The 72089-nt window shown below is 43.6% G+C and overlaps 2 protein-coding genes across 3 annotated transcripts; one reads left to right on the forward strand and one right to left on the reverse strand.

The window, feature by feature from the left end:
- Window positions 1–3900: 3900 nt before the first annotated feature.
- srrt.L (serrate, RNA effector molecule L homeolog) lies at window positions 3901–15816 on the forward strand. The gene is given in 20 exon segments (NM_001089063.1): window positions 3901–3919; window positions 5303–5439; window positions 5682–5813; window positions 6086–6229; window positions 7128–7316; window positions 9282–9451; window positions 9536–9687; window positions 9816–9920; window positions 10001–10112; window positions 10246–10391; window positions 10693–10754; window positions 10849–10927; window positions 11037–11213; window positions 12140–12313; window positions 12430–12583; window positions 14375–14568; window positions 14703–14865; window positions 14946–15035; window positions 15399–15495; window positions 15573–15816. Coding segments are annotated over 19 exon segments (2535 nt in total). The 5' UTR covers window positions 3901–3919; window positions 5303–5320; the 3' UTR covers window positions 15649–15816.
- A 2347-nt stretch (window positions 15817–18163) lies between these two features.
- LOC108711807 (acetylgalactosaminyl-O-glycosyl-glycoprotein beta-1,3-N-acetylglucosaminyltransferase) lies at window positions 18164–47085 on the reverse strand. 2 transcript variants are annotated; one of them, XM_041587401.1, is made up of 3 exons: window positions 47020–47085; window positions 30551–31115; window positions 18164–19005 (listed from the first exon to the last, which is right to left on the reverse strand). In XM_041587401.1, exons 2-3 carry the CDS (start codon window positions 31080–31082, stop codon window positions 18548–18550), a joined length of 990 nt encoding a protein of 329 aa, XP_041443335.1. In that variant the 5' UTR covers window positions 31083–31115; window positions 47020–47085; the 3' UTR covers window positions 18164–18547. The 2 variants fall into 2 exon arrangements, with proteins under 2 accessions (XP_041443335.1, XP_018109359.1); XM_018253870.2 differs by lacking the exon at window positions 47020–47085 and adding an exon at window positions 38809–38970.
- Between the last annotated feature and the right edge of the window lie 25004 nt (window positions 47086–72089).

Genomic DNA, 72089 nt, shown 5'->3' on the forward strand with positions numbered 1-72089 from the left:
TACTATACCTGCTATCCCACAGTCACACTCCCTTCCCAGAGACTATTATCCACTGTTACTATAGGCACCATCTCTCCCTACTATACCTGCTATCCCACAGTCACACTCCCTTCCCAGAGACTATTATCCACTGTTACTATAGGTACCAGCTCTCCCTACTATACCTGCTATCCCACAGTCACACTCCCTTCCCAGAGACTATTATCCACTGTTACTATAGGCACCATCTCTCCCTACTATACCTGTTATCCCACAGTCACACTCCCTTCCCAGAGACTATTATCCACTGTTACTATAGACACCATCTCTCCCTACTATACCTGCTATCCCACAGTCACACTCCCTTCCCAGAGACTATTATCCACTGTTACTATAGGTACCAGCTCTCCCTACTATACCTGCTATCCCACAGTCACACTCCCTTCCCAGAGACTATTATCCACTGTTACTATAGACACCATCTCTCCCTACTATACCTGTTATCCCACAGTCACACTCCCTTCCCAGAGACTATTATCCACTGTTACTATAGACACCATCTCTCCCTACTATACCTGCTATCCCACAGTCACACTCCCTTCCCAGAGACTATTATCCACTGTTATTATAGGCACCATCTCTCCCTACTATACCTGCTATCCCACAGTCACACTCCCTTCCCAGAGACTATTATCCCACTGTTACTATAGGCACCATCTCTCCCTACTATACCTGCTATCCCACAGTCACACTCCCTTCCCAGAGACTATTATCCACTGTTACTATAGGCACCATCTCTCCCTACTATACCTGCTATCCCACAGTCACACTCCCTTCCCAGAGACTATTATCCACTGTTACTATAGGCACCATCTCTCCCTACTATACCTGCTATCCACAGTCACACTCCCTTCCCAGAGACTATTATCCACTGTTACTATAGGCACCATCTCTCCCTACTATACCTGCTATCCCACAGTCACACTCCCTTCCCAGAGACTATTATCCACTGTTACTATAGGCACCATCTCTCCCTACTATACCTGCTATCCCACAGTCACACTCCCTTCCCAGAGACTATTATCCACTGTTACTATAGCACCCATCTCTCCCTACTATACCTGCTATCCCACAGTCACACTCCCTTCCCAGAGACTATTATCCACTGTTACTATAGGCACCATCTCTCCCTACTATACCTGCTATCCCACAGTCACACTCCCTTCCCAGAGACTATTATCCCACTGTTACTATAGGCACCATCTCTCCCTACTATACCTGCTATCCCACAGTCACACTCCCTTCCCAGAGACTATTATCCACTGTTACTATAGACACATCTCTCCCTACTATACCTGCTATCCACAGTCACACTCCCTTCCCAGAGACTATTATCCACTGTTACTATAGGCACCATCTCTCCCTACTATACCTGCTATCCCACAGTCACACTCCCTTCCCAGAGACTATTATCCACTGTTACTATAGGCACCATCTCTCCCTACTATACCTGCTATCCCACAGTCACACTCCCTTCCCAGAGACTATTATCCACTGTTACTATAGGCACCATCTCTCCCTACTATACCTGCTATCCCACAGTCACACTCCCTTCCCAGAGACTATTATCCACTGTTACTATAGACACCATCTCTCCCTACTATACCTGCTATCCCACAGTCACACTCCCTTCCCAGAGACTATTATCCACTGTTACTATAGGCACCATCTCTCCCTACTATACCTGCTATCCCACAGTCACACTCCCTTCCCAGAGACTATTATCCCAATGTTACTATAGACTCCAGTTGCTTATTCAAAGCAATGCATGGACGCTAGGGTAATTTTGGCCGTAGCAACCATCATACATAAAGTCCTTAAAAATGTTTGCCCTGTTTTAAAGCTTCTTTGTATTGTATATATGAAGCATGCATAGGTGACAATCACAATATTCGAATCTCCCGCCCACACACTAACTGTTGGGAAGGGGTTGGAAAGCAGATTCTTTGACTGGACTCCTGGAATTTGGCTAATAGAAATTGGTGTCTGGCAGGGCTACTCTGCAGATTCCCCCTCTCCCCCCTGAACTGATAAGTGCAGCAGTATAATTGTAAGCAGTTTTTATTACTTGTACTGCCTGCTGGCACTTCGCCCCCTAACTCTTCCCTTAAATCATTTCTTCCACACATTGGGGCTCATTTATCAACACTGGGCAAATTTGCCCTTGGGCAGTTACCTATAGCAACCAATCAGTGCTTAGCTTTTTGAAGCCAGTTGCAAGTAGAACAATGAATTCAGCAATCTGATTGGTTGCCATGGGTTACTGCCCATGGGCAAATTTGCCCAGTGTTGATAAATGACCTCCATTGACTTTTAAATCTTTCCATGCCTTCTGTAAATCAGTCACTGCTATGATTTCTGGGGGTATTTATAGATATTGCCACTGTGACACCCTCTATGACTTTTGGGGGTATTTATACGTGATATTGCCTCTGTGCTATGGGTTCTGGGGGTACATGCTAATACTGATTTAGTCCTGATTTATATCCTGCGCTAGTGGGGGCGTGGCCATAAAAGGGGGCGTGGCCTAAAAAAAATTGGCGCGCTGCGCGCGCCAACACTTCTTCCCTCTCAGAACTTTCTTCAGTGGGCGGGGCTACACATGGCACACCCCACCATCCCTTTACCTTTTTGTTCCCAATTCAAGCACTGCCTACATGAACTTTCCAGCAGTGGGAATGACTGGTTATTATAGAGTCACATGTTTCTATTGGGATCTATTTACTGAATGATATGAGTCTCTCTTACATGAACTTTCCAGCAGTGGGAATGACTGGTTATTATAGAGTCACATGTTTCTATTGGGATCTATTTACTGAATGATATGAGGCTCTCCTACATGAACTTTCCAGCAGTGGGAATGACTGGTTATTATAGACTCACATGTTTCTATTGGGATCTATTTACTGAATGATATGAGTCTCTCTTACATGAACTTTCCAGCAGTGGGAATGACTGATTATTATAGAGTCACATGTTTCTATTGGGATCTATTTACTGAATGATATGAGTCTCTCCTACATGAACTTTCCAGCAGTGCGAATGACTGGTTATTATAGAGTCACATGTTTCTATTGGGATCTATTTACTGAATGATATGAGTCTCCTACATGAACTTTCCAGCAGTGGGAATGACTGGTTATTATAGAGTCACATGTTTCTATTGGGAAACAGCGCCCCTAGGCCGTGCGCTCCACGCGGAGCACAGGCTCCCCACAGAGCGGCTGGGCGGCATGCCGCCCCCAAAAATGTGCCGCCCTAGTCCTGGGTAGGGTTGCCACCTGGCCGGTAAAAATTATGGTTGATCCCAATGTTATTAATAGGGAAAAAATTGAAATATATAGGAAGGCCGGTATTTTTTTCCAGAAAAGGTGGCAACCCTAGTACCGGGCCTATGTCTCCTCGCCACAAATCTAGGCCTGTTGGGAAGTGAGAGGTTTTTGGGCCACACAGCAAACTCATTGGACCATTAAACTGTGGGCAGAAGACATTTTCCACACAGCTGGTAATCAATACCAAGGCTCCTCCTCTAGTTCCTGTGCCACGCCCACAACAGTTCCATGTTTTATTTTCCCGCTATATTATTGTGCAGTGACATATCTCCACTTCTTATGTGTCTGTCAACAACCCCCGACCCCAGGGAGGGAACAGTCTTCCTCGCTCTGCAACAGCTGCTTGCCATTGAAATACAATGTTTGCCCTTACCTAATATGGCCGCGATAACCTTCCTGGGCGCGTAGATCGTAAGGCGGAGCATATTTTCCCTCTCTTCGCTTGTGGGCGCGCATATCCGTTCGGTTGCGGAAGTGACGTCTTTCCCTCGCGATTTTTTCCTTTTCGTCGTCGCTGTGCTTGTGTCGTGTTCTTTCTGCGCATCAAGGTAAGTCTAATTGTGTTGGAAACCCTTTGTAATGAATAGACTGTAACGAGAGAACCGTGTGTATAAAATAGATGATAACGAGGGAGAAGAATCATAGGGAACCCTGTGCCATGTACAGATAATAATGGGGGAACCTGGGCCGAGCACTCGAATTGATTCAAACAGGGGCCTGGGAATTCCTGTGTAATGTTCTATAATGGGGCAGCGGGGGCCTGGGATTCCTTGTGACTAGAATAGACAATAATGGGGGAGCAGGTGCCTGGGAAACACTGTGTTTAGAATTGATGATAATAATAATGGGGAGCAGGGGCATGGGAAACCCTGTTATTTCTAATAAGGGGAGCAGGGAGCTGGGAAACCCAGTGTTTAGACTTGATAATAATAATGGGGAGCGGGGCCTGGGAAACACTGTGTTATTTCTTATAAGGGGGAGCAGGTGCCTGGGAAACCCAGTGTATAGAATTGAAGATAATGGGATCAGGTCCTGGGAACCCCTGTGCTATTTCCTATAAGGGGGAGCAGGGACCTGGGAAACCCTGTGTAATGACTTTTAATGGGGGAGCAGTGGCCTGGGATTCCTTGTGACTAGAATAGACAATAATGGGGGAGCAGGGGTCTGGGAAACCCAGTGTATAGAATTGATAATAATGGGGGGCAGGCTCCTGGGAATCCCTGTGTTGTTGCCTATATTGGGGGAGCAGGGGCCTGGGAATCCTTGTGTATAGAGTTGATGATAATGAGGGAACCTGGGCTGAGGACAGCAAGTGTATAGGATCCTATAAGGGGGAGCAGGAGCCTGCGAAATCCAGTGTTTAGAGTCGATCATAACTGGGGGCGGGGGCCTGGGAACCCCAGTGTTTAGCGTTGATAAAAATGGGGGGCACGGGCCTGGGAAACCGTGTTTAGAGGTGATAATAATGGGGGGCAGGGGCCTGGGAACCCCAGTGTTTAGAGGTGATAATAATGGGGGGGCAGGGGCCTGGGAACCCCATTGTTTAGAGTTGATAATGTAGTTGCCTATAATGGGGGAGCAGGGGTCTGGGAAACCCAGTGTATAGAATTGATAATAATGCAGGGCAGGATCCTGGGAATCCCTGTGTAGTTGCCTATAATGGGAACAGGGGCCTGGGAAATCCAGTGTATAGAGTTGATGATAATGGGGGGAGGGGGGGCATGGTCCTGGGAATCCCTGTGTAATGGCCTATAATGGGGGAGCAGGGGTCCGGGAAACCCAGTGTATAGAGTTGATGATAATGTGGGGCAGGGTCCTGTAATTCCCTGTGTAATGGCCAAGCAGGGGGCCTGGGAAACCCAGTTTATAGATTTGGTAATAATGGGGGGCACGGAAAGCCCTGTGTAATGAAAAGATCTTGCCTGTTTCAGCCCAGCATTCTCCACCCAATGGCTGACAGTGACGACGAGCATGATCGCAGGAGGAGGGACAAGTTCAGGCGGGAGAGAAGTGACTATGACCGATCCAGGGAACGGGAGGAAAGGAGGAGAGATGATTGGAGTGACCGGTAAGAATGACTTGGAAAACACAACTTTCAGAGTCCCCACAGGGGTGCAGTCATACAGTTAATGGCAGGACTAGTAACCCATAGCAACCAGTCAGCAGGCAGTGCCCATTTGGCTCATCTGTTTGATAACAGCATCTCATTGGTTGCCATGGGTTTCTAGACTTTGTTTTCAGACTCTTCTGTGTGCAAGGTGTGACCTGATCAGAGTCTCCCTAATATGCCTTTACCCCCTGTCCTTCTAGAGAATGGGATCGTGGAAGAGAAAGGCGAAGCCGTGGAGAGTACAGAGACTATGAAAGCAGGAGCCGCAGAGACCGGTTTTCTCCCCAAAGGCACGATATCAGCCCACCCCAGAAACGCATGAGAAGAGACTGGTGAGTGTCATGGAACAATGGGACTTAATTATCCAATAACAGTTCTGTAATGTAGCCTTCAATATGCACTGAGGATAATTGGGATAAGAGAACCTTTCTCATAAAGAGCTTACAGTCTGTTCCCCCCAACCAGATAACTGTCGGGGAGGATTGGTTTTGGTTCTATACATGGGAGCTGTGAGCCTGGTCACTAGTGAACATGTATTGTAGCCCAGTGCTTGGCAAGATTGTGATGGAGAATGTTAATAAAAGATCAAATCTTTCTTCTCCAGGGACGACCATGGCTCGGATCCGTACCACAGTGGCTATGAGATGCCTTACTCCAGTTCAGCAGGCCCGGCGTATGGTCCTCCTCAGCCATGGGGACATCCAGAAATGCATGTCATGCAGCATCATGGCATTCCTATCCAGGCCAGGTAATGCATTCATGTTACACTACAGACAGAGACCCCCTGTAGGGACACTTAACCTGTGTTGTGTAAAAACATTGTGTTCCACTGCTCTGCTAATACCCATGGATAGACTTAGTCTGTCTGGAACAATCATTGTCCTTAGCTTCTGGCTCCTGTTATGCTGGTTATTTATCCCTTCTCATGTCTTGCTATTGACATTAAAGGAGAACTAAACCCTAAAAATTACTGGCTAAAAATGTCCTATTTTCTATAGTGAACTTATTGCACGAGGCTAAAGTTTGAGCTTGTCAATAGCAGCAATGATCCAGGACTTCAAACTTGTCACAGGGGGTCACCATCTTGGAAAGTGTCTGTGACACTCACATGCTCAGTGGGCTCTGATTGGCTGTTGAGAAGCTAAGCTTAGGGCTCGTCACTAATTATCCAGCAGAAAATGAGCTTCCCTGGCTGTAATATAAGCTGATGCTACAGGTTTGCTGATTATTCAATTCTGATGCTAATTGCACTGGTTTCTGTGCTGCCATGTAGTAATTATGTGTATTAATTACTAATCAGCCTTATATTGTGACATTTCTATTCTATGTGTACTGTATATTGTGAGTGGCTCCCTAAGCTCAGTAAGTGACAGCAGCACAGAGCATGTGAATCAGTGAATCAGCAGAAAAGAAGATGGGGAGCTACTGGGGCATCTTTGGAGACACAGATCTTTACTGCTAAAGGGCTGTGGTTGCCTTGGGCTGGTACAGAAGCACAAAACATCATGTACAACATTTCTACCTACTTCTTTAGTTAGGCTTTAGTTCCCCTTTAAGGACTCATGTTGGCAGTTGAATGCCGGCAGCTTGTCGTGCTGGAGATAAACACGGATACTCTATTAACCAGATCTCTTCTCCTTCGCCAGACTCGGGAACTTGCATGATGTTGATCTAGGGACCCCGGCACCCACCATGAAGACCTTTAAAGAGTTCTTGCTCTCCCTGGAAGACTCGGTGGATGAGACGGAGGCAGTAAAGAGATACAACGATTACAAGATTGATTTCCGGAGGCAACAGATGCAGGAATTCTTCCTGGCGCACAAAGATGAGGAGTGGTACGTACTACACCCTTATTCCCCTCTCAATCTCTTCCTGCTTCTTTTGTCTCTGGCTCCTCCCTCTTGCCTTATTCTTGCTCTTTGTTAGGGATACAGTCCTGGTAACCTGTAATACATTGATCATTTACAGTTCCACTAATGACCGCACCGCACATGTAGCAGTAAAACTTCTATTGTACCCCCCCCCTTGTGTAAGAGTTTCCCCAAACTGATTTTATTAACCCTCGTGCCACAAGTAGTTTGCACAGCTTAATAAGGTCCATATTATCTGTTGCTGCATCTGATGTGAATGCAATAATTGGTTAAGCTGCACACGCTGGGGAAAGCTCTGCTGCAAGTCATTGTCTAGAATACCGTGGGCTGAATAAGACCGAGCCAGTATGGAGCTCATTGGGCAGAGTAAGGCTATAACAATTGTATGGAGTACTAAATCTAGCCCCTCGTAGCATTCATATCACTCGATCACTAAGCTGGCCTTTTCCCTTGTGGAATTCTTTGTCTTGGTCCTGTGGCACATAAGCTTGCAATCTTGGGCTCATCGTGGTGCAGCTATTGGTCTCTCTTCCCCGCCAGCTTCTTCCTTTTTTCTTTCCTCATCTATCCCTCTATGATGTCCACGCTGAAGCCTTTTAGCTGCTGAACTACAGCCTCCAGCATCCCTTTATTACTGACTGGAGTTTGTAACATTGTGGTTTGGATATCCTTTATATGTCATTACTCCTTGTCAGATGAATCTGTTTACATATATTTATATATTTGTATTTTCTTTTTGTTTTCTTTCTACTTAACCAAAATCACACTTTTCTCCTTCTTTGAAGCCGCTCAAGTTAAAGGAATGCTCCTCCTGCCGCCAACATTTTTTTTTTCGTTGTTTTTTTTTTCCCAGTCTGTTCGTGATTTTTTTTTCTTTTTTCGGAGTCAGTCAGGTCTTTTTTATTTTCATTAGCTTCCCAATGTTCTAGGGTCTAGCTAGTCAGAACGTTCTCAGGGAACACCACCCTGGTTTATAAACATCCCCCAAAACCTAAAATAGAACCCCGTGGATATTGGTGAAAATATAAAATTATTGTTCCAAGTCTCCTGCTCCGTGTGGATCAGGTAACATTATTCGGTGGTTAAGTCTGTTTTTATGTTGTGGGGGTGTAGGGGGGGGGCTGGGAGGCTCATGGGACTGATGCATTGGTTTGTAAATGGTTACACAGAACCTCAAGGGTGCAAGATGCTTGCCTGTTAATGGCTTAATCTGCACCTTTATGCCTGGGTTCAAATCTGCAGATGAGAACCTGACAATCAAATGGATTTATTAGTAAAATAAGTTTAATGTTGTATTGAGAGAGAGAAATACTAAGGAGAAACTGAGGTCTGCTGTTCCTGCTCGCTGTACTTCAGGTTTAGGGTAAAGCCCATTTATTGGGTGTAAATTGAGGTCCAGACAGGGCAAGTCTAGCTAAATAATTCTACTGCAAACGCTACAAGATAGCCAAGGAATTAATGCTCAAGCATTATTCTCTGTATAGAATAGTTCTGTTTGAGCCCATGTTGAATGCAGGTGTATATTAACTCTCTCGAGCAGTAACTGGACTGATTATTTTGCAAGGCCCAAATTTAAAGGCTTGATCTGTCCCAGTTAATGCTCACAGAAGATGTTCTGCAGAGGGGATAGACCGTACAGTAAGAGGGTATCGCTTATTGTGCAAAGAACACTTTCTGTATAAGCGAGAGAACTGCATTGCTAGGCAAGTCCTCCTTGTTCAATCCAGCAATTAATTGGAATAGTGGTAGGGATTGATAGGATTTATTCTTCTAATGGGAATTCTGAGGTGCAAGGCAGGCAGTGGGAGTGTGCTCTGTTGCTTTATCATGTTGGTCCTATGTAGATACAAGATTCTAATCTTTTTTTCTCCTGTTGTGCCCCCTGATTTTTTCCCCTACCTGCACCTTTACTTTTCACACAATCCCAAGGTTCCGGTCCAAATATCACCCAGATGAAGTGGGAAAGCATAAACAGGAGTCTCGGGCTTCTCTGCACAACAGGCTCAATGCCTTCATGTTCCTTATGGAGAACAGCTGGTTGAATGAGGTGCAACTGGACATTGCTCAGTCTACAGCCATCATTAAGGTGTTGGACGCAGGTACAGATATGCCCCCCTCTGTGTGCTTATCTTTGTCCTGTTACCCCTGTCCCAGTTTATACACATCTACCCTCTTTTTAACAGCCGTCATAAAGATGGAAGGAGGAACGGAAATAGACCTCAAGATTCTAGATGAGGAGGAAGAAGAAGCAAAGAGAGAGGCTGCAAAGAAAGAGGAAGCACGAGTGACTGAGACAGAGAAGGTGATAACGGAGGAGAAGGAAGCACCAGCCAAGGTGAGAGGGAGAGAATGCTTTGTGTAAGAGAGATACAGAAGGGCCAGGGCTACAGCCGTTTGGTGTGAGATTTGTGGGACACTTCCACCTATTTGTGGGGTCATTTCATTTTACATTTTGTTTGGTAGCCTGAAAAGGACAAAGAACCTGAATCTGAAGAGAAACCTGTGAAACCAGAAGAGGAGGAAGAGAAGAAAGTAGAAAAGGAAGAGCCAGAGAGGGAAACGAGAAAGGTACAGATAAAGGGACAGAGGTGGTGTCTGTGCATGGTACTCTGTTGCTGAGGGTGCTTTATTCAGTTTTCTCTTTTCAGCCTGGCACAAGGAAGCGAAAGAGAAGCGGCGACAGTGATGATGGAAGTGACTCTGAATCTGACACAGAGACAGCAAGCCCTAAGCCTGAAACTCCAAACCAGAATGGTTGCGGTAAGTATATGCATCATTCTGTGTCCCCCCCCCCCCCCACAGAGCAAGGGGCTACAGGATCCCTTCAGGGGAATAGGTGCAAATGCCTTTGCTTGCCAAGTACGAACAATGCAGCTTTATTGGTTTCCTGCAGAGGACACCCCGAAAAAGGAAGAAGAAACAGAAAAGCCGAAAGAAAAGCCAAAAGAGGACACGGTGAAACCTCGGCCGCTGCACAAAACCTGTTCTATTTTCATGAGGAATATCCCTCCCAACATTTCCAAAGCAGAAATCACTGCGGTAAGAAACCTTTTGTGTTCAGAGACCCACGCTCCAATGTCTCTGTTTCTGCCAGGCTGCCATGTATTGCTGTTACTGCCTCTGCCAGGCTGATCACTGCCTTACTCTGCCCATGCCCAGTCTGTCTTCTCCACAAACACCAACCAGTCCTTGGCTCAGGATGGCCCAGTACTGATTAGCATCACTACTGCCCTCTGGTTCTCAGGATATTGCTAATACTCTACTGCTTTCCCTTTCCTGGATGTGGTTCTGCCTAGTAGCCATTCCCTTTAATGGCAGCACTATTTTTCCCCCTTTGCAGCTGTGCAAGAGGTATCCTGGTTTCATGAGGGTTGCCCTGTCAGAACCCCAGCCAGAAAGAAGGTGAGTTCCAAAGTGATGGTTATTTCATGGTTAATGCAGGTCATTTCTGTATGACGGGTGATTAAATGTGAATCTTCTCCTTCCCTTATGGCAGATTTCTCCGAAAAGCGTACGTGACTTTTGATCGAAGTGTTAACATCAAGGAGATCTGCTGGAGTGTTCAGAATATCCGGGTATGTGCCTTCCCATGGTGCTTTTCATTGTCCAAAGCTTCATTCCTCTTCTCCACTCCATCATTGTCTCTTTTTTTTTTTTTTTTTTTTTTAATTTCTTAATACTCAGCTCCGTGAGTGTGAACTGAGTCCTGGGGTGAACAGAGACCTGACCTATCGTGTTCGGAATATAAACGGAATAACCTTGCACCGCCCCATTGTGCGCAATGATATCAAGCTGGCAGCGAGGTTGATCCATGCTTTGGATGAGAGGGCTCAGCTGTGGGAGGGAGAGCAGGGGGACCAGGTGAGATGCATTTCTGTTGTACAAAAGTCATGTCCATTGGGTTTAACACCTCCAGTGCATAGACATATACTTATACAGTCTTATGTATACACTCTCACACTCACAACTAAGTGACATCCACAGGCAACTTATTAAAGCTGTGGAATGTAAATAACAGGACCTACTTGCCCCTAAAAGACTTTGTCTGAATCCCATTGGTTGTTTACAAGTAGCACCGGCTAATACTCACCTCTGTCTGCAATAGATGGGAAATTGTGTCTACCGAGCATTCCCTGTCCTATATAAAGCATGATACACACAAGCTAAACTAATGTATTATTTCCTGCTACAACCAAAATAAACACTAAGCGAGCATAAGTATGGACAAATTAGTGTTCTTGTGAAGTTCATCCGGAACGTTGTAAACCAATGCATACAAATATCAAAAAATCATGGAGTCATGGTATAGCACATCTCTGCTACGCGCTAACCCTTACACTCCCAGCAACCCAGTTCAGATGGCTTCAACCTGTAAGAGTCTTTACATTAACTTGGCTGCGTTAAAAATTAACTTTTATTCATACATACGGCTAATAAATGATATGCAAACCTGAACACCACAAACAACATAAGTCTCACTGCATTTCAATCACGTGTGCAGTGCTGGACAGTGTCCTTAAACATTAGTGCTAAAAAAGTGCAAAAGGTGCAGCGTGGATCTACTTGTGTGTAATATCTAAGTTTCCGCTAATACCAGTATCCGCTATATACTCCAAAAAGTATTCACAGCCCCCTCCCTTCCATTGTTCCCATTTGAGGATTGTGCCACCGTCCCTTGTATTTGGCTATGCCTGACTCCCCTGCATTTGCTTTATCACAAGTGCATCAGGACTATGGGATGCTCCGTTCCAACTTCTGAGCCTCATGCTCTGCTCCATTTTATTCAGGTGGTTTCAGCCCAGAATCCCATTCTGAAGAACATCACTGACTATCTCATCGATGAGGTGAACGCAGAGGAAGAAGAGCTATTGTCTAGTGCGGGTAGAACACCTGAAACAGAAGCGCCCAAAGAAGGGAACCCCACGGAGATCACAGTGGAGCGAGATGAAAAGCTGATCAAGGTTGTACCATTGTATCTGTATTGGGCTGGGGGTGCTGTGGATACAAGGCAAGGTGTATTCGTGATTCTTAGGGGAGATTGGTACAGCTTTATTTATATTTTCTCCTTTCCATTTAGGTGCTGGATAAACTCCTGTTTTACCTTCGCATTGTCCATTCTGTTGATTATTATAACACCTGCGAGTATCCAAATGAGGATGAAATGCCAACGAGGTGTGGAATGATGCACGTGCGGGGGCCCCTTCCTCCCAACCGGGTGTCTCATGGGGAAGGTACGGAAATATGAGAAGGGATATAAAGTATCAGGGAGAGATACTCAGTACTGTTATACAGAGAGGGGAGATCAGTATCAGGAGAGATACTCAGTACTGTTATACAGAGAGGGGAGATCAGTATCAGAGGAGAGATACTCAGTACTGTTATACAGAGAGGGGAGATCAGTATCAGAGGAGAGATACTCAGTACTGTTATACAGAGAGGAGAGATCAGTATCAGAGGAGAGATACTCAGTACTGTTATACAGAGAGGAGAGATCAGTATCAGAGGAGAGATACTCAGTACTGTTATACAGAGAGGAGAGATCAGTATCAGAGGAGAGATACTCAGTACTGTTATACAGAGAGGAGAGATACTCAGTACTGTTATACAGAGAGGAGAGATACTCAGTACTGTTATACAGAGAGGAGAGATTAGTATCAGGAGAGATACTCAGTACTGTTATACAGAGAGGAGAGATCAGTATCAGGAGAGATACTCAGTACTGTTATACAGAGAGGAGAGATCAGTATCAGAGGAGAGATACTCAGTACTGTTATACAGAGAGGAGAGATCAGTATCACAGGAGAGATACTCAGTACTGTTATACAGAGAGGAGAGATCAGTATCAGGAGAGATACTCAGTACTGTTATACAGAGAGGGGAGATCAGTATCAGAGGAGAGATACTCAGTACTGTTATACAGAGAGGGGAGATCAGTATCAGAGGAGAGATACTCAGTACTGTTATACAGAGAGGAGAGATCAGTATCAGGAGAGATACTCAGTATTGTTATACAGAGAGGAGAGATCGGTATCAGAGGAGAGATACTCAGTACTGTTATACAGAGAGGAGAGATCGGTATCAGAGGAGAGATACTCAGTATTGTTATACAGAGAGGAGAGATCAGTATCAGAGGAGAGATACTCAGTACTGTTATACAGAGAGGAGAGATCAGTATCAGAGGAGAGATACTCAGTACTGTTATACAGAGAGGAGAGATCAGTATCAGGAGAGATACTCAGTACTGTTATACAGAGAGGAGAGATCAGTATCAGAGGAGAGATACTCAGTACTGTTATACAGAGAGGAGAGATCAGTATCAGGAGAGATACTCAGTATTGTTATACAGAGAGGAGAGATCGGTATCAGAGGAGAGATACTCAGTACTGTTATACAGAGAGGAGAGATCGGTATCAGAGGAGAGATACTCAGTATTGTTATACAGAGAGGAGAGATCAGTATCAGAGGAGAGATACTCAGTACTGTTATACAGAGAGGAGAGATCAGTATCAGAGGAGAGATACTCAGTACTGTTATACAGAGAGGAGAGATCAGTATCAGGAGAGATACTCAGTACTGTTATACAGAGAGGAGAGATCAGTATCAGAGGAGAGATACTCAGTACTGTTATACAGAGAGGAGAGATCAGTATCAGGAGAGATACTCAGTACTGTTATACAGAGAGGAGAGATCAGTATCAGGAGAGATACTCAGTACTGTTATACAGAGAGGAGAGATCAGTATCAGGAGAGATACTCAGTACCATTATACAGAGAGGAGAGATCAGTATCAGGAGAGATACTCAGTACTGTTATACAGAGAGGAGAGATCAGTATCAGGAGAGATACTCAGTACTGTTATACAGAGAGGAGATCAGTATCAGAGGAGAGATACTCAGTACTATTATACAGAGAGGAGAGATACTCAGTACTATTATACAGAGAGGGGAGATCAGTATCACTCGGTACTGCTATACAGATTCAGTACGGTTGGTGTGAGTCTCACGTGTGGTTCGTCCCTGGCAGTGGCTGAGTGGCAGAAGACCATTGAGGAGAAGTTGGCGCCACTGTTTGCAGTTCGGGAGACTCTTTCTGAAGATGAAGCGATGAAGATGGGGAAGAAAGACCCAGAGCAGGAGGCGGAGAAGTTTGTGACCGCCAACACCCAAGAATTGGGCAAAGAGAAATGGTTGTGCCCCCTCAGCGGCAAGAAATTCAAGGTCTGGAGATTTTTTTCAGCGATATGACTGAGCTTTGGGGGGGGGGGGGCATTTAGGGGAAATGAGTGGGAGGCGGATGACTTTCCTGCCCTCTCTGGGGCATTATGGGAGATTGATTGCCCTTGTGTCCCCAGGGTCCAGAGTTTGTGCGCAAGCATATCTTCAACAAACACGCTGAGAAGATTGAGGAGGTGAAGAAAGAGGTGGAGTTCTTCAACAACTACCTGACTGACAGCAAGCGGCCCGCACTCCCCGAGGTGAAACCCTTACAGCCACCAGGTGGCGCTGCTGGGCAAGGTGAGTGCAGAAAAGTGCAGCAGTCTCTCCTTATCTGCAGCTTCTCTCTGTCTGACCATTTTGTTTTACTGTCTCTTTAGCACTGGCTGCTGGGCTACTTTATCCTCCCCAGGGACCACAAGCCCTCTTACCTTACGGCCAGCCTCGACCTCCCGTACTGGGTTATGGAGGTGAGTATGCATCACCTGGCAGCCATACAACCTATTGTAGGGAATAATGGGGAGTGTTGGAAATAATACATTTTTATTATTATACATGAGGTGTATCTTTAGCTTCATAGCTGAATTCATCAGCCCCTCCATTACGCACAAGCAGCTGATTGGTGATCTGGTTGTTGCTGCTTATTGCCTGTAGGTGGCGCTCCACTCATAAGGCCGTTGCGCATCACCCACTGACTCTCTGTATGTTCAGGTATTAGAAGAATTCTGCTCAATCTGAGATTATGGATTTTGTTAGACTTTAATGTGTTGGGGTGGGCAGAATTAACCTTGGTCTTTAGTTTGGGTCTAATTTTTGATTAATTGTTTCTACAGGTGCGCCTCAGTTCCCTCCTAATCCTTATGGTGCTGGACGTGGAAATTACGATTCTTTTAGGGGCCAAGGGATGTACCCTGGAAAACCACGCAACAGGTTTGTATCTGTCTGTCCTCCTTCATTCTGCCGTTCTGTCTGCACTTGTCTTCATTCTCTTCTTCCCTTCCCCACAGGATGATGAGGGGAGACCCGCGCTCCATCATTGAATACCGAGACCTCGATGCGCCAGACGACGTAGATTTCTTTTAAACTGTCACTTTTTACTTTAGCTGCCAGTTCCATGCCGTTCCCAAGACCCCGCCCCCTTTCCTGGTTTATTTTGTAGTCGTTTACAGGATCTCTCTGCTGTGGCTGAACTTGGTAATGTTTGTTTTTGTTTAATAAACAGATGAACTCACTGCTGGGAGGAGCTTTTTATCCTGCTGTCAGATTATTTCTGCTTTGGGCTGCAGTGTGGAAACCGGTAATGCACTCGGGATGAGGAGTAGTAATAAAACAGAAACCTTATAGGCATGGAAACACTGCTGCTGCCTTGGACATATAAACAAATGTGCTTTTATGTTCTATTCTTCCTTTGTGAAGTTCTTATGGGAGGGGCTTATAAGGCTACGCCCCACCCCTCAAACTCATATGGTCCTGGTGCAATTGCCTTATGTAAACTGTATTTAAGTACGAGAAAACATGTACGTTTTCTGGGCAGGGCCAACTGTGAAATATGTTTGTTTTAGGGCCTTTAAATTGTAAGCTCACTGAGACAGGGACTGATTGGAATGACATAGGGACCTTAGATTGTAAGCTCACTGAGACAGGGACTGATTGGAATGACATAGGGACCTTAGATTGTAAGCTCACTGAGACAGGGACTGATTGGAATGACGGGGACCTCAGATTTTAAGCTCATTGGGCAGGGACTGATGGTAGTGTGATAGGGACCTTTTGATTGTAAGCTCACTGGGACAGGTTCGACTCCAGCGTGGTAAGCGTTCCTGAACTTGGCAGTTTTGATGACGTTTATGAAAATTGCCTCAGAGCTTCCACTTGGCATCTTATGGAAAAATATGGTTGTGTTATTGTTAGGTGCGCCTGTTTTGTCTGTGTTTTGGAAGGGGATGTCAGGATTCACGTATTGGTTGAATGGTCTGTATGGTAGCATCTACTAGAAGTCTTTAGAGAAATGCTTGGTTGACCTGTTGCAGGTCCAACGAAGCTTATGAAGTGGCTTCAGGACCAGGAATATCTTGACATCTGTCATTGAGCCCTGGGCATGACCACTAATAGTTGTTCACCCAAATTGACCTTCAAGCTGGACTTCCAAGAGGATCTAGCACAGCAAATGGTCTCGCTACAAAGAATTTCGGCTATGGGAAAAGCACTTGCCTTTAAAACTCCAATCCAAATACAAAAGAGAGAAGTTTGGAACAGGACTTTGGTCAAAATATATATTAACAAGTAGAAAAGGTACTTCTTCATTAACAGCTGGAGTAGCATGGAGGATAAGCGGGGATAGCATTGGTTACATCCCATATAATAAGATTAGACTCATATCTCAGCCTCACCTCCATATAATCCCCTCTGGTGGAAGCACCCTTCAGAGATTGACGAGTCCCTTTCCATTCTATGGTCTCCAAGTACAGCCTGGAGGAGTTTACTCCTCAGTGGAGCCCAACATTGCTCTTACTATGATGTCTTGTCTAACTCCTCCTATGTTTATTCTTTTAAAGAATCTGCTCGTCGCTGCATTTACCTTGTTTATTGGGATACTGTTCCCCCAACTTCTCTAAGGGTGCTGATCTCCTTTGGGTCCAAAGCTTGATATTGGGATTCCAGGTTGTCCAGCATAGCCAGCCCTGGAATTAGGTGGAACACAAAGAGGAAGAGCCATGTGTCCCCTTATATTTTATAATTGTGTCTCATTGTTTACCTGTATGCAGTTAAGATGTCCATAAAACTAACCTATGCACGATAATGGGGAGCTCAACCCATAGTAGAACATAGACTGGTGGAAGTGCTGGGTGCTTTACTGGAAGACCCTTACCTTGCACAAGGTCAATGTATCAATTGAGAATAATCAAGATTTTCTTTGGCTCAGCAAGAACGTGCACCAGTTAGGAACTGGGAAATGTAAGGTTCTAAACTGGGCAGGTGCTGAATAGGGACTAGAAGTGAGTTGGAAGGATCAATGAAATAGAGAGCTAAAAACACAAGGTGCAGATGTGGAAGAAACTGTAGGTAACAAGATAAAGCTTGAAGAGAGACATGGATAGAAGATTGGAAACCCTACTCAATTGATCAAAATTTGGCTGATAAATGAAACAATTTCATTGGAATGTGCGTGCCTGCTAGATTGCAACTTGTGCCACACACTCATGTGGAAGCAATCAAATCGCATTCTTCTTGGTAAATCAAATGCAAGCTGCAGCACCCTCAATTCCTGTGCATTTATGGTGGGCAGTCAATAATAGTAGTAGTAAAAGTTACAGCCCCATTGGTGAGACCCGCTAAGGGAACACTGGCATAACCACCAGGTCGGACAGTAAATCCGGGGTTGGGGCAATGTGTGCCTTTGCCTGTAAATTAGAGCCCGCTGAAAGGGCACATAGACTTTCACCACAAGCTGCAAAGGGGGTAAGTACCTTTTGGAACAGAATCTATCTACCCCCAATTTGGCATCCATTTCAGAGCTTGAGTTGCACTTGTGCTTGTAAATGAGCCTCTATGCTTGCTACGTGTTTCTTATGATACGTCTATTGCCTTTATACAGTTCAACATATCAATATTGTTTTATTGGTTTAACCGTACTACCACATTGGCACATGAACGAAGTAGGACATGAATGGCATTTAAAGCAGGGCAATTCATAAAGGCGTTTGTAAATGAGCCTTTTGTTTTCTACTTCTTTATTATGATGTATCTATTGCCTTTAAACAGTTAGTTTCACATATCAATATTGTTTTATTGCTTTAACCTTGCCACCACATTGGCACATGAACTATATATATATATATATATATACACACTTGCACCCAGCACTTTGCTATTTTTTAAAGCAAGCTTGCCTGTATAACTTGCTAGAAGAAGTAGACCAGGTGTAAAGGTTACTCTTAGTTATGTAAATAGCACCTACTCTTATATATTCTTCATGGACATGTTACCTTCTGCTTTGCCCACCCTGGCACTGTGCTCTCTGCACCTCTGTCCATATTTGAATGAGACGCTCAGGCTCTATCCCATGTACCACCAGGGCCTCTTGGTACTTGCACGCATTAAATGTCAGCCCAAGTACATAGAATCGACTGTCGTGTCTGTATGTCAAGTTGGCTGCCAATACTAGGAACCCAAAGTACACATCATCCAATGGGAAAACTGGGATCTTCTGAGCAGCCTCATGGAGGTACTTCACAGATGTTCCTGGGAAGAGAAAGCCTCCTCCAGATAGGAAAGAGGGGTATTTGTCATTGGGGTACAATGTTTTGGAGATGGCGTACTTCGTAAAGCGAAAGACTTCATAGTTAGCACAGAGATTGCCGTGAAGGGTGAGAGGGGAGGAGCCATGCTCTTTGACATAACGAACAACAGTCCTTGGGTTCACATACTCATCATCGTCACCTGTGTAAGTGTGAAAATGAAATCAATTAGTAAATAAAATGATAATGTAAGATATGGGAAGAAATAACAGAATATAATGGATATGATATGTTAGCTGAGCATGCTGGGAAGTCAGTAGTAGAGGGGACTTGCCACAGTCATTGCACCCAGTTTACTTCCTAATACCTTTTGTTCTTGTAACGTTGCTGTCCTGACCCTGCTATAGATGCCCCGAAGTGTATAAGACCAATACTTTTGACTATGAAAATACCACCACAATTCTTTTTTATTATTTCTTTTTTATTATTTTTTTCCTTACAACATACTACAAGCTAGGAGGCATGCAGAGCCGTCTCCCAACGATAATGACTGTTCTCTCCTTGCTGGCTTTTTGCAACAAGTGGAACATTGTCCACAAGTCCCATGGATGTAATAGCGGTTCCCTCCTTACTTGCATATAGCAGTAAGTGAAACAGAGACTCCAGATACCATGGACTCACAATGTTTAGCCTTCTCCCTCCTTGCTGGCATTTTGCAGCAAGTGGACTGGCTCAGAACAGCCCAGTACCCGGGTTTAACTTGAAATTGGGTTAGGGACACACCCACTAAATATGGCATAGTATGGGGAATGCCAGATGCACACAGAGAGGTATGCTGAGTACAGGCTCCTTTATATCTGATATAAGCTTATTTCTAAACTTTCCAAACAAACTACCTTGCCGACTGAAGAAGCGGCCTTTAGAGATACTATGGATAAGAAGTTAGAGTCGTCCTTAAAGAGGGTTTATACTCAAACAGCAGCAATCCTGAGACCTGCGGCTGCAGGCCTTGCCCGCACAGCTAGACAATGGGCGCAAGAAATGGGTCAGAGCCCACCTGCTTCAGCTCAGGATTTAGCCGGGGACATTGGTAGACTCACCACTACCCTGTCTTTTCTGGCGGATTCAGCACTTGAAATCATCCACATAGCGGCAAATTCTTCAGCCACTTCGGTGATAGCTAGAAGAGCCCTTTGGCTACGCCAATGGTCAGGAGACGCATCCTCTAAAAACAGACTATTGGGATTACGCTATACAGGAGAATCCTTGTCTGGCCCAGATCTCAAGCAAATTAAAACTGAGGTTACAGGAGGGAAAAGTACTTTTCTCCCACCAGGAAAGAAAGAGTGTCTAGACCAATGGAATCCAGGGAACAAAAGAATATCAGGCAGACATAGTTGGTCCACTCCTAACCGCAATTTTCATTCCTTCTGCTCTACCTCCTTTTGCGGCAATAGCACCGGACAAGGGGCAAAACGCAATAGACAGCAGTGGCATCAGCAGGTTAGGTTCAAAAAGCCTAACACCACAAAAAAACACCTCTGCCTGACTGTCCCCAAAGTCAAAGTAAACTTTATTGTCATCTCAGTAGTATATGAATACACAGTGAGACAAGACGACGTGGCTCCAGCTGGTACATATCATAAAAAGGCACTTAGAATACACAATAAATATGTAAACATTTGAAATGTGCAATATATTGGCAGAAATTGGATATATACATATATAAACCTTTAGAATTGTGCAATTCAATTCAGGTGTGTCTGGAATGCAGTGGGAGGGCAGGCAGTGAGTTGAGGAGTCTGATCGCTTGTGCAAAAAAAGCTTTTACACAGCCTGGTTGTTCAGGCTTTAATACAGCAAAAGTGGTGGGGTGCAGTATACCGCGACCACACACTACAAGGTCGCTGTACCCCACAAGAATCCCGCTTGCAAATCAATATTCTAGAACTGTGGGTGATAGTGCTGGCCCTTCAGGGCTGGTCCAACCTACTTCGGACCCTCCCAGTCAGGGTTCAGTCAGACAATACCACGGCAGTGGCTTATGTCAACAAACAAGGGGGTACCCGCAGCAAGTTGGCCATGCTAGAGGCCTCAAGAATCCTGAAGTGGGCAGAGGACCATGTCCCAACCATCTCGGCAGTGTACATACCCAGAGTACTCAACTGAAAAGCAGGCAAACGATAGACCAAGGAGAATGTAGTTTACATCACGAAATATTCTCCCAGATAACAAGAAAATAGGGACATAGACGTCTTGGCATCAAGACATAATTACATAGTCCCTTGTTACTGCTCCAGAACCATAGATCCAGGAGCAGCGTTCACGGACGCACTAGTGATACCCTGGAATTTTCATAAGGTTTACACATTTCCACCACTACCAATTCTACCCAGGATCTTCACCATGATCAAACAGGAAAGGGTGACCAAGATATTGATTGGGCCAACAGACTTTGGTATACAGATCTGGTCATGTCCATCTCAAGGCCTTGGAGACTTCTGCTATGGTCAGATCTCCTAATGCAGGGGCCAGTTCGACACCACAATCTGGCCATGCTACGTTTGATGGCCTGGCACTTGAAACCCAGCTGTGGGCCCAGAGGGGCTTCTCCCCGACGGCAATAGACATTCTCCTATGGGCACGTAAGGAGTCAACCACCAAAGCCTACAATAAGGTCTGGAGAACTTTTGTAAACTGGTAAACAAAAGACTTGGGAGGACAGCACAACACAGGTCATTACCGACTTCCTTGCTTCGGGAAGGGATTGGCACTAAGTACACTTAAAGGGCAGATTCATTCTTGTGACCTGAAATGGTTGACCCTAAAGATGGCCTTCCTTATTGCAATCACTTCTGCTAAAAGAGTGTCTAGTCATCCATAAGGACAAAGTAGTCCTTAGGACAGTTCCTGGTTTTCTTCCAAAGGTCAGTCTTCCATATCAATCAGGATATTTTTTTCCATCCTTTTGTCCTAATCCTACCAATGACAAGGAAAAACAACTAAACAACTAAACAAGCTGGATGTTGTACAAGCAATTACAATATACAAGACAAGAATGTCTAAATTACGATGATCAGATTAGAATATACAAGACAAGAATGTCTAAATTACGATGATCAGATGCTCTTATGGTCTCATATTCTGCGACACACAAAGGCTTAGGCGTATCCAAACGAATTATTGCCAAATGGCTAGTAGAGACAATCAACCAAGCCTACATTCTCAGCCAAAAACAGAAACCATTCAGAGTTATAGCTCACTCAACAAGGGCACAGAGTACCTCTTGGGCTCTCCAAAATTTGGCTACTCCAAAACAAATCTGCAGAGCAGCTGCATGGGCTTCACCCAACACTTTTATCAAGTTTTACCAGTTTTGGCTCCCACACCGGCCGTGTTTGGCCATAAAGTTTTACAAGCTGCAGTTGCAGAGAGGCATACTTAAATTGAATTGTGGGTAAAAAAAAAATCAGACCTTACAATACCCACCCAAATTATTACGGGACAGCTTTGGAACGTCCCATACGTCTGCACAGGAGGGCCGACTAGAGAAAAAGGGATTTATACTTATACGATAAATACTTTTCTAGTAGGCCTGAACTATCAGTGCAGTAAGTTCCACCCAGGCTGATTTTAGTATGGGTGATAGGAATATTTAGAGATAGTGAGACAGAGAATAGAGTCCTACTATTGTATCTTGACCTTCCTTCATATTTTGCCGTCTCATCATAACCTCACTGAGCTTTGCAACAGAACTGGGGAACAGAGGTGGAGCCAGCCTTTATATCCTGAGGGAGGGGCCAAGAGACCAATTCTTCTGCCCTGCCTCCAGAGGTGAACCTGGACATAACCCATATGTCTGCACTGACAGTTCAGGCCTACTAGAAAGGTATTTATCGGTCGTAAGTATAAATCCCTTTTTCATTATTTGCCCGAATTTCTGCAACTCTTAACTATCTGTCTAGTGGGTTAATGATAGGAGGTACAGAGCCCGTTACTGTTGACCCCAATAGATTCTTCCAGCAGATACAAGGACATCCACTAAGTTAAGCTTAGAAGAAAAAAAGACTACTTACTATTACTTACCAAGATTTTATTTTCCTGGCCATCCTCCCCATCAACGTGCCCTCCTTACTTAGTGGCTTATTAAAAATACTGGTTGGGGCCGGGAAGGGGAGAGCTTTATAGGTGTTAATTGATTAATTATCCTTCTGTCCAGGTTAAGGGGTCAGGGGAATAACCCATTTCTTCAGGTCCCCAGGCAGCACACCAAAGAGAGATAGGCCCTCCTCCTAGGGACAGGAAACAACATAAAAACACCCTCCCCTCCCACTGTTCCCCTGTGTTTTTGTTTCCTGTCCTAGGGACTAGGTAAGTATACAGGGGTCCAGCTGGATTCCTGATATATGCCCCCTGAGGGTGGGTAGGACAAGGTTTCCGTCCTGTAGACCGTTCACCCCTTGCTGTTGGTTCACGGTACTTATCCCCCTCTATCTATATCCCTCTCCCCCCTTGATCCTGCTCCAGCTGGGGCTGTGGGGGAAGGGGTGTTGGGGCTTGTCAGCAGTAGTTGTGCTGTGGTCCTGTGTATTATATTACTATGGAGAGGTACAGAGTCTGCTGACTCCTCTCTCTCCCTCCCCACTTGATCACACTTCAGTGCTGCAGGTAGTGGGTGCTGGGTCTGCTAAGTGTCTGTTACTTGCTCTAAGGCTGTAGGTGTCGTCAGTGCCGCCTCTCTCCTTCGTTCTTGTGCGGCATGGCGTAGGAGGTGAGTGGGGCGACACTGATTCACAGCCAAGTCTAGTTCTTCCGGGCAACGATCGATCTTCAGGATGCCTACCTTCATATTCCTATTTGGGAGGGACATCAACAGTTCCTGAGAATTGCCATCAGAGATGTGGCTCTGCCATTCGGTCTATCTTCGTCCCCTCACATTTTCACCAAATTGTTGGTTGTGGTGGAAGCTTTTCTGAGAAGCCAGAATATTCTGATCATCTGGATGATTGGTTACTGAAGGTGTCTTCCAGCAGTCTTCTTCTCAGTCATCTACAGAAGACAATTTCTTGTCTAGAGACATTGGGTTGGAAGATCAATTATCAGAAGTCAGATCTTGTTCCGTCTCAGAAGAAGCAGCTCCTGGGGGTCCTGCTGGACACGGAACAATGCCGTACTTACCTTCCTCAGCTGAGGAAGATCAGCCTGTGCAGGTCCTTGTTGAGTCTCTCTCAGCTGAGAGTAGTCTCGGTCAGGCAAGCCTTGTCAGCCTTGGGAACAATGGCGGCGACGATAGAAGTGGTACCTTGGGCCAGACTGCACATGAGGCCTCTTCAGAGAGCAATATTGAAAGTTTGGCACAGAGAGCTCTCTGGACAATACCATGGCGCTATACCCTCACGTGATACGCTCGCTCAGTTGGTGGAAAGACCAGAACTTATCCAGAGGTGTTCCATAGTTCACAGAGCAGTGGCTCATTCTCACCACCGATGCCAGCAGGCTAGGATGGGATGCAACCTTAAAACAGAGTGTTTGGCAAGGCACGTGGACTCCTCAGGAGGCGTCACATATTGCTTTTGTTCCTCAAATTCTGCAGTTCCTTCTGGAGGGGTTTCATATCGGTCCGAAACCAGCTACACTTAGGGTTCAAGTAGCAGCCCTAGGAGGAGTAAGGGGCATGGCTTTCGGGAGAATCTTCTTGTTAAGCAATTCATCAAAGCAACAAGTAGATTAAAACCTACTATTAGAGATGTTTGTCCACCATGGGATCTCAATCTTCTCGTCGGTCCAGTCAGAAGACCCATTTTGAGCCAATTTCTTCAATACAAATAAAGCTACTAACGCTAAAGAAATGGCGAAATACAAAGTCTTTCCATGGAGGATCCCTATCTTCAGATATTACCTGAAATGGTGGTAATGAGACTTCCACCCACATTTCTAAGGTGGCTTCTACTTTTCATTCATCACAGGAGATTGTGCTCCCTTCGTTTTTCCCGCATCCAGTGGGCGATAAAGAACGCAAGCTTCACAAGTTGGATGTTAGACAGTGCCTAGTTTACTATCTATCCAGATCAGCACAATTCAGGAAGTCAAATAACCTCTTCCTCAATTTTTCGGGTCCATCTAGACCCACAATTTCGAGATGGATCAAGCAAGTTATTGTTTTGGCTTATGAGTCTAGGAATCTTTCCCCTCCAGCCAGAATTAAACCGCATTCAACCAGAGCAGTGGCGGCAACTTGGGTGCATATAGCAGAGGCATCGGCAGACAAATTTGTAAAGCTGCAACATGGAGATCGACATCTTATAGAAAGGAAAATCAATTCATACTTCCCGAGATTTTCTTTTCCTGTACTTCACATGGCAGTGGGTACTATAGGGAAATGCCCTAGCAGTAAAAGGTTTTAGGGAGGGTCAGAAAAACACTTTTTTTTGAAGGTGTCAGTTCTTTGTAGGTAGATTTTTACACATCGAAGCACATCCAGGGTGTGCCATTTCTTTTCTTATGCAGTTTGAGGAGAAGGAAAAAAAGACAGGAATGATGATGTCCTGATTAACATGAAATTCTTATATGACCTTGGGTCGAAAATCATGAGGCAGTCTGAAGATCAGTTTGTCCTGATGAAAGATCATACAATTTTCAGAGATATCTAGTGCTTGAATTTCTCCCACTCTTCATGCTGTTGTTATTGCCAAGAGAAAGGTTAACTTCCAAGAAAGAAACTTAATTGGTACCGACTCCATCGGTTCGAAGGGAGATTGCGCGAGAGTCGGCAGAACAAGGTTCAAATTCCATGGTGGAATGGTGGATTTAATTTTTGGCTTTAATCATTTTAAGGCTTCAAAAAATCTCAACACTAAAGGAGTAGAAGACCAAGAAACTCCTGTTATAGCTGATAAGGCTGAGACTTGGTTCTTCAAGGTTGATGGGCTAAGTTGTTTTTCAAACCCAGCCTGTAGGAATTCAACAATTTCCTCTTCGGAAATGTTCTGAGAAGATCTACCCGTGGATTTGCACCACTCCCGCAACAGTATTTGGAATATTTGATAGAAGTGGAGGGTTTTCTTGAGGCTAACAAGCAATGAGTTTCAATTTGTCTGGATTGGGGTGAAACAATTGGCCCTTTTTCAGTAACTGAGGGTGAGCAGGAAGAAACAGGGGTTTGTTGACAGCCATCTGAAACCACTGTGGGAACCAGAACCTTCTCAGCCACCGAGGTAATATTATCAGAACTGAAGCCTTCTCTACCCATATCTTCTTGAGACATTTGGAGATCAATGGAAACGGAGGAAACGGGTAAGCCAATCGGAAATGCCAAGGAATGCTTAAGGCATCTATCTGTTCTGCCTGAAAGCACTGTACCTCGGTAATTTGGAATTGTGGCATGAGGCTATGAGGTCTATTTGATGTATTCCAAACTTCTTTATTAACATATTGAAGGTTTCTGGACACAGTTCCCATCTCCTCGGTGAAGTTGGACTCTGCTCAGTTGATCTGCGATCATGTTTATCGTCCATACCGCTGTAAGGTTGTCCTCTGCCCATAGTAGGATTTCCTCTGACTGCAGAGGTCTCTCATGAGCCATGGCCCACATCACTGCATCTAAACATGATGTGAGTTTCTCCAGAACCTTTTGACAGAACTGGGCTTAAGTGATTGGAAATTTGCAAATTTCCTGGACATGGTTCTGATTGTCTAGGATTCTGTTTGGAGGAAGACTGAACGACAAGGTTTTTATGTCGATAATGACTCCCAATAATTCTAGAGACTTGACTGGGATTAGATCGGATTTTGACCAGTTTATCATCCAGCCGTGATTCTGAAGTATTTCCAACACTAGTTGGGTGTCTGAGAATTTTCTGCAATGAATTGGCCTGTACCAGGATGTCATTGAGGTAAGCAAACACTTCTACACTTTGTAGCCTTAGAAGAGCTAATATCGATGTCAGTATTTTTGTAAAAGTTCTTGGTGCTGAGGTGCGCCAAAGGGTAGAGCCCTGTATTGGAATTGAAGGCCCGAGCCTTAGATTTCCAAGAGGAATGCTTCTAAAAAATTCTTGCCCTGACGATAAGATCTGGAATCCTTAAATGTTTTATTACCTCTGAAAGCTAGTCTTTTGTCCCTTTTATCTTCTGGCAGGAAGGATGATTTAGCAGCCAACTCTTTGGAGATAATGCTTTCCAGCTTGGGGCCAAATAAAAGGTCTCCTTCATAGGGTAAAGAGCATAGATTGTGCATAGAAGGCGTATCAGATAGCAGGTGCTTCAACCATAGTGACCTGCGGGCAGTGACAGAGAAACCCATGCTTCTGGCTGAAAGTTTGAGAATATCCAAGGAGGCTTCTGGACAAAAGTCATTGATGAGTTTAACTTCTTCAAAAGGAATTTAAAATATCTTATTTGCTAACCCGTCTTTGTAGTTCTTTAACATTAGTTATCCAGATTTTATTGGCTCTGGCTAATGAAGTGATAGCCACAGTGGGTTTACAAATTGCTCCCACAGCAGAGTAAATCTTTTTAAAGGCTGAATCTTGTCTTCTCTCCATGGGATCCCTAAGGGAGACCCCTCCATCAATAGGTAATGTGGTTCTACTTGCTACTCTAGTAATAAAGGCATTGACTTTGGGAGGAGTATCCCACAGCTTAACCTGATCATCCAGAAATGGATACATCTTTTTCATCTAAGGAGAGCTTTTTATCAGGAACCTGCCATTCCAACTTGATGGTAGATATTATTACATCATGCACTGGGAAAAAAATATTCTTCTTTTTTGATGACATGAGATCATGAGAACAGATTCAAAGTTTTCCTCATAGCAGATATGAGAGATTCAAGAAAAGATGTATCCTCATCAGAATCCACCTCTCCTTCGTGCGACTTGGGATAATTTTCTGAAGACAAAAAACTCAAAGATCAAACTGTATTAGGGCAGAGAAACACGCTGCTATTTCAGAAGATTAGTCGTCCAGCGACAAATCGATTCTTCTTCAGGTAACTAATCTCCCCAAATGCCTTCCCGCCTGGTAGAATGTAAGTCGCTGGTGGGATGGCACTCTGAATGCTTAGTTTTTCTGAAGTTGCCTCACCGGAGAACCGTAGCTTTCTAAATCTCTTTTGTTTTGAGTTTTCATGTATTTCCACCTCTGCAAAAAGATTTACAGCGCTAAATACCAAAAAACATTAACAATTCCTATTTTTCATAGTATATAAATTTATACCAGAAAAATATAAAATTTTACGCATGAAATTCCAACTTATTTGGAAAGCCTCATGTCTCTCAAATGTGCCAATACCAAATATGTATAGTTTTAGGAAGATTTAAGTTTTAAGACCGCAAAAACTCCCTGCATTAGGTTACCGAATTTTGAAAGCACGAAGGCAGAAAACGGCATACTTTAGATTCCAAGGCCATAAAAATCCTGAAACAGTAGTTTTACCCCAGAAAACCATATATTTTTTCCAAAATGGGTAACTATGTTTCTCTACTACTAACTACCAAACATCAAAGCTTGTCTGAACATAGCGTTTTTATACAAAGTTATTAAAATTCTGAAAAATCACTTCAAAGGTTTTAATTTTGCTGCACTGCATAGCCCACACTGAATTAGGTAATAAGAAAAAGCACCCTAAATATTATTGCCAGGGGTCCACTGAACAGTTTGATGCCCATTGTGCATAGGTTTACCAAAGTATCTGGAATTTAGAGACCCCAATATAAAGTTAGCACATCCAAATTTTGCAGGACTTCAACTACTGAAAAATCAATCCATTGACTGCATTTTTTGTGGGATAAAAACACAGAAATATATGTTTACCCCCAAAACTATATATTTTTGGAAAGTACACATTCTGCCGAATCTAAGATGGGTACTCATGCCTTTCTGCTCCAAACTACTTAGTCGCAAGGCTTTCCCAAAATTGGTGGTTTTGGTGAAATACCTGAAAATTGCCATAAAGCTTCAACTTTCCAGTATCATATCCCCCATGTATCATTAGGTACCAAAAAAAAGCACCCAAAATTTGATGCCCATTGTGCATAGGTTTACCAAAGTATCTTTTTGTTCATGGATCTGCAAGCACAAATTTTTCTGCAGTGGCACAAAAAAAATACAGTCAAGGTGTTGATTTTTCATTAGCTGGAGTGTATTTATTTACACAACCAACAATATCATATCAATGTTTCGGGGGGTACCAACTCCCTTCATCCTGATGAAGGGAGTTTGTACCCCCCAAAACGTTGATATGATATTGTTGGTGGTGTAAATAAATAAAAAGAAGGGGTGTATGCCCCACTGCAGAAAAATTTGTGTGCGGATCCATGAACAAAAAGATATTGTTACTGTGGGGGCCTCGCCGGGCTGACTGATGAGCAGCACCACTACTGCAGATTGAGTGAGTAAATTCTGGGTGTGCAGTGTATTTATAACATTACCAAAGTATCTGACATTTAGAGGCCCCAAAATGAAGTTAGCACATACAAATAGTCCTGTGGGTCCCTCCAGCTAACGAAAAATCAACACCTTGACTGCATTTTTTTGTGGGGTAAAAACACAGAAATATATGATAACCCCCCAAAACTACACATTCTACCGAATCTAAAATGGTTACCCATGCCTTTCTGCTCCAAACTACTGAGTAGCAAGGCTTTCCCAAAATTGGCAGTTTTGGTGAAATACCTGAAAATTGTCTCAAAGCTTCAACTTTCCAGCATCGTATCATCCATGTATCATTACCAGCATAAAGCATCCTAAATATGAACCCCAGGGGTCTACTAAACAAGTTCATGCTCAATATGTTTAGATTTACCCAACGATGTGGCATACAGAGACCCCCAAATCCAAATAGGGCATATGAATTTTCACGTAGAACACTCTGGCTACCACAATATAAGCACCCAGTATGTGTATTATGTGCTCTTAAACAGTATGGAGACCCTAGAAAACCATATATTTTCTGAAAGAAGACATTCAGACAAATCTAAAGCAGGTAATTACATCTTTCTACTGCAAACTACCAAACCGCAAAGCTAGGCTAAATATAACGCTTTTTGTGAAATTTTAGCATGGCCAAATAGGGTTTTACGGACAGAAATAAGCGATCGACACCTACGCAATGCTAAAAATGTGAAAAAATGGCTAAGCATGCAATAAAACGGCTAAAAATGTACCAAAATCACAAAAATGGCAATATAATCACTGAAAATACCATACAAAAGGTATTGTGCAGTGCAGTTAGTGAATATGCTATTCGCAATGGCAATAAAACAAAAGACACAAAATTGTGTAAGTGTGTGTGTACAATTGCCAGTCCTTTGTTGAGGAGAGGAAAAAGGATGGAAGTAGGGGGGGAAGCCTACATTTTATTAACTCATTTCCTGCCCTTCTTACGTCAGGAGGGATTAACCCTATAGTACCCACTGCCATGTGAAGTACTGGAAATACTGGAGGCTGATCTATTAACAAAGGTGCTAAATTGCACCAGTGTAGTTGTTAATAGCAACCAATAAGCAATCAGTTTAGCAGGCCACTAAAGGATGGAAAATGAAAGCAAAAATCTGATTGGTTGCTATGGATAACTGCAATGAGGCAATTTAGCACCTATATTCGTTAATAAGACCTATAAGTTATGGGGTCAGTGACTCTTCCCTTTATGGAATATAGGGATTCAGGGTCCATATACACTGTAGACATCTCACCTGTATAATGGGAACTAATATTAGATGAGTAAAGAATCAGGGTGTACTACTGACCTTTGAATATAAATTTCACCTCTGGGACCTCAGAATCCAGCCATTCCAAGAAGCATCGCTCTTTCAGAGACAAGTTGTGATGTCCTTCATTGAAGTCCCATTGGAGAATGTCCCCAAACTCTCGGCTCTCCAGAGCAACCAGTTCCATTTGCCCAGATACCTCTGTTTTGGCTATCAGAAAGATTGGTTTCACCCAGAATCCATCCACTTCTTCCTCCCGAGCCCAGGTTCTCCTCGCTGCCTGTCTTCTTGCAGTAGACCTGGGGTGGGATTTCATAGCCATCATAAGCACTGGTTTGGGGTTCCCCATCTTTTGTTGCCTATGTGGGGTGAGCTTGACTGAGCATTTATAGGTTTGAAGGTGGGGAAAATCAGATTGGAACTGGGACATGTTCAAGTGGTAAGTGTTTTGCCCATCACTGAGAGTGGCAGACTCCCTAGTCAAATAGTCGGGCATTACTGGTTCATGTTTTATTGGTTTGCGATAGAGGATCCCATTTCTGGTGACAAATATGACCAATGAAACCAACATGGCGCCAATCAGAGAGCGCCTACGCACAATGGCCTGTGAAGAGACAGCAAGTTTACTATTTTTTTGGGCCCTATTGATTGAAATTCTTCACCATCACCATCGCCTCCTCTTTCTCATTCTTCTAACCACCTTCTAATCACTTTACAACAGGACTTTTTGGCCACTTTGAAGCCCAGAGACCCCATTGAATAATACAGTCAATTATAACATCATTGTATCAACCCCAAATCGCACTCAAATTATCCTCTGGGCTTTACTGGCTTTCAGGAGTATCCATGTCAGGAAATGCCGGGAATCAAACTCTTTGTCTATTTGTTGAACTATAACTGCACCGTTCTCCTGAGCCACTGGGGTCCCTTAGAGTCAGTGTGGGTTTGTTATTATGATGGACTTGTGTTATCTTTCTGCTGCGGTCTTTCCCCTCCTTCCTTATTAACTTCAACTGTTGCAAATTAACAATCTTGCCCCTTTTATAAGCCTGTTACAAGCAACTCCCAGTTGTCATTAAGCTCCCCAGCCAGATTACCCTGGATTTCTTGTTCTTTGCTTTATTCCTAGATCCTAGTCTCTGAGTCCTCTCCCTGTTCCTGTACCCTAGTCCTGGTTCCCTCCCTGCTTCATGTGGATCTCCCAGTACTGACCTCAGCCTGCTCTCTGGACAGTCTCATTAACCCCTGCCTACTTTGTGTGACTCCCGAGACTGACCTTGGATTGCTCTCTGGATATTCTCATTAACCCCTGCCTACTTTGTGTGACTCCCGAGACTGACCTTGGATTGCTCTCTGGATATTCTCATTAACCCCTGCCTACTTTGTGTGACTCCCGAGACTGACCTTGGATTGCTCTCTGGATATTCTCATTAACCCCTGCCTACTTTGTGTGACTCCCGAGACTGACCCTGGATTGCTCTCTGGACAGTCTCATTAACCCCTGCCTACTTTGTGTGACTCCCGAGACTGACCCTGGATTGCTCTCTGGACAGTCTCATTAACCCCTGCCTACTTTGTGTGAACTCCCGAGACTGACCTTGGATTGCTCTCTGGACATTCTCATTAACCCCTGCCTACTTTGTGTGACTCCCGAGACTGACCTTGGATTGCTCTCTGGACATTCTCATTAACCCCTGCCTACTTTGTGTGAACTCCCGAGACTGACCCTGGATTGCTCTCTGGACAGTCTCATTAACCCCTGCCTACTTTGTGTGAACTCCCGAGACTGACCCTGGATTGCTCTCTGGACAGTCTCATTAACCCCTGCCTACTTTGTGTGACTCCCGAGACTGACCCTGGATTGCTCTCTGGACAGTCTCATTAACCCCTGCCTACTTTGTGTGAACTCCCGAGACTGACCTTGGATTGCTCTCTGGACAGTCTCATTAACCCCTGCCTACTTTGTGTGACTCCCGAGACTGACCTTGGATTGCTCTCTGGACATTCTCATTAACCCCTGCCTACTTTGTGTGACTCCCGAGACTGACCTTGGATTGCTCTCTGGACATTCTCATTAACCCCTGCCTACTTTGTGTGACTCCCGAGACTGACCCTGGATTGCTCTCTGGACAGTCTCATTAACCCCTGCCTACTTTGTGTGACTCCCGAGACTGACCCTGGATTGCTCTCTGGACAGTCTCATTAACCCCTGCCTACTTTGTGTGACTCCCGAGACTGACCCTGGATTGCTCTCTGGACAGTCTCATTAACCCCTGCCTACTTTGTGTGAACTCCCGAGACTGACCTTGGATTGCTCTCTGGACAGTCTCATTAACCCCTGCCTACTTTGTGTGAACTCCCGAGACTGACCCTGGATTGCTCTCTGGACAGTCTCATTAACCCTTGCCTACTTTGTGTGACTCCCGAGACTGACCCTGGATTGCTCTCTGGACAGTCTCATTAACCCCTGCCTACTTTGTGTGAACTCCCGAGACTGACCTTGGATTGCTCTCTGGACAGTCTCATTAACCCCTGCCTACTTTGTGTGAACTCCCGAGACTGACCCTGGATTGCTCTCTGGACAGTCTCATTAACCCCTGCCTACTTTGTGTGAACTCCCGAGACTGACCTTGGATTGCTCTCTGGACTTCACCTCTGGATTTCTGTCTGTCTAAACCTCAGTTTGTTTATCGGACCTTCGCTATTAGCTGCCTGTCCCAATGTTTGGATTGGACTTTGTTTTGCCTGCCAGTATCTCTGTTTATTCTGTTTATTCACTGGTTACTGTTTTGCACTTTGCTTCATTAAATCCTTACTTTTTCATGGCTTCCAAACTCCGTTGTCCTATTTATGGTTCTACACCTGATTATCCAGTATACAGACTCCCTTCTTCCTATCTCTCCTCAGTGACAGAACGTGACAATCTAAAACAGCAAATCAGCCCTAACTGGTTTCAGACAGGGCCTCCTTAAGGGTTATTATTATATTATTAACATGTATTTATTTAGCGCCAACATATTTCGCAGCGCTGTGTCCTAAAGAACATTCCACTGAAACATAAGCAACGCCAAGTGCGAGGGGAACATGAAGCACATTTTGCAGATAAAACTCCCACATGATATTTTATGTCAACAAAGTTCATTTTGGAACCATAACGCGCATAAATGATAGCAAAATGAGCTACATCTTTACAAAATAAGTTAGTCTCAATACAAAAATCAACAAGCGTGAACTCAACAAATATCTACAAGGCTGCAGGTCACACTTCTTGGGTTCATGCGTCTATGGGTCATGTCATGCTGTAACAGACAGCGCTCCTGAACTACAACACTCACCAAATAAAAATCTGATGCACAGGAGTGACATGTAATTATCCATAATGGAACACCTGCATCAGTAATTGGGGGGGGGGGGCGGTCACGGAGTTTTGGATCCCTATAGCATTATAAAACCTCATCTGAATGCAAAAATGATCAGATTAAATATGTATAGTTTCACCAGCACCCATGACATATCCCACAGGAGCCCAGCTGGAACAAACCTTAAGAGTAAGCAGAACTATAATAAACTGCACTCAACCCACAACTACACTGATTCTGTGTCTGTCCAATATGAATCAACTTCACTCAAACTTCACCCAAAAACAGATCTTTTTTTTAAGCATAATAAAAAAAAGAAATTCTAAGAAATGGTTCTATATCCATTCATTATATAGTTATTATTTTCTAGTAGTAGCAGAAGTCAGCTCTCCCCCCATTATTTCAGGAGTCAGAACCATGGAGAATAGAACCACCCAAATAAGGCTTTCAATGACCGTGTATTTACAAATCTTAATTTCAAATAAATATTGAATTACTGAAAATGTTTATCTATTGGAAAGTTGCTAAGAATTATAAATTTTTTCGGCAGCGACAAAGTAAAAAACAAAGTAAGAGAAGGGCACCCGTAGTGTAATCCAATAAAGATTTCAGCCGCAACCAGTCTCTGGGTGCTGCCTCTTCAAAAACGGATGGTCAAACGGGCAGATATCTATAAAACAAAGCAAGAGAAGGGCTCCCAAAGTGTATAAAAATGTATTAAAATAAAGCTGCACTTACAGGATTGTGGCATCAGCAGCTCACCAATCAGCAGCACAGAGGGTCGAGCCCAACGCATCTTTTCACTAATCAGTGACTTCCTCAGGTGTAAAGGTGGCCATAGACATAGAGATCCGCTCGTTTGGAGATGACACCAAATGAGCGGATCTCTCCCTGATATGCCCACATTAAAGTAAGTGATATGGGGCTGATCCGATCGTGGGCCCTAGGGCCCAACAAACTGATCATAATGCATCCGAAACGGCCAGTCGGAATGGCCGACCGCATAGATGCACAGAACCTGCCCGGTCGCCAGATATCGATCAGGGAAACACGTTGGATGACCCCACACACGGCCCAATAAACTGCCGACTGTCTGTCGGCAGCTTTTATCAGCCCATGTATGAGGGCCTCAAGTAACTTGCGAACAGTGAAGCGGTGTATATCTATAACAGATTGTTACTGATTACGATCATGTGCCCCTGAGGAAGTCACTAACTATCGATGACAACGCGTTGGGCTCAACCCTCTGCCCCACCCATCGACGAGCCACGGATGCCCAAAATCCCGTGAGTGCATCTTCATTCCAATAAAGACATTTTAAAAGGATTACACTTCTCCTACTTGGTTTTTCAGACATCTGCTGGTTTCCGAAGAGGCAGCACTCAGAGACTGGTTCCGGCTGAATATATTGGGACTTTTGAACTACACGAACTATAGACTGAACTTTTTTTTATTTGGGATTTTAAAGGGTTTCTGCTGGATTTGGGTATAATTTTCCTCAAGTCTAACAATAGCGCCCCCTTAACATAGAGAGATCTCCTTAACTATTTATATTTATAGTTTCTATATTTATAGTTTCTGCATATAGCGCAGTGTTAGTCCACCCATTCTTGGTACGATTAATGTCAATGAAAAATGTAATGGACTGTATATGTCATACTTAAAGTCACACAATTATGAATGGGAAGACACTGTGTAACTATGTATTAATTGGAACCTCCAGACCTTCATATAATTCATATAAAAAGGGCTTTGCCAATAATACACCTATTTCTAACTCAGGATAGGCTTCATTCAATGTTTCTTTAAGTAGACAGCAAACTGCAGAGGCCAAGGTGCTCTCTGGGGCCAATGGGAGCTTCTTCACATAATGGAGAATGTGAAATATGTGCCATGAGCCTTATACCTTCAGTTTTCTTCAGGAAAAAAAACAATATGGAAAACCAAAGCTTGTGCCCGTTAAATAAAAAGGCCCCAATACACAAGAGACTTTATGAAGAAATTTACTTTCACCTCTCATTTGGATCCATTTAGTTGTTTATTTTCAGCGTTTCTTACTAACCAAGGTGGCCATTCTCTCAATCGAGTTAAGATTCCCCCACTCATGAAGGTGGCTACTGTCAGTCTTTCACTCTCTCAATGTTCTCTCCTACTCACCAAGATGGACATTCTCTTAAATGTTCTCTCCTACTCACCAAGATGGACATTCTCTCAATCGAGTTAAGATTCCCCTACTCATGAAGGTGGCTTCTGTCTCAGGATGGACATTCTCTCAATGTTCTCTCCTACTCACCAAGATGGACATTCTCTCAATGTTCTCACCTAGTTACCAAGATGGACATTCTCTCAAATGTTCTCACCTAGTTACCAAGATGGACATTCTCTCAATCTTTTTCTCTGTCAAACGTTCTCTCCAAGATAGACGTTCGCATTCTTATTTTCAGCCTTATCTATTCATCAAGATAATATCTCAATTATATTTTTTGCCACTATCTCGATCTTATTTTCAGCCCCCTCCCCACTTACCAAGATGACCAATGTTAATTACAGCATTCCTTACTCGCCAAGATGGCCACCATTTTACACTTAAGACCATTTACCTAATATTTAGTATGAGCAGTTTAAAGTAATTTGGCCACCTACACACTACCTGTTAGACAATAAGCTGTACATTGCCCTTTCCTATGGCTGTGCCACCCCTTCATCCAACAAATGCTTTTCTGCCCCTCAGTGTGAGAGTTGGAGGGCAGCTGTAGAGGAGTAATTATGTGACAACTGACAGGACTGTGGATGGTTCAGGGCAGAGAGAACATGCTACCATGACCACTAGATATGGTCAATACCACTGTAAGTATCAGCAGGGAGTAGGGACCAAAGTTCAGGTAGGCCCTGACTAATTACCTAATGCTGAATAAAGAATGGATATTGATGTTTACCAAAGGCAAATTATTAATTTTACTATCACTATCCGTGTCAGAATCAACCATATATCGCCAGTACCCCAAGTTCCACACTAAGGAGTTCCCCACATTCACTTGCATATTACTAAATCTTGCCCTATTCCCCATATCCAATCCTTCCTCACACAAGATTCTCATCCATGCCCTTGTCATATCCCATTTAGACTACTGTAACTCACTGCTCTGCAGCCTCACTGTCTAAGTACCCCCCAGACTTAATAATGTGGCACCACCATACACCCCCTCTTTAATTACCAAGTGCCCCAAATACACTAATACAGTGCAAATGACCCTCTTCACTCATTGCTTCTTCTCTCTCCCTCAACCAGACTTTCTCTTGCACGGCCCCCAATCTCTGGAATTCTCTGCCCCATCCCATTAGACATTCCCAGAGCCTCCAGGCTCAAGCTCCCCTTTTCATTCAAGTCTGTAACCCAACCCTAAGCAGTTTGCCCACCATCCTGCCCCCTTACTCTTCCATCATACACACACTAACTACTGGTTTCCACCACTCACTTTGCACTATCACTATCCTACCAACCAGACCCTACCCCCACACTAGTTATCCTCACCGAATATCTCACCTTTTCTCTCTCTTAGACTGTAAGCTCTTCTGCGCAGGGCCCTTCCTCTCTTAAATCCTTACAGGATCCAGTTGGAACTGTGCCCCTATTTTGGGGACATGTCACTGTTTGTGTAACTGCATTGGGTGTTTTATGTGTTTCAGAACAAGTTTTAGTTATTGTTTTCTCATATTCATTGTATTTTCTTTGAAGAGAATGTGACATTTTAATTATTTCATAGAAATTCCCATCTGATCCCCATTGTAAGCAGCAGCTGAGATTCAGACTATATCTAATATTTAATTGATTTAATAAACAATATTAATAAAAGGGGAATATATGGCAGGATCCCAGCGTCCGCTTCTCTTTAACTGGGCATTTGAGCCACAGACAGGGAACTTGTTTGAGAAGAAGAAAATGTAAAAATCCATAACTATTTGCCGACAGACCCCTAAACATGCTCTATATAATGTACTGCACCCCCAAATGCTTATGAAAGAGTGTAAGTGTGAACAATAAAGCACATAGTGGCCCCCTAATGCATTCTATGTCCCACAATTTATGAGCTTCCCATAACCAACTGTACCCCAAGTGCAACGCAGCCTCCCCAATGTGCCCTCAAAACCCCATCACAAAAACGTAATTACATTCAAAAATTCATATCATTGATCACAGTTCTACGTCCAAAATAGAGCTCAGCACCCACAAACCCCCAAATGCATTGTGCTGACCTTAATGTCTCAAACATTTTACTAACCCCCAAAATTTATTCTTCTGCCCCTAAACCAACAAAAGTAAATCTGAACCAATAGTTCCCCCCCAGAAATATATTTCTTAGCCCAAAAGTTTACAACTAATACAACTAATATACTGTCATCTGGAAATCCCCACAATTCCCCAAAATTGCATCAGAGAGCGGTCAGTCCCCCAAAGTGTATCCAGAATTTTCCAGTTCCTTAAAAAACATCGCACATCCCCATAATATTCATTGCAGGCAGGGGTGCTTCGCTAATGAGGCGAGTTCAGGCTGTCGCCTCAGGCTGCAGCGCCCCACTAGGTACCAGGGGCGGCAAAAATGCTGCTCCTGGTACTTTAAGAGCAAATTTCCGTGGGGGGGGCAGCAGCAACTGCTGCGGCCTCAGGCGGCGGAGGGGCCAGGATCGCCCCTGATTGCAGGAATCAAAGCCCCACCAAATATACATCCTGTAAATACATTGCACAGATCAACCCCCACCAACATATTGATATATAGCACAAAGTCCTAGATAGGAGCTAATGCCCCAGTATTGGGTACATTCTTTTTCTATATGTGCTATTAATAAATAACTGCAATTCCAGCCCAAGCCCTCTCTGTTCTTTATCTGCCCCCCAGAAATAATAATCACCCCCATACTGTACAGCCATGTGCCACTTACCCCCATAGAGACAGTCCTGTAGGTCTGACTGACTCCAACTCTATCCAAGTTCTGTCTCTTATCTCCCAGGGGTGGGGCCCAACCTGAATTATTTGCATTTGTTTTCTGTAACTTTCCTTTCATTTCCTCATTGATATCAACTGTCATCTCTTCCACTGATCTCCCCATGTAATAGATTCCCCTGCACCCCCAAACCTTGGGATAATGATCTATATCTCACACACATATTGATATTGTACATCAGTCAGGAACCCCACTGTCCCCCTATACTCCTGCACCCCCAAACCTTGGGATAATGATCTGTATCTCACACATATATTGATATTGTACATCAGTCAGGAACCCCACTGTCCCTCTATACTCCTGCACCCCCAAACCTTGGGATAATGATCTGTATCTCACACATATATTGATATTGTACATCAGTCAGGAACCCCACTGTCCCTCTATACTCCTGCACCCCCAAACCTTGGGATAATGATCTGTATCTCACACATATATTGATATTGTACATCAGTCAGGAACCCCACTGTCCCTCTATACTCCTGCACCCCAAACCTTGGGATAATGATCTGTATCTCACACATATATTGATATTGTACATCAGTCAGGAACCCCACTGTCCCTCTATACTCCTGCACCCCCAAACCTTGGGATAATGATCTGTATCTCACACATATATTGATATTGTACATCAGTCAGGAACCCTCACTGGCCCCTCTATACTCCTGCACCCCCAAACCTTGGGATAATGATCTGTATCTCACACATATATTGATATTGTACATCAGTCAGGAACCCCACTGTCCCTCTATACTCCTGCACCCCCAGACCTTGGGATAATGATCTGTATCTCACACATATATTGATATTGTACATCAGTCAGGAACCCCACTGTCCCTCTATACTCCTGCACCCCCAGACCTTGGGATAATGATCTGTATCTCACACATATATTGATCTTGTACATCAGTCAGGAACCCCACTGTCCCTCTACTCCTGCACCCCCAAACCTTGGGATAATGATCTGTATCTCATACATATATTGATATTGTACATCAGTCAGGAACCCTCACTGGCCCCTCTATACTCCTGTACCCCCAAACCTTGGGATAATGATCTGTATCTCACACATATATTGATATTGTACATCAGTCAGGAACCCCACTGTCCCTCTATACTCCTGCACCCCCAAACCTTGGGATAATGATCTGTATCTCACACATATATTGATATTGTACATCAGTCAGGAACCCTCACTGGCCCCTCTATACTCCTGCACCCCCAAACCTTGGGATAATGATCTATATCTCACACATATATTGATATTGTACATCAGTCCAGGAACCCCACTGTCCCTCTATACTCCTGCACCCCCAAACCTTGGGATAATGATCTGTATCTCACACATATATTGATATTGTACATCAGTCAGGAACCCTCACTGGCCCCTCTATACTCCTGCACCCCCAAACCTTGGGATAATGATCTGTATCTCACACATATATTGATATTGTACATCAGTCAGGAACCCCACTGTCCCTCTATACTCCTGCACCCCCAAACCTTGGGATAATGATCTGTATCTCACACATATATTGATATTGTACATCAGTCAGGAACCCTCACTGGCCCCTCTATACTCCTGCACCCCCAAACCTTGGATAATGATCTGTATCTCATACATATATTGATATTGTACATCAGTCAGGAACCCCACTGTCCCTCTATACTCCTGCACCCCCAAACCTTGGGATAATGATCTGTATCTCACACATATATTGATATTGGTACATCAGTCAGGAACCCCACTGTCCCTCCTATACTCCTGCACCCCCAAACCTTGGGATAATGATCTGTATCTCACACATATATTGATATTGTACATCAGTCAGGAACCCCACTGTCCCCTCTATACTCCTGCACCCCAGACCTTGGGATAATGATCTGTATCTCACACATATATTGATCTTGTACATCAGTCAGGAACCCCACTGTCCCTCTACTCCTGCACCCCCAAACCTTGGGATAATGATCTGTATCTCATACATATATTGATATTGTACATCAGTCAGGAACCCTCACTGGCCCCTCTATACTCCTGCACCCCAAACCTTGGGATAATGATCTGTATCTCACACATATATTGATATTGTACATCAGTCAGGAACCCCAACTGTCCCTCTAACTCCCTGCACCCCCCCCAAACCTTGGGATAATGATCTGTATCTCACACATATATTGATATTGTACATCAGTCAGGAACCCCACTGTCCCTCTATACTCTGCACCCCCAAACCTTGGGATAATGAATGTATCTCACACATATATTGATATTGTACATCAGTCAGGAACCCCACTGTCCCTCTATACTCCTGCACCCCCAAACCTTGGATAATGATCTGTATCTCACACATATATTGATATTGTACATCAGTCAGGAACCCCACTGTCCCTCTATACTCCTGCACCCCAAACCTTGGGATAATGATCTGTATCTCACACATATATTGATATTGTACATCAGTCAGGAACCCCACTGTCCCTCTATACTCCTGCACCCCAAACCTTGGGATAATGATCTGTATCTCACACATATATTGATATTGTACATCAGTCAGGACCCCACTGTCCCTCTATACTCCTGCACCCCCAAACCTTGGGATAATGATCTGTATCTCATACATATATTGATATTGTACATCAGTCAGGAAACCCTCATGGCCCCTCTATACTCCTGCACCCCCAAACCTTGGGATAATGATCTGTATCTCACACATATATTGATATTGTACATCAGTCAGGAACCCCACTGTCCCTCTACTCCTGCACCCCCAAACCTTGGGATAATGATCTGTATCTCACACATATATTTGATTTGTACATCAGTCAGGAACCCCACTTTCCCCTCTATACTCCTGCACCCCCAAACCTTGGGATAATGATCTGTATCTCACACATATATTGATATTGTACATCAGTCAGGAACCCCACTGTCCCTCTATACTCCCTGCACCCCCAAACCTTGGGATAATGAATCTGTATCTCACACATATATTGATATTGTACATCAGTCAGGAACCCCACTGTCCCTCTACTCCTGCACCCCCAAACCTTGGGATAATGATCTGTATCTCATACATATATTGATATTGTACATCAGTCAGGAACCCCACTGGCCCCTCTATAACTCCTGCACCCCCAAACCTTGGGATAATGATCTGTATCTCACACATATATTGATATTGTACATCAGTCAGGAACCCCACTGTCCCCTCTATACTCCTGCACCCCCAAACCCTTGGGATAATGATCTGTATCTCACATATATTGATATTGTACATCAGTCAGGAACCCTCACTGGCCCCTCTATACTCTGCACCCCCAAACCTTGGGATAATGATCTGTATCTCACACTATATTGATATTGTACATCAGTCAGGAACCCCACTGTCCCTCTATACTCCTGCACCCCCAAACCTTGGATAATGATCTGTATCTCACACATATATTGATATTGTACATCAGTCAGGAACCCCACTGTCCCTCTATACTCCTGCACCCCCAAACCTTGGGATAATGATCTGTATCTCACACATATATTGATATTGTACATCAGTCAGGAACCCCACTGTCCCTCTATACTCCTGCACCCCCAAACCTTGGGATAATGATCTGTATCTCACACATATATTGATATTGTACATCAGTCAGGAACCCCACTGTCCCTCTTACTCCTGCACCCCCAAACCTTGGGATAATGATCTGTATCTCACACATATATTGATATTGTACATCAGTCAGGAACCCCACTGTCCCTCTATACTCCTGCACCCCCAAACCTTGGGATAATGATCTGTATCTCACACATATATTGATATTGTACATCAGTCAGGAACCCTCACTGGCCCCTCTATACTCCTGCACCCCCAAACCTTGGATAATGATCTGGTATCTCACACATATATTGATATTGTACATCAGTCAGGAACCCCACTGTCCCTCTATACTCCTGCACCCCCAAACCTTGGGATAATGATCTGTATCTCACACATATATTGATATTGTACATCAGTCAGGAACCCCACTGTCCCTCTATACTCCTGCACCCCAAACCTTGGGATAATGATCTGTATCTCACACATATATTGATATTGTACATCAGTCAGGAACCCCACTGTCCCTCTATACTCCTGCACCCCCAAACCTTGGGATAATGATCTGTATCTCACACATATATTGATATTGTACATCAGTCAGGAACCCCCACTGGCCCCTCTATACTCCTGCACCCCCAAACCTTGGGATAATGATCTGTATCTCACACATATATTGATATTGTACATCCAGTCAGGAACCCCACTGTCCCCTCTATACTCCTGTACCCCCAAACCTTGGGATAATGATCTGTATCTCACACATATATTGATATTGTAACATCAGTCAGGAACCCCACTGTCCCTCTACTCCTGCACCCCCAAACCTTGGGATAATGATCTGTATCTCACACATATATTGATATTGTACATCAGTCAGGAACCCCACTGTCCCCTCTATACTCCTGCACCCCCAAACCTTGGGATAATGATCTGTATCTCACACATATATTGATATTGTACATCAGTCAGGAACCCCACTGTCCCCTCTATACTCCTGCACCCCCAAACCTTGGGATAATGATCTGTATCTCACACATATATGATATTGTACATCAGTCAGGAACCCCACTGTCCCTCTATACTCCTGCACCCCCAAACCTTGGGATAATGATCTGTATCTCACACATATATTGATATTGTACATCAGTCAGGAACCCCACTGTCCCTCTATACTCCTGCACCCCCAAACCTTGGGATAATGATCTGTATCTCACACATATATTGATATTGTACATCAGTCAGGAACCCCACTGGTCCCTCTATACTCCTGCACCCCCAAACCTTGGGATAATGATCTGTATCTCACACATATATTTGATATTGTACATCAGTCAGGAACCCTCACTGTCCCCTCTATACTCCTGCACCCCCAAACCTTGGGATAATGATCTGTATCTCACACATATATTGATATTGTACATCAGTCAGGAACCCCACTGGTCCCTCTATACTCCTGCACCCCCAAACCTTGGGATAATGATCTGTATCTCACACATATATTGATATTGTACATCAGTCAGGAACCCCACTGTCCCTCTATACTCCTGCACCCCCAAACCTTGGGATAATGATCTGTATCTCACACATATATTGATATTGTACATCAGTCAGGAACCCCCACTTCCCTCTATACTCCTGCACCCCCAAACCTTGGGATAATGATCTGTATCTCACACATATATTGATATTGTACATCAGTCAGGAACCCCACTGTCCCTCTATACTCCTGCACCCCCAAACCTTGGGATAATGATCTGTATCTCATACATATATTGATATTGTACATCAGTCAAGGAACCCTCACTGGCCCCTCTATACTCCTGCACCCCCAAACCTTGGGAAATGATCTGTATCTCACACATATATTGATATTGTACATCAGTCAGGAACCCCACTTCCCTCTATACTCCTGCACCCCCAAACCTTTGGATAATGATCTGTATCTCACACATATATTAATATTGTACATCAGTCAGGAACCCCACTGTCCCCTTTATACTCCTGCACCCCCAAACCTTGGTATAATGATCTGTATCTCACACATATATTGATATTGTACATCAGTCAGGAACCCCACTGTCCCCTGTATACTCCTGCACCCCCAAACCTTGGGATAATGATCTGTATCTCACACATATATTGATATTGTACATCAGTCAGGAACCCCACTGTCCCTCTATACTCCTGCACCCCCAAACCTTGGGATAATGATCTGTATCTCACACATATATTAATATTGTACATCAGTCAGGAACCCCACTGTCCCCTTTATACTCCTGCACCCCCAAACCTTGGTATAATGATCTGTATCTCACACATATATTGATATTGTACATCAGTCAGGAACCCCACTGTCCCTCTACTCCTGCACCCCCAAACCTTGGGATAATGATCTGTATCTCACACATATATTGATATTGTACATCAGTCAGGAACCCCACTGTCCCCTCTATACTCCTGCACCCCCAAACCTTGGGATAATGATCTGTATCTCACACATATATTGATATTGTACATCAGTCAGGAACCCTCACTGGCCCCTCTATACTCCTGCACCCCCAACCTTGGATAATGATCTGTATCTCACACATATATATGATATTGTACATCAGTCAGGAACCCCACTGTCCCTCTATACTCCTGCACCCCCAAACCTGGGATAATGATCTGTATCTCACACATATATTGATATTGTACATCAGTCAGGAACCCACTGTCCCTCTATACTCCTGTACCCCAAACCTTGGGATAATGACTGTATCTCACACATATATTGATATGTACATCAGTCAGGGAACCCCACTGTCCCTCTACTCCTGCACCCCCAAACCTTGGGATAATGATCTGTATCACACATATATGATATTGTACATCAGTCAGGAACCCCACTGTCCCTCTACTCCTGCACCCCCAAACCTTGGATAATGATTGTATCTCACAGATGATATTGAGTATTGTACATCAGTCAGGAACCCACTGTCCCCTCTATACTCCTGCACCCCCAAACCTTGAGATAATGATCTGTATCTTCACACATATATTGATATTGACATCAGTCAGGAACCCCACTGTCTCTCTATACTCCTGCACCCCCAAACCTTGGGATAATGATCTGTATCTCACAACATGTATTGATATTGCTACATCAGTCAGGAACCCCACTGTCCCTCTATTCCTGCACCCCCAAACCTTGGATAATGATCTGTATCTCACACATATATTGATATTGTACATCAGTCAGGAACCCCACTGTCCCCTCTATACTCCTGCACCCCCAAACCTTGAGATAATGATCTGTATCTCACACATATATTGATATTGACATCAGTCAGGAACCCCACTGTCTCTCTATACTCCTGCACCCCCAAACCTTGGGATAATGATCTGTATCTCACACATATATTGATATTGACATCAGTCAGGAACCCCACTGTCTCTCTATACTCCTGCACCCCCAAACCTTGGGATAATGATCTGTATCTCACACATGTATTGATATTGTACATCAGTCAGGAACCCCACTGTCCCTCTACTCCTGCACCCCCAAACCTTGGGATAATGATCTGTATCTCACACATATATTGATATTGTACATCAGTCAGGAACCCCACTGTCCCCTCTATACTCCTGCACCCCCAAACCTTGAGATAATGATCTGTATCTCACACATATATTGATATTGACATCAGTCAGGAACCCCTCTGTCTCTCTATACTCCTGCACCCCCAAACCTTGGGATAATGATCTGTATCTCACACATATATTGATATTGTACATCAGTCAGGAACCCCACTGTCCCTCTATACTCCTGCACCCCCAAACCTTGGGATAATGATCTGTATCTCACACATGTATTGATGTTGTATATCAGTCAGGAACCCCACTGTCCCCTCTATACTCCTGCACCCCTAAACCTTGGGATAATGATCTGTATCTCACACATATATTGATATTGTACATCAGTCAGGAACCGCGCTGTCCCCTGTATACTCCTGCACCCCCAAACCTTGGTATAATGATCTGTATCTCACACATATATTGATATTGTACATCAGTCAGGAACTCAGGTCATTTCCCTGCAGATGGATACATTTAGATGTTACGCCCAACTGAAGAAAAACAACTTGAAATGCATTTAACTCTTAATCCTACACTAATAATGGTTTAATTACATTTGAATTTTTCCTCACCACATGATTTGGATGTTATTGATGCCATTGCACTGAAAGTGATGTTATATGTAGACTGTTAGCGAAATATATCTATTGTAACCGTTTGAGGTAACAGGGTGGTCTTCTCCTGGGGGTAGACGGGTGCACAGCAGTATTGAAGTCCACACAAAACAACACAAAACTGGTTGGTAATGTGCAACTGGCGGCAACCAGTTTTATTTGTCTGGTTGGCAGGAAGACATGAATCAAAACAAACAAAAATGAAAATAAAACCTTGCGTGTCTGGAACTAACTAAACAATCAGCTCCTAACTAACGAGGTGAGGATCTAACGTCCAGCACTTAACAGAAAACAGTATTTGTGGCACAGCATTTACTCACATGAGTCTGACTCTCTCACAGACCTGCACTGCCTGCTCTTTCCCCAGGATTGAGAGAGACACACACAATCCCTTCCCTACTTAAATAAAGAAAACACCTGTTCCTCTCTCAGTTGTTGGGCAAACCCGGACTGTCCCTCTGGAATCGGATCCCGCCCAACACTCAACACTCTCGTAAACCGGTCCCTTTTCCGGCTATTACAACTAGCCACAGACCCGTGAAAAAATGTACATTTACCTGGTTGCTTGAAAACAGTATGACAGAAATCTGGATGATACATACACCCCTTCAACCAATTTCCCAGCATTTCTGTTACAGTATGTACTGTATATAAATACTTTATGTATAACATAAAAAGATCAGCACTCTCGTCCGCGAATGATTTAGTTCTCATTCATGGTGAAACACTTCTTAATCCGATTTTCGGTCCCACGTGGGGACCTTTATCAAGGATAATACAATGTGATTAAAAAATCCTTAAATACCCTCCCCCCTGTGGGTTTTGAGATGACATCATCAGTCCAGAAAAGCTTGTCGAATCAGATGATTTTCAGTGTTGCCATTACATCACCACTAGGTGGCACTATAAGAATAAAGACAGAAAACAAAACAAAAAAGCTGCAAATTTACAATTTGTGTCTTTTCTTGAAATCATTATTGAGTATTAAACCTTGTAGGGTAAGAAAACATGAATTCCATCCTGTAATCAAATTTGTCATAGGCTTATGTATCAGATAAGTACAAATATGAACATAGACTGGAATCTATTGTGTCAAAAAGCAACGAAATGTAATGCCCTTAGATACCACACAGTCTATATGCAAAATGCATCACGTTGAAAGAGGCGTTTCTTTTGGTCCCCTCCTCTAGGATGTTTTGGAATATGCTCAATCGAAATACATTTTAAATGTGGAGGGATCATATCGGGCTTCGTAATGTCTTGCTTATTGAGGTCTACCTTTCTTTCAGGATTCAGGGCAGCCCTAATGCTAGCTCTGTGAATGGCTATCCTGTTTTTGAGCTGACACTCCATTGTCCCACAATAAATCAGACCACAAGGGCATTCAATTAAGTATACAGCCATCAAGGTTGTGCATGTCATCAGGGCCGCCATCAGGGGGACACTGGGGGGACTGATGACCTCTATATGTTAAGGGGGGCTCAGCCATAAAGCGACACTTCACTGGGCTGTGCAAAGAACTTTGTTAAGTTGAGACCAGATGTAAAACCAGTAGGCCAGAAATTGAGGCCATTCTCTATAAGGGAGACTGTCTCACAGGAACTAAACAAACTGGTAGAGAAAGATGTGATTGAAAAATCAGAATCCTCCGAATGGGTTTCACCAATTGTTGTAACAATGAAGAAAACTGGAGGTATTCGATTGTGTGTTGATCTCTGTGAACCTAATAAAGCAGTTGTTATGGATAATCATCCCTTGCCATACATAGAGGAAATATTTAGAACTCCAAGGAACAAAATTCTTTTCTACTCTGGATCCTCAGAGTGCTTATCATCAAGTATTACTGCAAGATGAAAGCAGAGACCTCACTGCATTTATCACCCATGATGGTTTGTTTCAGTTCAAGCTTGTACCTCATGGACTGGCCAGTGGCGTAACTACTTGCAGGCGGGCCCTGGTACAGGATTGGCACCAGGGCCCCCCTGTCGGGCCCTCCCCCTATGAATCATGTGTTGGAGTGCTGCTGGCATGCACACTGTAAAATCTTCCTCTGCCCAGCCGCTCGTGATAACTGAGTGTGATCGCACCCCCTGAACTCCTGGGAGTTACGCCACTGAGGATGTCTGTTTATTCAACATCTATTCCACATCTCAAACCATGAATCGGCACATGTATGGCAGCTATGAAATTTCATAATTTCAGATTTTAAGCAGATTTTATGTTCTGGCCCCAAAATCAGTTACAGGTTGGCACAGTGATGAAACGCCCTTGAGAAGTTATAAATATATAGGATAGGATCTACTATCCAGAATGCTTGTGACCTGGGTTTTCTGGAAAAGGTTTTTTCTGTAATTATTGGATCATTATACTTAAAGACTGCTATAAATCAGTAATACATATAATAAACACAAGTGTGGATTAAAACAGCTTAAATGATCAAGTACAAGCTACTATTTTATTATTTATTAATTTAAAAAATTAGGATCAATGATTTAGAATTGAGTCTACAGATGATTGCCTTCCAGAATAATGGATTTCCGGATAAGGGATACTATACCATATTATGCCTTTGTGACATGAAAATATGTGCATTCCTACCAGAAGTAAAATCTCCTCCTTCATACTCAAACTGAACAGGAACAGAACTTGACACTCGCAACTAAACCTTCCAATAACCTCTTCCTTATCAATACCGCACTCCCGGGTGGCTGTTAACACAGCTCCTGCATTACTGGCAGACAAGGAATTCAGATGCCAGAAAGGTCATCTCGTGAGACTAAGAGGTACGACGCCACGTACATAAGCACAGTGACACCAGAAGTAGCCTCCGTGAGGGAGTGACGTGCAAGAATGTGGCATATTTATCGTTTGTATGTAGTGATCTATGATGGGCACGGTCGGCTATGGTACGGCTGCTTATATTTTAGTCAGATTACTTTTAAGTGCTGATTGAAATCCACTTTGTTTTTTTCTGCTGGGTGCAGGCAGCTGCCGAATAACTAACAACAGTAGAGTCGCTGCTGGCCCCCTGCCTAGCTGTCCACAATAAACATTATAGCGGCTCCAGCGGGCCCCAAGGGGGTGCGGGCCCGGGTGCAATCGCACCTTCTGCACCACTGGTAGTTACGCCACTGGGACTGGCTTCAGCACCGAGTTGTTTCCAAAGACTGATGTCTTCTATACTCCATGGCATACCTGGTGTAGAATACTACTTGGATGATATAATTGTCTACGCTCCAATTATGGATCTTTATGACATTGACAAGTACCTAAAAAATGTTCTGAAATGCATTGATTCTGCAGGACTGAAACTGAACCATTCCAAATGCCACTTTAGACAAACTCAGCTGTCCTTTCTGGGTCATATAATTTCACAGGATGGATCACTGCCTCACCCTGACCATGTCAACGCTGTTACACAAGCTCCTACTCCATCTGATTTTCAGACCTTATGAGCTTTCTTAGGTCTTACTTCGTGGTATTCTAAGTTTATTCCCAACTATGCTTCAATTGTGGAGCAACTTAGAGCACTTCTACATGGAACTTCAAGTCTGGTGTGGTCAGATTATGCTCAACATAGCTTTGAAATAGTGAAACAGGTAATTGTGAACAGTTGTGAGCAGTCCAGCGCTAGTTTTATTTGATCCTGCACTACCCACTATGGTTACTACAGATGCTTCAGAACATGGCGCTGGTGCAGTTCTCACACAGATCCATGCTGATCATACAGAGAAAACTGTTGCATTTGCACCCAGAACACTTACAGAGACAGTGCATAAGTATTCAACTGTTGAAAAAGAAGCTCTAGCATGTGTTTGGCAACAGAAAAATGGAGAACTTACCTATGGGGTAGAGAATTTACCTTATGCACTGATCATAGACCTTTAACTACACTGCTTACAACAAAGGGACTAGGAAGAGCTGGAATGAGTATAGCTAGATGGTCAGCAAGGCTACTGAATTTCAACTACAAAATGCAATACAAACCAGGTTTGAAAAATGTTACTGCTGATTGTTTGTCACGTTTACCTTTACCTGCAGCTTTTGCATTGACTGATTTACTATCATCTACAGTTACAGCTGCTGATCTTAAGCAAGCTTGTCTCACATGTCCAATTCAAGTACAACTAAGGGACATCTTACAAAGCAAATGGCCAAATGCTGAGACGAAACTCGGTCCTGATCTTCAACCTTACTAATGGATTAGACATGAACTGTCCTTAGTAGATGACTATGTTGTCCACAGATTCCACCGCTTACTTGTACCAGAGACCTTGCGAGAAAAGCTCATACATTATGCACATGAGAGTCATCAAGGAATTGTACGTACAAAACAATGACTACCAGAACTATACTGGTGGCCAGCAATGGATGCTGATGTGGTAACTGCCAGAATCATGACAAAACAGCTATCACACATACACCACCACTTCAGCCAGTACCATTCCCTGATTCAGCATGGGAAAAACTTGTATTGATATTGTGGGTCCTTTTGCAGATACTCCTATAGACTGTAGATTTGCTATAACCTTGATAGACTATTACAGTAAATGGCCTGAAATTGCATTTGTTTCTCATATAAGATCAGCTACAGTAATAATATTTCTGTTTACAGTCTTCAGCAGAGATGGTAATCCAAAGGAGTTAGACAATGGACCACAGTTTGTCTCATCTGCGTTTGAAATCTTTCTGAGAGAGAGGAATATTGTGCATATGAAATCTTCAGTGTATTACCCACAAGCAAATAGAGAAAACAAGAGATTCAACAGAAGCCTGAAAGAAGCACTACAGACAGCAAATCTTACTGGGACATCTTGGAAAGTAGTTACAACAGAGTTCCTACATAACTACAGAGCAATGCGCCATGCAACAACCCAATCATCTCCAGCTGAATTATTACATGGCAGACAGATGCGCACTAAGTTACATGTTGCAGACTTCAAACTTCCACAAAATACTGTGCCTACAAAATCATCTACTGCTGACATTGTGATACGTCAACAAGCCAAATGCAAGGCTTATACGGATAGAAAATGTGGTGCAAGAGAAGTACACTTTTAGCCTGGATCTTTAGTCAGAATTAAGAAACCAGGACTTCTGAAACAAGGACAATCTAAATTTACTACACCACTTGAAATGAGACACCAGTGAGGACCATACACATATGAACTGTCCGATGGATGCATATGGAATGCAAGTCATCTTGCTCCTGTTAGGAATAACTTTGGAGAAGCTCCATTTGATGAAGGCCATCTTTTTTACTCCTGATGCCAGCTGCAATAGACCTGAAGAAAGTGAACCTATAAGGCATACTGAGAGAATCAGAAAACTACCTGCATGGACCAAGGACTATATGATGTCAAAAATTCATAATATTGCTTCAAGATGCATACTGTTTCATTGCTGCTGTTTATTACATTGGATAGTAGGCCCACTTGCACACCCTGGCCTTCAATTCTGGATGCCTGGTGCTCAGGGTTGGAGGGATCGGCACCCTCCCAATTAATCTCATAGAAAAATACACTGGCACTTGCGGCAAATTCAAGCAGGGAGGACCCCTTGTGTTTTTATTCATAGGAATGCAATGTTTCAGGGCTATTGTCAGGCTCTTTTGCAGACTTAAGTAGGAAGAGCAGTTAGAACTGCTGTTAGTGTACAGCTTGCTGGACTTGACACGATGGAAGGAATGCAAGTTGCAGAAAGCGTGGTCGTAGAACAGGCAAAGGGTCGGTAGGCGGGCAGCAGTAAACGTAGTCAGGGACAGGCCGAGGTCAGAGGCAGGCAGAAGATATTCGTAACGATGATCAGGCAGAAGGTCGGTAGGCAGGCAGAAGAGAATCGAAGTCCAAAGTCAGGCCGAGGTCGGTAACAAGAAAAGCAAATCCAAGAGATAATCAGAGAACACAGTAACAAGTACTAGCAAGGGAAATCACCAAGCACTGTTTGCTCTTGCTGACGTCTTTTTACAGGGACAAGTTTGGCGCCAAAACGACGCAGCGTCAATGCGCCCGCGTCCACCGCAAAGGCGCGCGCGTGCGACAGATGCCGGAAATACTCAGGACCCTGAGCACCCCCGTGCCCGCGCACCAGCTGCAGCTACAGGTACCTTACATTGCCCCCCCCTGAGGGGCGGCCTCAGGACGTCTTTAGCAGGTTTCTCAGGGTGACTCCTATGGAAAGCTGAAACCAACCTCGGAGCATGAACGTTTTCCACTGGTTCCCAGGAATTCTCTTCGTTAGGAAATCCTCTCCACTTGACAAGGTACTGTAATATCCTGCCTCAAAGCCTTGAATCTAGAATCTTCTCCACCTCAAATTCTGTTTCGCCTTGACAAGAAACCGCTGGAGGAGGAGGAGGAATACGACCAGGAAAAGTATTTGGTAAAACCCTCTTGAGTAGAGCAGAATGGAACACAGGATAAACCTTCAAAGACTTTGCTAAAATCAAGTTCAAACGAAACAGGATTAACAACTCTTTTAACAGAAAAGGGTCCCAGAAACTTCGGAGCCAGCTTCTTGGAGGGGTTAGAAAGGCGTAGATTCAAGGTAGATAGCCAAACTTTATCACCCACCTTGAATTCCGGATCCTCTCCTCGTCTTCCATCTGCGAAGATCTTAAAGTTTTGTTGGGCCTTGCTGATGTGTGTCTTCAGAGTCTCAGAGTTTTGCTTCAAAAACTTCAAGCGATCCTGAAGCGAAGGAAGAGTTATTTCAGGCAAGATATCTGGGAACATAATAGGATGGAATCCCACGTTAGAGAAAAACGGTGTTTGACCTGTGGAAGAATGTATAGAGTTGTTATAACAGAACTCAGCACAGGGAAGAAGTGAAAACCAATTGTCCTGAAGATATGAAGAAAAAGTGTGAATATATTGCTCAAGAGTCTGATTGGTTCTCTCGATTTGATCATTAGTCTGTGGATGATAGGCAGAAGACCGGGATAATGAAATACCTAAAGCCTTACATAAAGCAGTCCAGAACCTTGAGGTAAATTGTGACCCTCGATCGGAGATAACTTCATTGGGCAGGCCATGTAGCCTCACAATCTCTTTAATAAACACCTCTGCGGTAACTGCTGCAGAAGGTAATCGAAGAAGCGGGATAAAGTGAGCCATCTTAGTAAGACGATCTACTACCACAAAGATAGTGTTATATTTGTCAGAAGGAGGAAGTTCCACAATAAAATCCATCGAAATAGAACTCCATGGTCTCTCAGGTAAAGGTAAGGGGCGAAGTAGCCCTACTGGTTTGTTACAAGATGGTTTAGACCTTGCACAGGATTCACATGAACGTACAAAAGAGACACACTCTTTTACTAAAGAAGGCCACCAAAAAAATCGTCTAGCCAAATCTAAAGATCTTCGAATCCCAGAATGTCCAGCCAAAGGATGGTCATGAATAAGCTTAAGAGCCTCTAAACGAAGACTAGGAGGAACGACCAACTTGTTGTTTCGTAAAAGAAGATTATCTTGAAGAGACAAGTCATTAACCCCAGGATAATCTGTTAGTGACTGAGGAAAATTTCTTAAACTTTCGATAAAAGAAGATTGCAAAAGTAAAAAATGTCCAGGCTGAAGAATCGTGTCAGGTACCAAATCATTCTTTTCTACAGGAAAAATTCTGGAAAGAGCATCCGCCTTCATATTCTTAGAACCTGGCTTGTATGTGATATGGAACTGAAAACGGGAGAAAAAGAGTGCCCATCTTGCTTGGCGAGGATTTAATCTTTTTGCTGTGCGTAAATATTCCAAATTTTTATGGTCAGTAAAAATGATCATCGGATGCACAGCTCCCTCTAAAAGATGTCGCCATTCTTCTAAGGCTCCCTTAATGGCTAACAGTTCCCGATCTCCTACGTCTTTCAGTAGGAGACAACTTCTTAGAAAAGAAGGCTATTGGGTGTAAAATATCCTTAAGTCCTGTGCGTTGGGAAAGAATTGCACCAATGGCCACCTCCGAGGCATCAACTTCAAGAATAAAAGGTTTGGATACATCAGCATGTACGAGAATATGGGGCAGAGACAAACAGCTTCTTTAAACATTCAAAAGCTTGTTGAGCAGCCGGAGACCAAAAAAATTTAATCTTATTGCTTGTAAAATCGGTGAGAGGTTTGATAATAGCAGAAAAACCTTTAATAAATCTTCTGTAAAAATTAGCAAATCCTACAAAGCGTTGAACACCCTTACGATCCACAGGAGGGGGCCAATTAACAACTTCCTCCACTTTTTTGGAATCCATCTTGAAACCTTGATCGGATACTAAAAAGCCCAAAAATTCAATGTTGGATTTCTCAAACTCACATTTGGAGGCCTTGGCATATAGTTGATGTTGTCTGAGGCAAAGTAACACTTCCTTTACATGAAGACGGTGTTCCTCCAAAGAATTAGAGAAAATTAGAATGTCATCAAGATAAACAATGACGAACTGGTCCAACAGATCATGAAAGATGTCGTTGACAAAATGTTGAAAAGTGGCAGGAGCGTTGCAAAGACCGAAGGGCATAACGGTATATTCGAAGTGACCATAACGAGAACGGAAAGCAGTCTTCCACTCATCTCCCTCACGAATATGAACCAAATTATAGGCTCCTCTGAGATCAAACTTTGAAAAGATCTTAGCACAACAAAGTCTTTGAAAAAGATCAGGAATGAGGGGTAACGGGTAACGATTCTTGATAGTTACTTTATTGAGTTCTCGGAAGTCGATACATGGTCTTAAAGAATGATCTTTCTTCTCGACAAAGAAGATGCCTGCTCCAGCTGGGGAAGTAGAATGTTGGATAAAACCCTTAGCAAGGTTTTCATTGATGTAATCCTTTAAGCCAGCTCAGGTTCAGATAAAGGATAAATTCTTCCGAAAGGGATGGCTGCACCGGGGAGTAAATCGATAGGACAATCATAACTTCTGTGAGGAGGAAGAGAGTCCGCCGCTTTCTTACTGAAGACATCTGAAAAATCGTGATACACTTGAGGGACCAACTGAAGAGTCTCATCATCCACAGTGGTAAGGCCTAAAACTTGCGGGGACGGAAGACAATTTTCCCGGCAGTAGTTAGAATTAAAAACAAGTGTTCCAGACTGCCAATCAATACAGGGATTGTGACTTCTTAACCAAGGAATTCCAAGAATGACAGGGAAGAGAAGATTTTCCATCACATCAAATTTTAATAACTTAAAATGCCCCTGAACAGAAAAGGTCAAAATATGCGGGGTCTCCAAGGATACTGGTCCTGAAGCAACAAAATTTCCATCCGCCATCTTAACAGGAACGGGCTGGATCTTGGGAATGAGTGGAATTAAATGAAGACTTGCGAAAGCCTGATTAATAAAACAGCCACAGGCTCCTGAGTCCATCACGGCATCCACTTCAATTCTTCTTTGGTTCCACTGAAACGAGAGGTGAAGTAGAATATAAGATTGCAGTGATGGAATGCAAGGCAACTTGTAAGTTTGGGATGAAGGAATTTTACCATCAGGTCGTGTGGGACAATTCTTAAGCAAGTGTCCAGCCAGGCCACAGTACAAGCATAGATTTAGACGTCTACGTCGAAGTCTCTCTTCCACCGAAAGTGCCTTACGAACCACACCAAGTTGCATGGGTTCTGGGTCAGAAGAAGAAGAAACTGGGAAGACTGGAGGAGGAGCAGTAGGGAGCACCCCGTCCGGAGTAGGAGAGCTGACACCTCTTTCTTGGCGCCTCTCCCTGAGTCTCTGGTCAATTTGAACAGCGAGGGAAATCACTTCCTCCAGTGAAGAAGGCAGACCAACCCTTGCCAATTCATCCCTTAAGGTATCTGACAGTCCCAAACGAAACTGATGTCGAAGGGCTCTATCATTCCATAGGGTATCTGGGGCCTAACAACGAAACTCAGCCACATACTCCTCTACTGGACAACGGAGCTGACAAAGGTTTCGTAGGGCTGCCTCAGCTGTATCTACTTGGTGAGGGTCTTCATAGATCTTAGACAGGGCCTGAATGAAGGAATCCGTCGTAGCCAAGAGAGGACTGTTCTGCTCCAATAGACGATGAGCCCATGCCTGAGGCTGCCCTTGAAGCAGAGAAATCATCACCCCAACCCGAATCTGATCGGTAGCATGAGACTGAGGTTTTAATGTGAACAGAAGACGGCAACTATTAATAAAGGTTCTAAAAGTCCTTCGGTCTCCAGAAAACTTATCAGGCATAGCTACCTTGGGTTCATGGAAAGGAGAGGAAGAAGTTGCTCCTCCGGCGGCAGCTACCGATTGCCCAGAGGTGGAAGCGGTTGGAGGAATCGTAGACATCTGTAAATCTTGCAACTGCTCCTGCACCTGCAAATAATCTCCCCAGAGTTCTCTCACCACCTGGGTGAGTGAAGCGATTTGTTGGGACAAGTCGACCAGGGTAGGCAGCTCTTCCGAATGCTCCATCTTGGCTTGGTGATTCTGTCAGGCTCTTTTGGAGACTTAAGTAGGAAGAGCAGTTAGAACTGCTGTTAGTGTCCACTTGCTGGACTTGACACGATGGAAGGAATGCAAGTTGCAGAAAGCGTGGTCGTAGAACAGGCAAAGGGTCGGTAGGCGGGCAGCAGTAAACGTAGTCAGGGACAGGCCGAGGTCAGAGGCAGGCAGAAGATATTCGTAACGATGATCAGGCAGAAGGTCGGTAGGCAGGCAGAAGAGAATCGAAGTCCAAAGTCAGGCCGAGGTCGGTAACAAGAAAAGCAAATCCAAGAGATAATCAGAGAACACAGTAACAAGTACTAGCAAGGGAAATCACCAAGCACTGTTTGCTCTTGCTGACGTCTTTTTACAGGGACAAGTTTGGCGCCAAAACGTAACGACGCAGCGCCAATGCGCCCGCGTCCATCGCGACGCGCGCGCATCCGAATGAACGGACGCGCGCCCGCGCAAAGATACTCAAAATACTCAGGACCCTGAGCACCCCCGTGCCCGCGCACCAGCTGCAGCTACAGGTACCTTACAGCTATACCCCTTTGTCAAGCATACAAAGGGGTATAGCCCTGAAGTTGCATTAAGGGAGGATATACAGGTGGCCAAATCAGCTAAAAGATCAACAAAGAAACCAGAGAAAGTTCTAAAGTGTAAAAATTTAAGCACACTCAAAAATCATTGACTATGTGTTGTTCTGACTGTAAACCACCTAATCCACTAAATTTGTCACCATAGAACTCAATAACTGACAACAGTTTAGTAACGGGAATAGGTCAGCGAGAAGTGGATTTCCAACCCCAAGAGGTCACGGTTATCCATATATGGGGAAAGACTGCAGAGACAATGCTCACCTCACAAATCCCAGAGTGCAGAATCTCCCCCTGATTTATGAGACATTGAGGAAGGACCTGCATCTAATATGGATGCTGTATCATTCCCGGAGTCTGAACTATTTGCATCTGAGGAAGCCAATTCGGACTCACAGGGTGATCCTGACACTGAACAACCCACTTTTGCCAAACCAGATATTGCCAAAAAAAACTCCTTCGGGTGATGATGGAGACCTTAGATATAAAAGATGAGACCTTCTCTAAGGCAGACAAAGTACTAGGTGTCCACCAGATAAAGGCACATTTATTTCCTATATATAGTGCAATAACAAAAACCATTGACACAGAATGGCTGCAACTGGTTAGCTCGTTTGCTCTGACCAAGTGATTCTGTGATACTTACCCAGTTCTGGAGGAACAACAGAAAGTATGGGATAAATTGCCAAGAATAGATTCCGTCCATAGGGAGTCTGTCCAAACAAACCACACAGCAGCCGTTAGGGACCCTATGGAGAAAAAGCTAGAGGCAGCGCTTAAGAGAGCATATGTACAAACAACAGCAATCCTGTGATCCTGGACCAGCAGAACAGGTTTCCAACCAGGCAGACAGGCGCCTCAACCAACCACAATTTTGGCTCCTTTCTCTCACCCATCTGTCGCAGCACCAGCACAGAACAAACTACAAGATGCAAAAGACGTCAGTGGCAGCAGTGTAACAGATCCAAGAAACCGGCAGCCACAAAGTCTACCTCAACATGACTTTCCACAACCCAACTCCCAGAGTAGGGGGTCGCCTGTCCTCATTCCTCTCCTACTGAGAAATGCACATTACCGACAATTGGGTTCTTCATATCATTCACCATGGCTACAAAATAAAATACTAATCAAACGATGATTCGTACCATCAGTGGTACCCCCATTAAAGATTGCAAGTAAATGAGCCTCTATGTTTGCTACATGTTTATTATGATATGTCTTTTTCCTTTATACAGTTGGTTTCATGTATCAATATTGTTTTATTGCTGTAATCTTACCACCACATTGGCACATGAAACAGGTAGGAAATGAATGGCATTTAAACTGGGGAAATACTGGCTTGATATTTGCACCCAACAATTTGATATTTTTTTAAAGCAAGCCTGTATAAGTTGCTAGAAGTCTTAGTAACACAGAAGTAGCCAAAGTGTAAAGGTTACTCTTAGTTATGTGAATGGCACCTACTCTTATATATTCTTCATGGACATGTTACCTTCTGCTTTGCCCACCCTGACACTGTCCTCTCTGCACCTCTGTCCATATTTTAATGAGAGGCTCAGGCTCTATCCCATGTACCACCAGGGCCTCTTGGTACTTGCACGCATTAAATGTCAGCCCAAGTACATAGAATCGCCTGTCGTGTCTGTATGTCAATTTGGCTGCCAAGGCTATAAACCAAAAGTACACATCATCCAATGGAAAAAACTGGGATCTTCTGAGCAGCCTCATGGAGGTACTTCACAGATGTTCTTGGGAAGAGAAAGCCTCCTCCAGATAGGAAAGAGGGGTATTTGTCATAGGGGTACAATGTTTTGAAGATGGCATACTTATTAAAGAAAGACTTCATAGTTAGCACAGAGATTGCCATGAAGGGTGAGAGGGGAGGAGCCATGCTCTTTGACATAACGAACAACAGTCCTTGGGTTCACATACTCATCATCGTCACCTGTGTAAGATAAAAATCTAATTAGTTAGAAAATAAAATGATAATTAAAGAAATGTAAGATATGGGAAGAAATAACAGATGAACAGAACATAATGGATGTGACTGTTAGCCGAGCATGCTGGGAATTCAGCAGTAGAGGGGACTAGCCACAGTCATTGCACTCAGTTTACTTCCTAATACCCTTTGTTCTTGTAACGTTGCTGTCCTGACCCTGCTATAGATGCCCCCAACGGTATAAGACCAGTACTTTTGACTATGACAATACCACCATAATTCTCCTTTTATTATCTGCCCCAATTTCTGCAACTTAACTATCTTTAAATCCAAGGTCTAGTGGGGTAATGATCGGAGGTACAAAGCCTGTTACTGTAGACCCCAATAGATTCTTCCAATATTCTTCCAGCAGATACAAGGACATCCACTAAGCTTAGAAGAGAAAATTCCTACCATACTTACCAAGATTTTATTTTCCTGGCCATCCTCCCCATCAATATGCCGTCCTTACTTTTGGCTTAATAAAAATACTGGTTGGGGCCGTGAAGGGGAGAGCTTTATAGGTGTTTATTGATTAATTATCCTTCTGTCCAGGTTAAGGGGTCAGGGGAATAACCAATTCATGTTTTTCTCTCATTTTGACGGAGGATGGTTAGGAAGTTCCATTTAAAAGGAGAATTCAACTGTGTAGAAAAAAATCCATTTTATGAAGGTTTCAGTTCTTTGTAGATAGATCTTTACACATCAAAACACATCCAGGGTGTGCCATTTCTTTTCTTCTTCAGTTTGAGGAGAAGGAAAAAAAGCCAGGTAGAATGATGTCCTGATTAACATGAAATTCTGAAATGAAGCAGTCTGAAGATCAGTTTGTCTTAATGAAAGATCATACAATATTCAGAGATATCAAGTGCTTGAATTTCTCCCACTCTTCTTGCTGATGTTATTGGCAAGAGAAAAGTTAACTTCCAAGAAAGAAACTTAAGTGGTACCAGCTCCATAGGATCGAAGGGAGATTGAGTGAGAGTCGACAGAACAAGGTTCAAATCCCATGGTGGAGCTGTGGATTTCATTTTTGGCTTTAATTGTTTTAAGGCTTGAAAAAAATCTCAGCACTAAAGGAGTAGAAGACCAAGAAACTCCTGCTATAGCTGATAAGGCTGAGACTTGGTTCTTCAAGGTTGCTGGGCTAAGTTGTTTTTCAAACCCAGCCTGTAGGAATTCAACAATATCCTCTTTGGAAATGTTCTGAGAAGATCTACCTGTGGATAAGCACCACTCCAGCATTGTCCCAGTATTTGGAATATTTGATAGAAGTGGATGGTTTTCTAGAGGCTAATAAGGTTTCAATGTTTTTGGATGATAATCCTCTGTTCATCATCCTTTGCCTTTCAATTTCTATGCAGTGAGTTTCAATCTGTCTGGATTGGGGTGAAACAGGTGGCCCTGTTTCAGTAACTGAGGATGAACAGGAAGAAACAGTGTTGTTGCCATCTGAAACAACTGGGAACCAGAACCTCTTCGGCCACCAAGGTAATATCAGAACCAAAGCCTACTCTTCCCGTATCTTCTTGAGACATTTGGAGATTAATGGAAATGGAGGAAACAGGTAAGCCAGTCGGAAATGCCTTGGAATGCCGAAGACATCTATCTGTTCCGCCTGGAAGCACTGTATTCTGGCACAGAACCATGGTAATTTGGAATTGTGGCTTGAGGCCATGAGGTCTATTTGAGATATTCTGAACTTCTTTATTAACATGTTAAGGTTTCTGGACACAGTTCCTTTCTCTTGGGGGAAGTTGGACTCTGCCCAATTGATCTGCGATCATGTTCCTGTTCCCTGGAAGATGTACCGCTGTAAGGTTGCAAAGGTTGTCCTCTGGCCATAGTAGGATTTCCTCTGTTAATGTCTTTAATTTTGAGCTCTTTGTTCCTCCTTGTTTCTTTAGATATTTCACTACTGTGGAATTGTCTGAGAATATTTTCACTGATCTGCTTCTGACAATATTTAGAAGTGGAGAAGAGCTAACTGAACAGCTCCCTCAATTCCTTCCTATTGGAAGACTGTTTCACTTCCAGACCATTCCACTTCCTCCAGGCTGACCGACGAAGAACATGGGCTCCCCATCCTGAACCATCAGCTGTGAGGTGTAACAACTGAGGGGACTGAAGAGAGATGTCGCTCTGAAGATTTTTTCTCTGTAGCCGCCATTTCATCTTCTGCCAAACAGATGAACTTAAGAGAATCTTTTGATCTTTTGAAGAATGATCTGTGTGTCATTGCTTCAGGAAAGCAGACTGAAGAGGTCTCACATGAGTCATGGCCCACATTACTGCATCTAAACATGATGTGAGTTTCCTCAGAACCTGTTGACAGAACTGGGCTGAAGTGACTGGAAATGTGCAAATTTCCTGGACATGGTTCTTAATATCTAGTATTCTTTTTGTGAGGAAGACTGAACAACAAGGTTTTTGTGTTGATGAGGACTCACAAGAACTTTAGAGACTGGACTTGGATTAGAGAGGATTTTGACCAGTTTCTCATCCAGCCGTGATTCTGAAGTATTTCCAACACTAGTTGGGTGTCTCATAGAATTTTCTGCAATGAATTGGCCTTTACCAGGATGTTGTCGAGGTAGGCAAAGACTTCCACACCTTGTAGCCTTAGAAGAGCTAATATTGGTGCCAGTATTTTTGTGAAATTCTTGAGGCTGAGGCGAGGCCGAAGGGTAGAGCCCTGTATTGGAATTGAAGGCCAAATATTTGTAAACGTAGATACTTGATGATTTACCAGAATTAGTATATGCAGATAGGCATTTTGAATGTCTGTTTTGACCATCCAATCTCCTGGCCTCAGAACTTGGCCAATTGCCCTGATAGATTCCATGCAGAAGATCTTTGTATTTACACAACGATTTCGAAATCACCTGATTTTTTTCTTGACAAGGAAAAATGGAGAATAAATTCTTGTTCTTATTTGACAAATTTGACTCGGAATTACTTTGTTCTCCAGAAAGTCAGAATAAAATTTCTTTCATGGCTGCACCAGCCTCTCTGGTTCTTGGAATTCCTGATTTCCAAAAATGAAAGAGAGGAGGCATTATTTTGAACTCCAGATGATAACTTAGTACTATCACATCTTTCACAGAGAATGTCTCCAAACTCACGGCTCTCCAGAGCAACCAGTTCCATTTGCCCAGATGCCTTTGTCTGGGCTATCAGAAAGATTGGTTTCACCCAGTATCCTTCCACTTCTTCCTCACAAGCACAAGTTCTCCTTGCTGCTTGTCTTCTTGCAGTAGACCTTTGGGTGGGATTTCATAGCCATGATAAGCACTGGTTTGGGGTTCCCCATCTTTTGTTGCCTATGTGGGGTGAGCTTGACTGAGCATTTATAGGTTTGATGGTGGGGAAAATCAGATTGGAACTGGGACATGTTCAAGTGGTAAGTGTTTTGCCCATCACTGAGAATGGCTGAATCTCTAGTCAAATAGTTGGGCATTACTGGTTCATGTTTTATTGGTTTGCAATAGAGGATCCCTATTTTGGTGACCAAAATGACCAATGAAACCAACATGGCGCAACTCAGAGACAGTAACTGCCTACGCACAATGGCCTGAGACAGCAAGTTTACTACTTTTTTGGGCCCTATTGATAGAAATTCTTCACCATCACAATAGCCTCCTCTTTCTCATTCTTCTAACCACCCATCACTTTACAACAGTACTTTTTGGACTTTTTAACCACTTTGAAGCCCAAAGACCCCATTGAATCATACAGTCAATTAAAACATCATTGTATCAACTTCCAAATGTTCAACCCCAAATCACACTCAAATTATCCCCTGGGCTTTACTGGCTTTTAGGAGTATCTAAAACAGCAAATCAGCATGCTCTCAAAATTTTTCCCTAACTGGTTTCAGACAGGGCCTCCTCAAGGGTTTTGGTGCTTCTCCACAAATTAGAGAATGTGAAATATGTGCCATGAGCCTTAAACCTTCAGTTTCTGCAGGAAAAAAAATTATATGGAAGATCAAAGCTTGTGCCCCATTAAATGAACAGGCCCCCAATACACAAGAGGCTTTTTGAAGAAATTTACTCTTTCAAGGTCTAAACCTCTCATTTGGATCCATTTAGTTATTTTCAGCCTTTTTTACTATACAAGGTGGCCATTCTCTCAATCAAGTTGAGAGTCCCCTACTCATTAAGGTGGTGTAAGGAAACCTTACCTGGCGTCCCAAGATGGCATCTCCCAAGATGGCGGCGGCTTCCATGTGGTTCCTCTTGGTCGCAGCTCTGTGACATCACGCCAGCGTCAATTGAGGCGGCGGCGGCGGATTGGTCGCCGTCACCAAAGCGTGAGGACGCCAGCATCATGACGCCTCTGCGTCTAATTTTGGCGCCAAAGGAGGCCTATAAAAGACGCTGAGACACTGCTCACATTGCCCTACAATAGGCCTTCGGGCCCCTTACAGTATTGTAGGGCCATGGACCCTACTGAGGAGGCACAACCTCAGCCCGACTTTGGAAGAGCCTTTCGTGGCTTGGCTTCACGGATGGAGGTCTACGAAGCACAGCAGACCCATTTTGGCCAAGCTTTGGAGGCCATCCTAGAAAAACTGTCTGCCCTCACTCCAGTTACTCCGGTTGCAGCTCCGTAACTTCTCCCAGTGGTACCTACTAATGCTTCTGAGCCACGTATTCCGGCACCCCCACTCTACAGTGGTGATCCGCAAGCATGCAGAGGATTCCTGAACCAGTGTGAAATCCAGTTTACCTTACTTCCAAATCAGTACATTTCTGAGCATGCCAAAGTGGGGTACATTATCACTCGCCTGACTGGAAAAGCTTTGGAATGGGCATCTCCTCTGTGGGAGAAAGAGGATCCTCTGATTGATGATTCAAGAGCCTTCATCCGTGATCTGCGGACTGTGTTTGACGCTCCTGGGCTAACAGATTCCGCTCCTGCACGTTTGTTCCAGATACGTCAGGGGACTCGTACTGTACCAGAATATGCCATTGAGTTCCGCACCTTGGTCACGGAGACAAGTTGGAACAATGAGAGCTATCATGCCGCATTCTATAATGGGCTCTCTATGCACCTAAAGGATGACTTAGTCTCTCGTGAGCTGCAACCAACTTTCCACCAAGATCAATTCTTCTCAAGCCTTCCTAGACTCTGGAGCGGCAGGAAACTTCTTGGATCGGGCATTTGCTGAACAACATGTGAGGTGATCAGACTCAGAGACTGTGAGGTGATCGGCAAGGAATAACCTAAGGGACTGACATTTTTTTCATTAATTGTATATCTAAAGCAATTGATTTGTCACTATGTTATTCCTCTCCAATTATTACCAGAACCTCTTCAAGTCTTGGCCATCGATGATAGACCATTGTCCTCTGCTTTTATTTTTAAGTCTTCCCTCAAGCTTCCCTTCAAAGTCAGATCCCTACATTCAGAAGAGATTTCTTTCTTCATCATTGATTGCCCTTCCACACCAGTGGTTCTGGGACTACCATGGCTCCAATTACACAATCCGGTCGAAGACTGGTCAGCCTCTCAAATCTCTCATTGGAGTTCCTTTTGCCAGCAGAACTGCATTCCGAAGAAACCCCTCCTGAAATTATCCTCTGTTTCCATGGATTTATCGTCTCTGCCTTCTGCTTACCAAGATTTTTCTGATGTTTTCTGTAAAAGATCAGCTGAAACTCTTCCACCTCATCGACCTTATGACTGCCCTATAGAGCTGCTTCCTGGTACTATGCCTCCCCGGGCTGTACTTATCCTCTCTCCCCTTCTGAAACCAGGGCCATGAAAGAATACATCCAGGAGAATCTTCAAAGAGGTTTCATCCGTCCTTCTTCTTCTCCAGTGGGAGCAGGGTTCTTCTTCGTCCAGAAGAAAGATGGTAGTCTACGCCCCTGTATCGACTACCGGGGGTTAAATAAGATCACCTCCCTCTTCCTCTTATCTCTGAGTTATTCGATCAACTCAAGGGTGCTCGCCTCTTCACAAAGTTAGATCGTGAGGGCGATGAGTGGAAAATTGCTTTCAATACTCGTGATGGACATTACGAATATCTTGCCATTTGGGCTCTGCAATGCGCACGCAGTTTTCCAGGAGTTTGTAAACGATATTTTCAGAGATCTTCTTGGAATTTGTGTTGTTGTCTACCTGGATGACATTCTAATTTTCTCTAAAACCTTGGATGAACATCGATTGCAAGTTCATGAGGTTCTCAACCGTGTAAGAAAGAATGCTCTTTTTGCTAAGTTAGAGAAATGTTCTTTTGAAACCCCTAAAATACCCTTCCTGGGTTACATCATCTCCCAAAGAGGCATCGAGATGGATCCTGCCAAGACATTTGCCATTCAAGATTGGCCTCTTCCTACCAGTGCAAAATCTATTCAGCCTTTCATTGGCTTTGCCAACTATTAACGGCAGTTCATTAAAGGTTTTTCTTCCAAGATTGCACCTATTCTTTCTCTTATTTGTTAGTGTGGGAAACTGAGCTGTTGGCCTCCACAGGCACTGGAAGCCTTTCAAGATCTAAAAGACTCTTTTTCCTCGGCACCCTGATCCCCTTCTGCCGTTTTTTATTGAAGTTGATGCTTTTGATGTGGGGGCTGGAGCAGTCTTGTCACAGAGGTCCTCAAGTGATGGAAAATTAGATCCTTGTGCCTTCTTCTTCAAAAAATTCTCTTCCCCTGAACAGAATTACGATGTGGGAAACATGTAACTGTTAGCTGTTAAATTGGCCTTGGAAGAATGGAGGCATCTGCTGGAGGGTTCTTCTGTCCCAGTGACCATCTTTACCGATCATAAGAACTTGGAATATATTCAGACTTTGAAACGCTTGAATCACAGACAAGCACGGTGGGCACTATTCTTTTCCAGGTTCAATTTTGTCTTGACTTTTCGTCCTGGTTCCAGAAATAAAAAGGCCAATGCTTTGTATAGGAGTTTTCTTCCTGAAGAGACCAGTTCCGGGGACTTTGAACCTATCTTACCCTCTACCAAGATTGTGGTGGCTCTGACCCCTTCGGTGGCTTCTAAACTATTATCTGCACAGTGTTCATCATTGTGTTTCCTAAGCTAATCTACTAATGGAAGATTGGGCACTGCCTCCTCAAATGCACTATCCTCCTTTATTCCTGTACTCAGTTCTTTTGCCTAAAGTCTCTGTCACCTGGACTCAGTGTTGGACTTGGCACCATAGAGACCTGGCATGAGCCCCAGAAGGGGCAAGCGTGGAACAGAGCTGCAGCACAAGTATGGATTTAGTGCATATCAATGGCAATGACAGATAAAATAAATTACAATACAAATCATACTCAATAATAGATAGCGCCTATTTATTAAACCTCATATTTTTCTGGTTGAGTTTTTAAAGGGGAAATTTTCAGAGATGTTTTATAACCCAAAGCTACTAAAAATCCGAATTCGAAAATACTCCAGCTACTTCAATGTCAACTTCAATTGTTTCTTGACATGATGACGTGATCTGTGCTGTTTTTTGTCCAATAATCCTATAAATTCGAGCTGTTGCCGTGATTGATAAAGTCGCATTTTCGCAGTGCCAATTTTGAAAATTCTCACGATTTGAATTGACGCTTGGATTTGTTTCAATGTTTTTTGTACTGACTTTTTCAAGCTGATTTTTTAATAAATTTTAATAAATGTTGGATCAGCCACCAGCATTGTGGCTGATCCAACACACCCCTTACACTCACTGTTCACACTCCTGGAAAAAGGTACCGGAGCATTAGGGCCCTCACTACCAGACTGTGTAACAGTTTCTTCCCCCAAGTCATAAGGCTCCTGAATACTCAGGGACCGGACAGATCTCACTCACACTCACACTCCATCTGACCTTACTATATACCACAACGTTACACACCACTGTACTCCATTGTATAAATAAATAGCCATTGGATACAATTGTTCTCTATGAGCACATCTGCACTTTATCATGTTCTTTATCATGTTCTTACTACTGTCATATCCCAATGATACACCATCATGTCTGACGTTTAGCATTATTTACTGTACATATTACATCTGCTGAGTGTGTCCTGTCCTGTCCCTGCACTGTCCTGTCTTGCACCAGTTGCACATTTTTGCACTTTTTGTCTGTTGTCTGGTACATCTATGTTGTGTGTAGCACCTAGAGGTCCTAGAGGAACGTTGTTTCACCTCACTGTGTACTGTACAAACGTATATGGATGAAATGACAATAAACTCACTCTTAAGACTCTTGAAATGAGTTAAATTTGTGGATGGGTGTTAGGTCGATTTGATATCCCAAAGGCATAACCATATATTCATCACTATTGAATCTTATCTGCCGCTTAGCCACCCGGAATGTTCCAGCAGGGTCAAACTGGGGGGCCCTACTGCAAATTTCCCCAAGGGCCCCAAGCCCCAGCTCACCTTCAGCCCATGACTCAACCACCACGTGTGTGCATGTACCTATTTTGTGTCATGACCATTAGGGATGTAGCGAACGGCGGAAAAAATGTTCGCGAACATATTCGCGAACTTGCGACAAAACATGCGAATAGTTCGCGAACGTCGCGAACCCCATAGACTTCAATGGGAAGGCGAATTTTAAAAGCTAGAAAAGACATTTCTGGCCAGAAAAATGATTTTAAAGTTGTTTAAAGGGTGCAACGACCTGGACAGTGGCATGCCAGAGGGGGATCAAGGGCAAAAATGTATCTGAAAAATACATTGTTGACACAGCGCTGCGTTTTGTGCTGTAAAGGGCAGAAATCACACTACGTCACTCAGGTGATGTTTCTGGACACGGAATGTGAAAAAGCTCACACAGCTAGGTGGCACTTGGTTAAAGACTGGGCAAATAATGCCTGCAAGGTCAACGTATACACTACAGCCGTTGGATACGGAATATATTATTGCTGCTTGAAAAACGTCACTCGGGTGGTGTTTCTGGAGACGGTATTATTATTGATATTTAGACAGCTAGGTGGCAGTTGTTTGAAGAACAGATGCAGATGAGAGATCAGCAGCAGGACAGCTGCCCACAGCAGCTACATACAGAGCACTGCAGTAGAAGGTAGATTACTAGCCAGCAAAGCTACCTAACCTAAAATGTCCCTCAAATCCCTGCAGAGTTCTGTCCCTACAATACAGAGCAGTATCAAGTAGATTACTAGCCAGCAAAGTTACTATCAACTGTCCCTCAAATCACTAACAGCTCTCTCCCTACACTAGCTCTTCCAAGCACACACAGGCAGAATGAAAAAACGCTGCAGGGCTTCAGTTTATATATGGAAGGGGAGTGGTCCAGGGGGTGTGGGGTGGTCCAGGAGGGAGAGCTTCCTGATTGGCTGCCATGTATCTGCTGGTCTGGGGTGAGAGGGCAAAAATAAGCGCCAGCTAAGGCGAACCCAAATTGGCGAACGTCGCGCGACGTTCGCGAACATTCGCCGAACGCGAATAGTCGATGTTCGCGCGAATTAGTTCGCGGGCGAACAGTCCGCGACATCCCTAATGACCATGCCAGAGAGGGAGGTTAGGGTAGGAACAAGAGACTGGAGCAGGGAGTGGGTCTGGGCTAATAGGGCCCATGAGAACTGGGTCCCACCAGGTTTTTTCCTATTGTCCCACCGACCCAGTCCAACCCTGTTTTCCAGTAACAACCACCCTCTGTACCTGATCCTGTAGCCAGTTTCCTATCCACGTGCAAACGACTTCTTTAAGCCCAACAGACCTTAGTTTAGAAAGCAGTTGTTTGTGGGGATGGTATCAAATGCTTTAGATCTACTGCTCCCCCACTGTGCCACTGTGTACCTCATCATGAAAAACAATCAAATTAGTCTGAATTGACCTATCCTTCATGCTGATTACTGCTCATAATGTCATTATCTAGAACATATTTTGAATGTGATCCCTTGACAAACCTTCAAATAATTTTCCCACCACAGATGTCAAACTTACTGGCCTATAATTGCCAGGCTGAGATCGTGATCCCTTTTTTAATATTGGCATGCCATCAGACTTCCTCCAATCCATAGGTACCATACCAGATGAAAGGGAACAAGTGTTTGGTGCTGGATTATTTGACAAGTTTGGTTATATGACTCACAGTTGTGACACCCCCCCCCATTAGGCTATTATTTAATATAATTGGTGTTTGGACACACTAGAAATCAAGGAGAAAAATGGCAGCACCAGAGTTGTGCAGTGGAATGCGGCTTAAAAATTGAAAAAAAAAATACACAAGTGATATGTTTAATGCTCGTTGCTAAGGTCAAAGCAGTTGCACAGTCTTGGGGAAAACTTTTTTTCCTAAAATCTTCCTTATAGAGCTGCTTTTAATGGTTTACAATTGCAATTCTTCATTTTATTTCTTTTCCAAGGTCAAATCTGTTGTGCAAATATTTTATTTAAAAAAATGTTTCCGCAGTCTTCTTCATAGAGATGTTTTCAGTTATCTCCAAAAATAAATCTTCTTTGTATTTATACAAGGAGATTAAAACAATAGCACCTGTGTCAAAAGTTTGGGGAAACCTTATTTTTCTTATTCCTTCCTTATAGAGTTGTACTCGTTGCTCTACAGAGTAAATTCCTTTAATAAAACAACTCAGCAGACAAGAGGAGGCCTATTAATATAGCTTAGGTAAACATATCTATGTCTTTGATTCTATTTGCTCTTGGGTTTATAAGGCCCGCATGAACAAAGAGTGACTTTACGTTGGGTTCTTCACTTCACAGGTTGGTTGAGGCAGTATAACCTTCTGGGTTAGTGGTAGGTAAGAAGGAATGGCAGCAGCCTGAGACTTTTTCTTACCCTAGATATGGAAAAACACATGTTCCTATGGGATGGGTCAGGCTGTTTATAAGTTTACAAGTCCTGGGTATATAAATGTTTATGGATCAGGCAGTACAGGTATAGGATCCCTTATCCGGAAACCCGATATCCAGAAAGCTCCGAATTACGGAATGGCTGTCTCCCATAGACTCCATTTTATCCAAATATTCCAAATTTTTAAAAATGATTTCCTTTTTCTGTGTAATAATAAAACAGTCACTTGTACTTGATCCCAACTAAGATATTATTAATCCTTATTGGAAGCAAAACCAGCCTATTGGGTTTATTTAATGTTTAAATGAATTTCTAGTAGACTTAAGGCATGAAGATCCAAATTACGGAAAGATCCATTATCCGGAAAACCCCAGGTCTTGAGCATTCTGGATAACAGGTCCCAAACCTGTATCACCTTTTTATCTAAATCACAGGTTACCAGACCCAGTTTACTTGTAGCTGAAATTGCTATAAATGTATTTTATTCCAGACTGGAACAGCTACACAGTAGACATTGTCGGCAGAGTCACCTTCATAAATCACGGGGTCCTGTACAGCAACATTTTCTAGTCCCCGCCCACCCCAAGCTCCACCTTTTGAACAGGTAACTGCCTACCCCTACTGCCTTTAGTTCAACTACACCCTCCTGTCCCCCTTTGAAGCTGACAGATGGGTAGTGCTGAAGTCTATAATCTGTATGGGCTCACCATATATTTAAAGTAATCTGTATCTCTAATTCATTTGTGTAAACTCTATAAACACCATTGATAAACACCATCGACCAAAGTGATATTTTAAGTATATATAGGGGTGTATTTACTAAAACTGGAATTAATCACATGTTTTTATTAAAACAAAGTCGACCAAACTCTCATCCACAAACTGAACTCATTTATAAATAATTCTTCTAAAAAAAGTCAGAGTGAAAAAATATGGTAACAAAGTTGTGCGTCAATTCGATTGATGCGTTGAAAACTCGACTTTATCAGACCGGACAAAAACCAGCGGAGATCACGATGTCCAGAAACAACTTTGGGGACATATGTCATTGACTTCTACATGACCTGACAGCTTTGAGATGGATTTTCAGATTTGGATTTTTAGCAGCTTTGGGGTATAATGAATCTCTAATAATTCAAGGTTTTTTTTCCCCTCTAAAAATTTGTGTTTTTCCCCTTTAAAAACTTGACCAGAAAAATTTGAGGTTTAATAAATAGGCCCCTTAAAGTCTGGCTGCACGTCCAATAACTCTCAGATTATATGAAAGGTGTACTCAAATGGCAACTGTCATATTAATCTCACCTAGATCTTACATCAGACCTACAAACCCTCTATATCAGTTTGTCGGTCTGTTTGGTGGAAATAATAGTTTCAGAATGGAGAGGGGTTGGAATGGTTTAATGGATGTAGTGATGGGCGAATTTGGTGCATTTCGCTTCGCCAAAAAATGTGTGAATTTCCCGCAAAATTCACGAAACTGAGAAAAATTCACGAAACGGTGCTGGCGTCTTGTTTTTGGCGCCGGCGAATTTTCGCGGGGTTTTGGCGAACCGGGAATTTGATGCGGTGTAGGAATAATGTAATACAGACCTGTTACTCAAG

The sequence above is a fragment of the Xenopus laevis genome, chromosome 3L (genome assembly GCF_017654675.1).
Source record: "Xenopus laevis strain J_2021 chromosome 3L, Xenopus_laevis_v10.1, whole genome shotgun sequence".
NCBI classification, from domain to species: Eukaryota; Metazoa; Chordata; class Amphibia; order Anura; family Pipidae; genus Xenopus; species Xenopus laevis.

Coding starts and splice junctions, on each gene's coding strand:
- LOC108711807 (XM_018253870.2), bottom strand. CDS start 38,955: ATGACAGTTGATATCAATGAGGAAATGAAAGGAAAGTTACAGAAAACA. Junction 31,116..38,808: donor ACAGGACTGTCTCTATGGGG/GTAAGTGGCACA, acceptor GTCTCTTCACAG/GCCATTGTGCGTAGGCGCTC. Junction 19,006..30,550: donor GGTGAAATTTATATTCAAAG/GTCAGTAGTACA, acceptor ACACTTACACAG/GTGACGATGATGAGTATGTG.